We start from the raw sequence: 71,104 nt of genomic DNA on the forward strand, positions 1-71,104 counted from the left end.
ACATCAATATGACTAAATTAAAAATCTGAAATCAAACATTAAATTTTAACTCACCCAAAAGCCCAACTAAATGGCCCAACTTTTTAGAATTGGGTTTGAGGAAAGAAAAATCAAGATTTCACTTTGAAATCTGATTTTTGGGTTCCTGAGAATGGAAACACGAAGCAGGGGGGGCGAAACAGAGAAGGGCACGGGGAGGAAGGAGAGGAGGGAGCAGGGCGGCCAAGGGCTCGGCGTCGCCGGATTGCGCCGTCTAAGGCGACGGTGGTGGTGGTTTGCGGCGGAAGAGCACGAGGGGAGGAGGGAAAGACACGAACGGGGGAGAAAACAGGGGAGGGGGTGCGAACCGAGGAGGAGACCGGGGAGGGGATCTTGAGGGAGGAAGTGAGTGGTTCTGGGCAGCGGCTCGTCGGGGTTTGGGGCGGATATTGATGAAGGTGGTTGGAGTGTGGTGGTGTGGCGTCGGTGGTGGTGTGCAGCGGGGCAAGAAAGATGGGGGCAGGGGATGTGCGTGGTGGTGGTGGGTTGTTTGCGACGGCCGGGAAATAAGAAGGTGGTGGTGCGGTGGTTACAGGCGACAAAAGGGGTGGTTTGCAGGCGGCATTATGCCGGAAAAAGGGGCGAAGAGGGTGGCTCCATGGCTGAGATTTGCAATTTATTCAAAGAGAAAATAAAATGGTAATAAACTCTATTGTTTTGATCTTGAAATTCAATGGTGAATAAGATGTTGGTGGCTGATTGCTTGAATCAGAGAAGAGAGAAAAGGGAAGTGATATTGGTCTCTTGTGTTGAAATTGTTTTCTGAAATTGTTGAATTTGTAAAGGATAAAGTGGAAGGAACGAACTTGGTTTTTGCTTTGAATTTTGACTGAAATGAGGGAAGAAGGAAGGGTTTGAAATTTCCTCCTTCTTACTTTGTACGTGGGGAGCAAGGAAGAGAAAGATGCCAATTTGTTCCTTAGGGGCATTTTGGTCATTTCACTTAGTTAGGCAAGATTTCTGAAAATTGGTTTCTATTTTTAGGAAATGAATTTGAATAGAAATATTTAATTAAAATTAAGTTTTAAAATAATCCTTTATAAAAATATCATTAACGAAAAATAAATTTAGTTTTCGAATAAAATAAGAACGTTCCGAAATTATTAAAAATCCGAAAATAATTAACATTTAAAAAAAAGGTCGTTAAGCTCATAAATATGAAATTAAATTATGAATTGAAAAACAAATCGTGTAGCAATATTAAAAATTCAAGCGAAATAAAACTTCGTTAATTAAAATAAAGTTCGAATTTAAGATTTAAAACGTTTTTAAATTGAATAATAATAATTAAGCCTAACTAACCGAGTTTTAAAAATTCGGGTTATCACATTCTTACCCCCTTAGAAAAAGTTTCGTCCTCGAAACTTGAAAATTAGATTTATAAAATGTTTGTTGAAAATTGAAAACGCTCGAATAAAAGTATAATGTTTTATTTTAAAACCAAGATCTCACATTTTGAATTCTGACAATGTCTAGCCTTCATTCCGCCATCATCTTTCCGAACTCCGCTTCAACTCGAGACCTAGAATCGAAGAGCTAGTAAAGAATACAAAAGGGGCAAAATTATATATTAATCCTTAATCGTCATTAAGGTCAATTACATTCCGCCATCGTCTTTCGTATCTCTACTTTACTTCATAGAATAGGATCGAGGAGCAAAGAACTTAAAAGGGGCAAACTTGTTAGCATAGACTAGGCTCCCATTTTACTTTGTGATATCTTGTTTGAAAATATTTTCTACCGAACAGTAATTTTTATGCAAAATTATAATGCTGAAAATATATGTATTGTAATGAAAATAAATATTTGTCTACCAATTGCAATACTCAATAATTTGTAAAAGTCATTTATTATATCAATTTCGTACTCTGAGCTCAGGAGAACTTCCATTGGAGACGGCATCCATGAATAACAATTAGACAACCAGTACAATCATGTCATGTCAGCATAAACATAATCCATATCATAGAGACATAATTCATGTGAACATTTCAAATTCAACATAAGCATAACATCTAACACACGAGCATGGTTGACCATAACATAATCATTCATAGAAAACATAGTAATTCATACATCATATCGTTCGTGGGCGAATAATTTAGAAATATTTCGCTTTCATTTTCCATTGGGCTTCTTTGTTGCAGGAAACTTATCGTTGACTTTCGTTATTTGATTCGTTTCGATTTAGATTTCCGATCTTTTCTTCTACGTCACACAACTTTGTTGACTACGTTCGTTGCAGGGATTCGAGTCCATTCACGTGACGGGAAATACATCGTAGACGTACGACATTCGCTACTAACTTAAGTCGACAAACCTCGGATTTTGGCGGATAATGCTAAACTATCAAGCGTGCCTTTATAAGAAGGAATCTAGCTCCCAAAAACTTAGTTCAGACTACCTAGTTTTGCAGACAGGTCATTTTGTCGATTTTCTATTCTCAACTCCATTGCATTCCTCAATCATTCATAAATTATTATTACTTTCGAATTTCATAACATTCATTGATATCATCAACCTCATAGAAAGACTAATTCTTGATAACTTACATTGGTAAGATCCCCAAAACTTTATGCAAACTTAGTCTCATCTTTCGATCACCATAAATCATGTTTTCCACCTAACATTTTGCAAAACCTTAATTCTCTCGCTCAACTTTCTTTATGGAGATAATCAAGCATTCTTTCAAAGACAATCCCTATAAATGATGCGGAAAGGTATACTAAAAACACCATCAATGTTATTGACAGACTAATTCCTGATAACTTCCTTTGGTATAATCCTCATAACTCTATGTGTGACCTAAATTTCATATTTTCACCATCAATCATGTTTGGTCTCGATCACATAATATTTTTGCATAACTTTTTTTTAAGATTTCTAGCTTAGCTCCCTTAACATATCTGGAAATACACTTAGGTGCTTATAACCACAAAACAATCATTATGAAAGGTGCGGGGAAAATAACCCATAAAATCAACCTTAACCATAACTTAAACGCTTTGAACCCTGAATAACCTTGATTTAAGTGATGATTCACCTTTTACAAACTCACACTCTTCTTGTACTCTATCATTCATCCTTAAATACAAACTCATGCTCTTTCGGTACTCTAAAAAAAATCAACCTTAAATAATTCATAAACATAAAAGTTCCTTAAAACAATTCATATCCACAAAATCATGCTTTTATTAATTCTTTCATAAACTTCCTTGAGGACATTAATGATCCTTAAACATTTCATAACATGTCCTTGACAAAAGATCTATAACATGATTCAAATCTAAAACAGGAAACTTAGGTTCAAACGTACATAAGAACTAAATTGAAATAGTATCAGCGTTGGCGTCATCTTCTTCTTCCTCGTCAGCTCCCATCATGTAAGCCTTTCCAGATATTGGTGGTCGTGGTGGATCATGATTAACCCTAGCATTGTTGTTGTTTCGTTCATGATTGGTTGAGGTTGCTCTTCCAGTATCTGTGGGAGGTGGTTTAGGGCAGTCTCTGACAAAATGATCTTTTCCTCCACATCGATAACACGTCTTCGTTCCTGCACGACATTCACTTTCGGTATGGTTTCTCTTTCCACACTTAGCACACCATACCTTACGAGATGCTCTATCATTGTAACCTTGGTCTCTACTATCGTTCCTTCTATGATTATGGTTTCCTTGGTTTGGCCTTTTAGCTCCTCCATGGTTTTGATTATCATTCTTCCTTTTATCACCAACATTTTGTGCTTCTCGAAGTAATACAACTCGTTCAACATTAACTGCAATATCAACCATATCTTGATAGGAAGTAAACCTTTGAGTTGCCAACCTATCTTGGTATTTCAAATGAAGACCTCGCTCAAAACGGTTCATCCTGGATTGCTCTGTCGATACCAGCTCCGGTGCAAATCTTGACAATTCCATGAACTTGTTTGCATATTCCATAACACTCATTGTTCCTTGTTGCAAGTGCAAAAACTCGTCTTCCTTTTGTTTCCTCAGGGATGGTGGATAAAACTTGTCTCTTAATAACTTTTGCAGTTCGGTCCAACTAAATCTAGGCTCATTCTTCCTTTCCTTATTAACTTTCCACCATAAACTTGCTTGACCCGTTAAGTAAAACACGGCGAAATCGACTCTCCATTCCTTAGGACATTGCAAGGTTTCAAACAACTGATGTATGCGGTTAATCCAATCCTCGAATTCTACAGGGTCGGGCTTGCCATCATAAGATGGTGGGTTCAGGGATGAAAACTTCTTGAACATTGACGCATTTTCGTTCGCATTCGTCGTTTTCTTTTTCTGAGAATCTTTGATTAATTCAACTAACATCGTGCTAACGGTTTCTAATCGTTCCATCCTTTCTTTGTGATCTTCGATAGGTTGATCGTCATAGGGATCATCATGGGCAACATCCTCGTAGATAGTGTCATCGTTAACATGGACGTTGTGCTCGTTGTGAGCTCCATCGTTAATATCGTTAGTCACCTCGATAGTCGACATTCTGCATAACGTGCTCAATCAGGAAAACATACATAATAGGAAAATAATCCCTTTTCAGCCCGTTCCTACACTCACACTCATTTCATTTTAACTTAACATGATTTTAACATATTCTTTTATTCTTTAAAACTCTTTGCTTAAAGCCTATTGAATTCTACTATGCGCAAAACCCGTAAGGTTTAGCACTTATGGTCCAGAACCTTGGCTCTGAATACCAAACTGTAACACCCCGACCTTTAAATCACTTATTAGAGCATACTTAGCAGCGGAATTAACCTAATTCGGTCGGGACATTACCCGCCGTAACTCCCTCTTGGGAATTACAAGGCAACTATCAATCATAAGCTATTAAACTCCAAAATTAACATAATCATCCTTCTCAATTCCTTAATAAAAGTACGAAACTTAATCAAGAATCTTTACTTAAACTTATTACAACTTAACATTAACTTAGGTGAACTTGGTAATAGTGAAATCTTCGCCACTACTCGTTTCCGTGGTCCCCAGCAGTACCTAAAACGGAAAACAAAACGGTGAGCCGAAGACTCAGTAACAAGTTACCCTAGCATCGTAACATCATTTCAATTCATTTTATTTAATAAACAGGGAGAATAGAATATAGTAAAACATTTAATAAATCAATATTTCAGAAGCATCATTTCAAAAACATCATTTCAGGAAAACATGGTCGTCATGACTTTACAGGAAAACATGGTAGGACGTCTCCTACGAACAGGGGAAGCCAGTGCTTCATAACAGGGGGAGTCAATGCTCCATATAACAGGGGAAGCCAGTGCTTCGTTTCAGGGGGAACCTTGGTTCCATGTCAGGGGAAGTCAGTGCTTCTTATCAGGGGGAACCTTGGTTCCATATCAGGGGAAGCCAGTGCTTCTTATCAGGGGGAGCCTGGGCTCCATAACAGGGGAACTTGACCAGTTCTTACACTTTCATTTATCATGTTTACATTTCTTTTAGTTGAACATTAATCAGGAAAATCTCAACCATTCAGGGTGGTTCAATAAACCAATAAATCTCGTTATTTCATAAAATCATTTCTTTCAGGAATAATAATTCATTAAATCAATACTTTGCATAAAGCTGCATTATCGTAAAACAATTCAATCAAATCATACTTGTAATCCCGCAAATCATAAAACATCATTATAAAACATCAATCATTCATAACATCATTCATAAATACATTTCGAAGGGATTGCGGGTACTAGCAATAACCGTTACCTCAATTCCACGATTTGCTAAGCCTTTTCGTTGGTTCGTCCTTCCTGAGCTCCGAGTCCGAATTCTTTCAAAATATTAGGTTATTGAATTTAGTATTAAATCGATATATAATTCTAAAATCAATATTTTATAAATCATAATTTTTATAAGTAACAAATTTATAAATAACGAATTTTAATAAAATATAATTCCGAAATTTAACGAAAATATTTTCATTAATCGGACTTTCAATCAAAACATACTTATTTATTCATAAATCGTTTTTCATGAATATTATTTAAATTTCCATTTTTGTAAACTAAAGCTAGTAATTTACTTTAGTAAAATCGATAATCAAACCTGAAAAGTAATAATGATTTATTAGTGAATAATCATATCATAAAAAGAAAATATTAAAACATCAATATGACTAAATTAAAAATCTGAAATCAACCATTAAATTTTAAGTCACCCAAAAGCCCAACTAAATGGCCCAACTTTTTAGAATTGGGTTTGAGGAAAGAAAAATCAAGATTTCACTTTGAAATCTGATTTTTGGTTTCCTGAGAATGGAAACACGAAGCAGGGGGGGCGAAACAGAGAAGGGCACGGGGAGGAAGGAGAGGAGGGAGCAGGGCGGCCAAGGGCTCGGCGTCGCCGGATTGCGCCGTCGAAGGCGACGGTGGTGGTGGTTTGCGGCGGAAGAGCACGAGGGGAGGAGGGAAAGACACGAACGGGGGAGAAAACAGGGGAGGGGGTGCGAACCGAGGAGGAGACCGGGGAGGGGATCTTGAGGGAGGAAGTGAGTGGTTCTGGGCAGCGGCTCGCCGGGGTTTGGGGCGAATAATGATGAAGGTGGTTGGAGTGTGGTGGTGTGGCGTCGGTGGTGGTGTGCAGCGGGGCAAGAAAGATGGGGGCAGGGGATGTGCGTGGTGGTGGTGGGTTGTTTGCGACGGCCGGGAAATAAGGAGGTGGTGGTGCGGTGGTTACAGGCGACAAAATGGGTGGTTTGCAGGCGGCATTATGCCGGAAAAAGGGGCGAAGGGGGTGGCTCCATGGCTGAGATTTGCAATTTATTCAAAGAGAAAATAAAATGGTAATAAACTCTATTGTTTTGATCTTGAAATTCAATGGTGAATAAGATGTTGGTGGCTGATTGCTTGAATCAGAGAAGAGAGAAAAGGGAAGTGATATTGGTCTCTTGTGTTGAAATTGTTTTCTGAAATTGTTGAATTTGTAAAGGATAAAGTGGAAGGAACGAACTTGGTTTTTGCTTTGAATTTTGACTGAAATGAGGGAAGAAGGAAGGGTTTGAAATTTCCTCCTTCTTACTTTGTACGTGGGGAGCAAGGAAGAGAAAGATGCCAATTTGTTCCTTAGGGGCATTTTGGTCATTTCACTTAGTTAGGCAAGATTTCTGAAAATTGGTTTCTATTTTTAGGAAATTAATTTGAATAGAAATATTTAATTAAAATTAAGTTTTAAAATAATCCTTTATAAAAATATCATTAACGAAAAATAAATTTAGTTTTCGAATAAAATAAGAACGTTCCGAAATTATTAAAAATCCGAAAATAATTAACATTTAAAAAAAAGGTCGTTAAGCTCGTAAATATGAAATTAAATTATGAATTGAAAAACAAATCGTGTAGCAATATTAAAAATTCAAGCGAAATAAAACTTCGTTAATTAAAATAAAGTTCGAATTTAAGATTTAAAACGTTTTTAAATTGAATAATAATAATTAAGCCTAATTAACCGAGTTTTAAAAATTCGGGGTATTACAGTTGTAATGTCCTTGTTATATACATATATCTATAATACGTATTTCTTTTCGTGTAATATACATTACAACAATATAACAGTGAAGCCTTCTGTTTGATTCTTGTGCATCAGGAGTATGGAATAGATCAGTTGAAAACTGTTTGTTTTTTGCTGGTGAAGCTGCAAGGAGCATCCAGATACAATAGGTGGTGCAATGTTGAGTGGGCTGCGAGAGGCAGTTCGTATAATTAACATATCCACTGGTAATGATTACGCAGCAGAAGCAAAATCTGTTGAAGCTGCACAGAGACAATCAAACAGATAGAGGAATGAAGTAAAGGACATTACAAGAAGGCTTGATGCAATTACCATTATCCGCTATAATAGTTCATTTCATAGATCCCAGTTTTTTGCTACAGAAAGTTTACTACAGGATATGTTGTTTAGTGTCAAAATGTCAGCTAGAAGATTGCGTCTGGCTAAAGAGATATTAAGCCTTCCTTTTGAATCTCTAAAGTCTGTTGCTGGGACTAAAGAAGGGATTAGTATACTCAACTCGTGGATATTGGTGAGTTTGTACTAGCAATTCTGTCCTTTGAACAGAAGAGTGACACAACAATTGTTATTGTTGTATTTTTGCTTTGAAGTACCTAGTACAGAAAATTAGAGATGTTTGGATCTATTTCTGGGATTTAAGGTTTCTCTTACATATTGCAGGATTCCATGGGAAAGAATGGAACTCAACTCATGCGTCTTTGTGTCCATATACTTGTTCTGGTCTCAGCTGTCCGGCTGTCAGGTATACACAAGTCCCCCCCCCCCCCCCCCCCCCCCTACTAGCTAGGTGTTCTTTGATCCGTGTTATTCAGGTGAGCAAGGATTAGTTGACGAAGCACAGAAAGCATTAGAGGAAACTTTTGTTTATTTCTACGACTGTAGTGTAAATTAGAAAAAATATAATCAATATTATTGTTAGATTATACTAAATATGTGTATTGTTGTATTATATAATAATCTAATATTTACATATATAAAGGAGGCATATTTGCTGAAAGATTAGAGCGCCACCTAGGATTACTAATGGTTTCGGCCAATGAAAAATAAGATTTCTAATTTCTTTTTGAATTAAAAAAATCAAGTGCCACGTACATAATTAATTAGGTGCCACGTAGATATTTTAATTAATTAATTATTAATATATACAACTCCATCGAAAATCAAACACTCTAATAATTAAAAATAATTGATTGCCACGTAGATATTTTAATTAATTACTAATATATACAACTCCATCTAAAATCAAACAATAATCTAAAATAAAATAAATAAAATTCAATTTAAAATGAAACATTAATCCAATATTAGAGCGCCGCGTAGAAAAATCTAATGGTTTCGGTCAATGAAAAATAAGATTTTAAATTTACTTTTGAATTAAAAAAGTCGAGTGCCACGTAAAGAAATGATTAAGTGTCACGTAGATATTTTTTATTAATTAATTATTAATATTACGCATATACAATTTCATCCAAAAACAAAAACTCTCATAATAAATAAATAAATCTAAAATAAAATTCAATGCAAAATCAAAAACTAATCTAATCTAATATATAAAAGTGGTATATACATAGAATTTTTATTTAAACATAACAATTTAATAGAATCCGTGCATCGCACGGGCTAAAATCTAGTATACAAAATGTAATTTATTGTATAATATAAATGGTAGACCATACTATATATGTTTTGTACGGTCCACATGATTCTATGTAACTGGAGTAAAATTAAAGGAATACAATGTGTGAATTGATGCTCATTGTTAAATAACAATATAACCTTCCCCTAACTTGATCATTGTTATCTATGATGTCGAACAGTGCAGAGAATCCTTCTTTTATTATTGGTAAGGTTTGTTTGAATACTTTGTATTTTTTCGATTATGATAAAATTATCTTTTTCTGATTGCGTCATATTGTTTGGAACAGGCTTGATATTGGTGAAGCGAAAGAGATTAATATAAAGAGATGCTCAAGGATGAAACTTCAGAGCAGCAATGCATCAAATATCTTGGCCTAGGCCCAAGAGAACGTTTTGTGATAATATATATTACGGATAATATAAAATCGAATACAATTGTTAGATTGTAGTGTATATATTTGCGGTTGTATTGTAAAATAGAAAATATACGAAATCGAATATAATTGTTAGACTGGAATGTATATGTCTACTATTGCATTGTAAAATTTAAAATATATAAAATTAAATATAAATGTTAGACTGTATTGTATATATATGCGACTTAATATTTTATAAGTTTGAAATTTAAATTAGATAAAATAAAAACTTGGAAATGATATATATTTGCTAGAATATAACGCATGTATTGTAAAATAGAATTTATATAAATTTGAATATTATATATGTATGTGAGCCGATACGTTCGCGAACAACTGTAGAATAGGGTTGTACATGAGCCGATAATTAAATAAGTTAACAACATCACGTTCAGCTCGTTAATGTTCAGGAGCACTATTTAATTACTTCTTTATAAGCTTGTTTATAACTCGTTCAAGATAGAAAAAATAATTTATGTACGATGTAATTTAATGAACAAAAAAGAAGGCCAAACTAATACTTCGTATAAATTACAAGCGAAAAACACTTAGAATCATAATTAATGTTTGTCTTATTTTCTAGGTAACACCAACAAAGCATCAGCATTAGAAACAAACAAACCAACAAAGTTGACAATTTACACCCAAATTACACCTGCACACACAAATCCTTCTCTAATCCCCTTTTTCTGTCTACCCAAATTACTACTCGACACACTAAACACCACCAATGGTTGATCACGAACAACGTCTTGGTTACAAAGTCCTAAAAAACCAGGAGGTTAAATGCTACAAGTCTGATTTTTGCTACTTGTTATGCTGAAACCCCTTCACCCCCAATTTGTAGCTTCACCTTTGGAGGCCTACCTCTTGGCCTTCCAGTTTTTGTGTCTGCTCCCATATCAAATTTGCCATCAAAAGTATTGGATGGAGACACTTTCTGCTTCTTTGGGGTTACAGTTGCAGTTGCAGTTGCAGTTGTAGCAGCAGGGTCAAGAATATCAGCACCAAACTCATCCTTCTTGGGTCGGCCTCTGGGTCGAGCTGAACCACCAGATTCTGGCATGTCGGGCTCCTTGGGCTTCAGAGGCCTTCCCCGTCCACGACGGATGAAGTTGGGATCAGGCTTCATGTAGTTGTTTTTCCAGAAAATAAGGTCTCCGGTGTCTTTCATCCTGTTCAAGTGGTGTCTTAGCAGTGTTGAGTGCCCAACAGGCAAGTTCTGGTACTTTGATTCAATGAATTTCGAGATTGAAGTCTTGTTTGAACCCAGTTTCTCATTTAATGCATCTATTGCAGCAATAATCATCTGCCCAAAGGAACTGAAATCAATTAAAACTTCTACCATTGTTAAGCTCCTAAATAAAGTCCAATGTGGTCTTGGTCAAATAGTAACCATCTGCAGTATTTCAATCAAGCATCTAACAAAACCTCCCCCATTTTCTCTACTATGCAGGCAGAAGGTTAAAAACATCATAACAATTAAAACACTAGAGCTAAGTTATGCCCAGAAAAAGAACCTAGTTTAAGGGTACGGGATGCATACTTAAGTGTAAACATTAAACACCTTTGTATTTTCAACAATCATCCAAACCCTAACAACCCCATTCATACTCATTATTCAAAGGGGGCCAATGCAATAACAGAAACAACATAGCAATAAAAACATTCAAGAAATGCAACAACAAAAGGATGTTAGACCTGTTACACCTAGAGAGCTCCTTAACAATCAACATGCACACCTGCAAGCTAGTATAAATCCGAAACAAGAAAACTATTGTAAATATACCATTGACCTTAATTTAAATTATCTAGAAGGATAAGCAAGTCCAAGATCTACAGTGGGAAGATCAATCAAACCGGATAATAACAGTTTTTACCCCATTTTTCTCTTTCTTCTGTTTATGAGTGGGACTTCCAAATTCAGGCAGACAAGTGAAATCCTAAAATATAGATAAATTGAAAAGGGACGTAATTTTGTTGTCTCTATTCCATGCCAGCCAACAAAATTTGAAGGAAATAATGTCCTTGGTCCAAGTATGCATTTAATGTTAAAGCTAATAAATGCAGTTCAGTATTAATTAACAAGTTAATAATTCAGTGAGATCAAGTGAGCTGAATGCCTAGCTAGAGGCCGCTTCAGTTCAAGTGGAATTAATGATATTAATCCACAACTTACTCTTGACTGAACCCGTAGGGTCACACAAATAGTACGTAAACGGATCAAGTATTTAATGGAATTAAATACTCCATCTATGATATTCGGAATCGACGGATCTTGGTTTCAGTGGGAGCTGAGATCGTCAAAGGCAAGAAATGAATACTCCGGAAACGATGATATTGCCGGAAACGGAAATATGGATCGTATCGGAAATATAAATATTATCCAAGTCGTAGATGTTGACGGAAACGGAAACATGGTACGTATCGGAAAATATTATCGGAAATGGACATATTGCCGGAATCGGAAATATTACCGGAAACGGAAATATTGTCAGAATCGAAAATATTATCGGAATCGGAAAATAATTCCGGAAACGGAAATATTAAATATTTATTCGAAACGGAAATTAATTCCGGAATCGAAAATATTAAATATTGTTCGTATCGGAAATGAATTCCGGAATCGGGAATTTAATCGGAAGCGCGTCGTAGGAATTAGCATCGGACGAGACTTGCTAGACGAAGGCCCAGCACGAAGCCAGGCCTACGCCCAGCAAGCCAAGCGCCCAAACACACGCTGGCAAGCCACGCCAGGCCCAGCGCAAGGCCAGGCCAGCAATGGCCTTGGCGCGCACGGAGCTGCGACATGGGATGCGACGAGTGGGCTGGCGTTGTGCGTGGGCCGTAAGGCCTGCGTGCGGTGCTAGCGTATCACTCGAAGTGTGTTACTCGAATCCTAAGGCTACCGGGATTCGTCATATGATTAAATCTAATCCTAAAAGATTTAGTTTATTTAATTAGAGTCCTAGTAGGATTATAATTAAATAAATTAGTATCCTAATAGGATTCCAAGTCCTTTTCCATAACTCTATAAATAGGTGCCTAGGGTCACAATTTAAGAGACACAATTTCAAGTATTCAAACAATAAAAAGCTAAGATTTTTAAGTAGAAAAATCAGCCATATTCTTGCCCTATTAGCCGAAAATATATAGTACCTTAAGGGCGATTCTAGTTGGTCAATCTTAAGGCGGATCCGGACGTGCTGTGGACTATCTACGGAGGGACGACACTTGGAGTCCTAAAGACTTGTTCTTGTTCGGTTCGGGCGCAGCTAGGGAGGGCACGCTACAAAGTGTATGCATCTGAATTATGCTAAATGATTATGTGTAAATAATATGTTTCATGCCCTTATGGTTTTTCCGCATGATTTATGTTTATTCATATGTATCATAACCTAACAAAATTAGTATTACAAGGAACAGTTTAACAACTAACAAAGATTTGACTGTTTGAGGTAGCACATAAACACATCCTAAACTCTGGTTGTATTTCGTTAGTCGTTACGTATGGGCCATATGGCTAATGGTTAGGGACTCAAATCGTAACTACAAATTTCCATCCAAGAAACATGACGAAAAATAAAAACAAGCTGACACTAAGCAAAGTAAGAATTCAGAAAAGACAAAAAGTGGTTCCATGAATGGTGTAAACTCAAGAGCTGAAAATGCAAGAAATCATCATGATTGAATATGAAGTAAAAACAAATATATTTCACATGATATGTAAAGAGGTGCCATCATTAGGTAATTAAAAGGTTCAGAATTTCGGATGGCTCTTTCAGTCTTCATAAAAGCACCATAAACACAAGTGTCGAAACAATGTAACAAACACGAGCATACTCATATCACCCACTCGGCCACTCATACGGTCCCTTTACTGACCTCGTGTGCTTTCTTCCTCTTTACTACAAGACCGGCCTTCAGGTGGCTCTCTCTTTTCCATCTCCCAGATCCTCTCTCTTCTCGAGATGAAACAACACAACTCAAAGAAGAATTTCAGTCATCTATGTTACTCAGTCTCTTCATGTGGTATGACCATATGAGCAGGGGACATGTTTTCAAGTAACCAATTTCAATCTCTTGTTTGAGACACTAAGACAATCTATTTTATGCCAAAATCATGGAATTTTTTACACTGAGTTGGACATGAGTCTGAGTATGTCATACTATTTTGTTGCTTGAGTCGAATGTCACACAATTAACACCCTCTTATTGCCATGGACAACAATATGCATAATGATATAAAAGGTCTTCAAAACAGTCATGGCCTAAATTCTTCACATGCCACTACGGCCTATGTACATCAGTCCATCACATTCTTCTAAATCCGTCGTCTAATCTTTTATCCTACATAGCTTAATGTAAAATCTAAGTTATTGACAATAAAGGTCAGAAATAGTTGTGTCGAACTTTGCACAGATATAAATCATATATGAGAATTGAAAGTTAAACCATATGCTAGAAAATATAAAAAGCTCAAATCCAATTCTAATATAGCAGAGCCAATCTCCAAAAATTACACCCACTAATCCCACAAACATGATTTACCTTTTGTCAACAAAATCCAATCATCCATGTTTGCATCAAGCTTTTCCCAAGTCTCTATATGCCCTTTTTCTACAGCCTACTGAAACCTTTCTACTACAACACAAGAATCCTCAAAAAATAAGGCCAAACAACTCAGACTTATAAGTTTTGCAACTCAAATTTTATTCATCTCCTTGACAGAAACAATCAAATAATTTTACTATATCCCTTTTAAAATCATCCTAGTTTGTGCCACGCGATCAGGTGCTTCCCATCCCCAATTCCTAACTCTGCCTAAAATACAATCAACTCTCATTTAAAACAAAGTCCACACTACTTGCAAATTTGCAATTAAGATAAGTCATTTTCTTCAATGAAAAGTGGGGGTAACTAAAAGCTTCATCATTTTCCCATGACAACAAATGTTGGTGACCTGGTGGGCATTCAACTTACATGATCTAGAGTAAAAACTTGCGTAATTCATATACCTTGCACATTCAAATTAGCAGCTTAACCAATGATAATTCAGATTAACCCGATTGTTGTACCGAAATCCGGGTCCAACGACCACCCAGTCTATGATCAACTCTACTTCAACCAAATCTTTAATCACAATATTCACAACAACACAAAAACTAATAATTATGATTAGCCAAAAAAGTATACAACCAACAAATTTTGAAAACGCAGGTAAACTTGCTGGAAAGGACAATGCAAACTCAAAGACAGTCATAAAAAAATTAACCAAAAACATGAAAGTTGAGCCCTTTTTTGGTAACATACAGCTGTCAACCACACAATAAAGATAATAAAAACTAACACTTCACATTAAAAAAACTAGAAGTGGCAATACTCACTAGTCACTACGTAAAAAAAACAAAATTAAAGCTTTTAAACAAAAAAGCAAATTTGTCAATCTATTCCATAAATAATAAAAACAAAATTGCCATTTCAACAATTGCATTCACCAATTTAGCGTCTCCAAATTCCCAGAATAAATCACAAGAGTAAAATTAACAAACAAAAAAAATAGTTTAGTTGATAAAGTCCAGTGGTAATACAGGATACCCAATACTCGACATCAAATCTCGTCTTCTACCTCATTTCCCTTTACCACTTTCTATTCAACGACAAAAAAAAGAGATGGGAATAGGAAGAGAGGAGAGAGAAAATGAATACCTCGGGATAGGGAGGAAGAGAGTGAGGTTTATTGAAATCATGAGGAGATGCCATGGAAATGTGTTGTTTGTTTGAGGGAGGGACAAAGAGAGGGACTACTCACTGTTGTTATAACCAAAGTTGATTCATGGAAATTGAGACTAGTGTGATTTAAAGAGAGATAATATTAGGAATCAAATGGGGTAAATAAAATAAAAGGCATTTTTGCTTTTATTACTTTATTTGTTTCTTTTTTCTTTAATTAATTTGAGAAGTGAAATCAACGGTTTGTAGTGGTTTGAAGGATGTAATCGAAGGGTTGGTGTTTATCTTAAGGATGTGTTGTTTTTTTATAAGTGACATGGCAGTGTGAGTTTGGACTGACTTAGGTTGTTCGAGAACAAATAATTAAAGCAAATGGTATTAGAAAATTGTAGAGTTCATCTAACTTTCTTGTTGTCATCACAAGGGTATGACTTAATAGTTAAAGATATTAATTAAAAGTTCCTATCAAAAAAATATGTTAATTAAAAGTTTAAACATGTATTTACCATCATTCTAAAAGAGACAAATGATATTTTGACTTGATAGATCGAAAGTGCATTTAATATGAAAAGGATAAAAGGGAAATATAAGAATAGAGAATTAGTGAGTAAGATAAGCTTTAATAAGAATTTTCCCCATTTTTATTTTGATAATTAGCATTTTCCCCATATTTGACATGAGTTGGAAGATTGGGATAAGTGGAAAAAAAATATTAAATTATCTTTACTAACTTTCTCAGTCACCCCTTATTATATGTGGAAAATGAAAAATTAAAAATGCAGTAAATACTCAAAATCATTTTAAAAAATATTAACAAAATTAAATTTTCTTGCAATCACTATGTGGTTAAAATTAGCAAATTAATTAATAACGTAAAACATGTGAAAGATAGTATAAAAATACACATTAATCCCATCCCACTTAAATGTATTTAAATAGAGTTAAATACATATATAATAGTATAGCTATGATGGTAAACTTTCTACTATATTTCTTGTTGGTTTCATGTTCGAACTCCAACAAAATCATTTTGTGTATCAATATTAAAAGCTAATGCACATCCTCCATGTCATTGTTGATGTGGCGCCTTGTCATATTTAGTAGATGTGACACATGGTGGCGTGACATGATTTGCCTTGGAGATTTAATAATAGCATAGATAGATAGATGTTCTTTATATTTAGGACATTAATTAAAAAAAGTTACGTTATTAATACACTTTAAATTAGTAAATGCATGTATTATACATTTGTATATATATAATATTATTCACATTGTCCTAATAAAATGTTGGACATTTTTTAAACTATTAATACGTGTGTTTGATATATTACAATAAGAATTATTTGATTTCTTATTTAGAAAACATCTAGCATTAGTAAGACTATGTAGTAGGTTTAGTATCATGAGTAGTGTGAGATGTGTAGAATTTGATTAATTAGTAACATGTTTTTTGTGGAGGGTGTAGAATTTGGTATCCTGAAAAGGAGGGAGCGTAAATCACTAGTAGAAAAACGCTTATTTGCATCCCCGCTTTTGCCACGCCATTCTGAACATGTGATGCAAATGATAAATTTTAGCATAAAATTTAGTCATTTGCGTCGCAACTTTGTTAAACTGCGAGGCAAATGACTCTAGGATGCCCCCAGAGTCATTTGCGTCGCAGATTAACAAAGCTGCGAGGCAAATGACTCAATCAAGTGCGTCGCACATTTGTTAATCTGCGAGGCAAATGACTCTGGAGCATCCTAGAGTCATTTGCCTCGCAGATTAACAAATGTGCGACGCAGATGTATGGGCTGGGCCTGCCATATTCCTCCAACATTATTTCAGATATGATAGAAGTACTGTAGACTACCCTACATTAATTCGCCGCTCAGCTCCTCACTTTCTCTCTCATCCTCTTCTTAGAAACTCCATTTTCGACGGCGACTTCATCTGAAATCTCCTCTAACCAACCTATCTTAATTTGTCCATTTTAGTGAATAAGCAAAACCCTATGATCCTCGGCGAAGAAGGAGACATCGATCTCGAAGCAGTACATCTCGATTTATGAAGGTTCACCCATTTTTGAAGGTTGGGATCTCCGATTCACCTTGTCGTCGTCCTTGAGTAAGTTGTTGCCGAAGCATTTGCTATCTCCTGCTGTAATTTCGAAGTCCATTAGAGTTTTCCCTTTCCTATGTTAATTTTGCGAATCTAGGGTTTTGGTTATTTGTTATGCATTTGTTCAATCGTCGATAGTTCTGGTCGATTTAGAAGTGTTTGAATTTGAAATTTTGATTATGATGCTGATTTTAGTGTTTAATTATAGATCTAGTGCAAATTTATTTAATTAGGGTTTTTAATTGCATTTTAAAATGTAAATCAAATAAAGCCGAGGTCTTTGATTCTAGTTGTTTTTCCGCAATTGGATTTGGTATTTTTTAATCTTGCATTCGCAAACTTTTTCAATTTAAAAGTTTTCAATTTTGATTTTTTATTGGGACTGTGAAGAATTTGAGGTCGTATTTGGATGCAAGGCTAGATGGAGCGAAATCATGGGCAATTGGGTGAACATTTGTGATATTTGGATTAAGAAGTTGTTGAAATGTCCTCTGCAAATATAGGATATGTAGGACCAGGTAGTTCAATGGCTTACAGTGATCAGAATGGTTCATCTAGTTCTTTGGATTGGTTAGGGAAAGAGATGCTTGAATTAAGACTCGGAGACCGAGCGGACCGCGCTGATGATAGGGTAAGCTTTAGTTTTCTTTTTCTCTACATGTTCTTACAAGTAATTTTTTCATCTTTGTTTTTGGAGTACAAATAGAAATACTAAATAGATCTGGATTTTTAGTATTGTGAAGTATAATGCTTAAGTTTAGTCACTGAGCGTGTTATGTTGCGTGATCTGACTGCTTTGATCAATTCAGCTCTTAATAATACAAACAGATTGTTCCTTTGGATCTTTTGAAGAGGAATCAGTATCTAATTAGGAATTTAGGATTTATATTCTTGTTTAATGCTTAGCAACCTTTTTCTAAGTAGTTTGAGGTGAAGAAAGGAGTTTCGTGGCTGACTTTAGATCAGCACTTTTGAGTTCAACAGGTTGGGAGACTTTCCCTTTGGATGTTTTTGAAGAGGAATCAGATTCCGTCGTCCAATTAAGATTTAGATTCTTATTTGTGGTTATTGTCCTCTTACAACTTGACTATTAGCTTTTTCCTAACAAATATTCTGTAAATTCTCTTTGTTCCAAGTATATATACATGCCTTTTTAATTGAAAGCTTTGGATAGTGATAGGTAGATGGGAGAGCTTCTGGTGCTGGATTTGTTTTCGTTTTTGGGGGGTATGTTTGACAATGATAAGTGCATACAAATTCTTTGTGTCTTTTTCTGTATTTTCGAGAGTAAGGCTCCGTTTGGTTTGACGGAAAACACAATTCCAAACTACTTTTCCTTCGTTTGTTTCATTACAAGAAAAGTTATAGAGAAAAGGAAAATGGAAATAGAATGGGGTTGATGGGAGGAGGAGGAGATGTAAGGAGGAGGGAGGAAAATGTGTTTCCCCTCCCTTTCAAAAGGAAAATGTTTTCCACCTTGATAGAGTTGTATTCCTCCATTTGGAAACAACTTTCCATCCCTTACAAACCAAACAAAGGAAAGTGGGAATCAAACACTCTCTAAATGTGTTCACATCAATTTTAGGGTATAAGACAGTTAATCAAAGAAGTATTTGTTTTATTTCTTTTGCTAATTCAAAGCACATTTTTTTTAATGTTTGTGTGAGTGTGGGACTGTAGTTTATTTTATTTTTTAATAGGAATGAGCCAAGATTTAAAAGCGTTGTTTTTTTTAAATATATTTATCGTACTTCAAGCTTTAACAACTATTTTCATATGTCATTTGTTTTCTTGGTGGATTTAATCCTTCTATCTCTATAATATACCAAGATGTAAGTTGTAAACAGCCTACTTGATTTCCACCTCCCTCTTTTTGTTTGCTTATGTGATATCATTTGTTAAATAGAGCTCACGTATTGTTTGCTAATAGCAATAACATGATGATGCTAAGTTGTGATATCTCATGTGTTTCAGATGCGAGCTGATAAATTGAAGACACAAATCGAGCTTACATTCAAACAGATGAACACTGGTGGGACAGAGGCAGAAAGAGGTAGAGAAAACATTGCCGAACTGGAAAGGGTCCAGCAAATCATGGATCAGTACAAACTGCAAGCTCAACAACTGGAAGAATTAGAAGTAAAGAAACGCACAGAAGAGTTGGCTGCGTTTGTAGCTAAAGAGCCTTCTCATCACTTGCTACGACTTGGCCATGATTGTTGGGACGTTGCTCGATACTACACTAGAAGCAAGAGAAACACTAGAAGATTCTGGGCAACAACTAATTTTTTTTTTTTTGTTGGGTGTCAAGAGAAACCGTTAGATGGAATACATTGTTGTAGATATTTCAAGCTTTTGTATTGTAAAATTTATGAAGGTACTGCCTTTACTTATTTAGTCTTATTGATTTGATGTGGTTCTATTTAATAATATGAGTTGTCTATTTTACTATATATATATATATATAGTAAAATGGAACCTATTTTTTTTACAAAATTCAAAGTCATTTGCGTCGCACATTAAGCTATTGTGCGTGGCAAATGACTTTTTTTTTTGGCGCCTGAAAGTCATTTGCCACGCACTTTAAGCTAATGTGCGTGGCAAATGACCTTTGAACATGGTGCCTGAAAAGTCATTTGCCACGCACATTTGCTTAATGTGCGACGCAAATAAGGGTCATTTGCATCGAGATCTTTTGCCACGCACAATGTGCGACGCAAATGTGCTTAAAAGTGCGATGCAAATGACCCTTTTTCCACTAGTGAATGGATGTATGATAAACTTGATGGGCGCAATATTAAACCCAAGTTTCTCAACGGGGTTACAGAGTGCATTGAGTTTTGCAAAGAGCATCCAAGTTGTGGTGACGGTGACAAAATAAGATGCCCATGTTCCATGTGTGATAACAGACGTTTCAATGATGTTGAAACAATTAGAGTACATATGTACAAGAAGGGGTTTGTTCGTAATTACTATGAATAAGTATGTCAAGGGGAAAGTTTCGGAATTTCTGCCTCGCGTGTTCAAACAAATCATACCGTGATATTGTTATTGATGCTCTTGAAAATAATCAAGAACATATGTTGAATGAAGAGGCTGGTGTAGTTAAAGAAGAGCCAAATGAAGAAGCCAAGAAGTTTATCGACCTTCTAAAGGCAGCTGAAGATCCATTATATGAAGGGGGCAACCTATCTGTGTTGGAGATGGCATCAAGAATTACAAGTTTGAAATGTGAATTCAACTTACAATTATTTTCCGACCATGCTTTACCGACTACTTTTAGTTGGAAAATATTTTACCGACTATTTTGCCGACTACTTTTAATGGTCGCAAAATCTCTGTTTTCTTGTAGTGTCTTGGAAAAACTCACATACAACAGGTAATATACTACTAGTTCTCTTGACTAAATTTAGCAACAATAATACTTATTGGGCCCTTGCTAGCAACATCTTTTGTTGTGGTGATCTCCCATGACGCCATGATTAGTTATATGATTATGGCCCATCAAGTTATGAACTAGTGAATTTAGACAATTAGGCTATAAGTATAACAGTTGAATTACTAAATTTTGCTAAAACTTTACGAGGTCCTCGTAAGTGTTTAGCAATATCTTTACTAGTATAACAGGTTTTATAATATGTTTAATTCAAATAGCTAAACATATTTCGAGTGAATTCACATAGACACGTAAGTACCTTTCGAGCAATCATAACTTTACTCGACTCGTGAATATGTCCAGCCGATTTCAAGAACCCGTGAGCCAACTAGACTCACGTATCAACCTAAGAATTACCGAGTACAAAGATTACAAGCGTTGTATCATTGTATGAATGTTAGGAACTCAATACTTCTTCTAATATAATCATGCATAATAACACGTACAGTTGTATCCATGAATAACTCAGTGCTGTTTCTTATATATTTGATTTTTAAATGGTGTCGTCGCTGTGTTAGAATTTCATTAATGTGTACGAATTGAATGTCAAAATGAATCTGAACATGATCGAGCGTTTAGTGGCTTTAGTTATATTTTCGTTTGATCATTTCCAACATTCAAACAAGATGCACCTATAGTCTTTGTTATTTCTTAGATGACAAAATATTCATTAAAACGAATCTAATAAAATCCCCACACGACTATGTTTTTTTCTTAAATATATATAAATCACAAAAGAAAGTGAAAGAAATTTGTGTGAATAGTGGCAAAAATCACATTGTGATATTTAATGAGAAACAGATAACATATTTTGCAAACAAATAAAAATAGCACAAAACCAAACAAAAACGCGAACGCCCGTGTTTCCCCCGGCCCGCCAATTTCCATGGCAGCAGTCAGTAACCAGTGCAGATTACTAAAGTACGTGGACCCAAAAGTAAGACTTAAGAGTGTTACATATAGCAGAGTAAGGGAATAAAATTTGTACATTGATGTTGTGACAATTCTGTTATGTTCGTGATGGGTCATCTTCATAGTTCATAATTCATATACATCGATCTCTACATACCATATTATTTATGATGTGACATCCCAATAATACTTATTTAGTGACGAAACTTCGTTTGACCACGATATTTTGGCGTAGTTATAGTAGAATCCAAGCTAAGTAGTGGGAACAATGGATTAGTGACAACGATTGCATGTTGGATACTAAAAACACCGAATAACGGCTCTTTTACTAGACACTCCTCATGTTTAATTCTGAAAAGAGTACTCGAAATGAATTTGATAAATCACAAACCTAAGAATGACAAAACAAAATTACGCGCTGTGCGGTAGATGTTGTAAACAACCCGTATCTCGTGCAAGGACAATGCCTTACGTACGATAGGCCAAAATATGCCATGGCTTTCCATCTTCCCCTGTAATTCAAAATCTTGTAACTACGGAGTCTTTTTAAAGAAAGTCCTATAAAATTGTGTAGATATCAATTGACTGTTGGTTCAGTGGTGATTGAGGCTGAACTTGGTAGGGAGGACCTGTGTTCGATCCCCCGCAACAACAATTGGGAGGGGAATGGAACCTATCCACTCAGAACTCGCCCCGAATCCGGATTAGCCATAAGGGTGAACCGGATGGTACACCAAAAAAAAAAAAAAAATTGTGTAGATTATTGTATTTACACTTCAACTCAATCCCATTTCCTGGAAGTTCTATACTTCGACCTCCCATTTCATCAACCAAATAATTCACTAATCTTGCACTTTTTAAAAAGGTCTCACTTTCCATATTTTCTTATGTTAACCCAATCGCCTAAAGTAATACGGAGTACTTCATACCAAGTAAAAAAATTACGATGAAACCAAAGTAATGAGCCATTAATTATTAAGCCCCGATCCTTCAAAAACAAAAACAAAAGCAAAAACAAAAAAGTAGTACTAAGCCCTAAAATCGATCACGAAGTATTATAAAGGGAAATGATTTCTGTAATGCATAGCTAGCTGAAGCTATTGAGATTTGAATTTGTAGTGAAAATATATATTAAGGTTTTGTTTGTTCGATTTTATATTTACTTATTTAAGAAAAAATAAGTTTTAAGTTCAAATAGTCTAGTTAATTTCAGATAAGTTTACTTAAGATACTTAGAAAAAATAAGTTTTTTCATACATTTCACCACTAAAAGAAACTGTATCATTAACGACCGGAAATTCCGTCGCTAAAGGCCAATAATCATTGATTAATGACGGGATTCCTGTGGAGAACCCATCATAAAAGTGCGCCGTCGTTAATGGAAAATCTCGTCGTTAACCCGTCGTAAAAGACATTTGCACTACAAGAATTTGTATCTTTAACGACAACCTAATTACGACGGGTCAAAAATCCCGTCGCAAGGGGCTAACAGCCAAACAAAGACGGGAACAACCGTCGCAAATGTCTTTTACGACGGGATTTTCCATTAACAACGGCCCCCTTTTATGACGGGTTCGCGACAGGAAATCCCGTCATTAATCAACGATTGTTGGCCTTTAACGACGGGATTTCCCGTCGTTAATGGTACATTTTTTTGTAGTGTTGCGACGGTTGTTCCCGTATTTATTTGGTTGTTAGTCCAATCGCATAAGGCTTTTGCGTTGAGATTTTTGACTCGTCGTAATTAGGTTGTCATTAAAAATACAAATTATTATAGTGCACACACTAATAAATTTATTTCAGACATAATTAGTTTATTTCAGAAAAAATTAATTCAGAAAAGTCCAAACAAAATAAATTGAGTAGAGCGGAGCATAATTTCTACCTACAACACATTCCATGATCATATCCTACCCACGGATCCACCACTTCTATCCATATGTTCAACATTTTCGATTATTAGGAAACGGTAATCATGAATGAATCATCTAATGATTTCATATTTTCATGATTTCTTTAATTGGGAAACCCTCAGCCCCCACACCGCCCAACCACTCAAGAATCGTGGAGAAGGTAAGTCGCAACATATACCGTAATTGATAATTTTACAAGGAGTTACGTTGCGTTTTTCAGAGGATTTTATTTGAACCCAAGACTCTGAAAACTCCATACAATGATGATTTAATTTTTCTTTGTACATAAATTTCTTTTATTAAAATGATTTCTTTGGATGACATTTTTGTTTTTCTTTGAATAACGTTTTTGTTTCCTCCTTCGTTATGAACGGGAAGACATAATAAGCTAGATATATAATGCCACAATTGCAGTTTCCTCAATTGTCTTATGTTACAACATTTTGCAAAAGTTGAGAGACTATGCATGATATCATGGAATTTGTAGAATGCAACATTATGGGTCCGTCCATTCTGCACAGCCAGCGTTGGAGAACATACGTACATGTGTTCTTTACGCCATCTTTCGTCTTATTATTATCCTACTACATCCTTTTATAAAAAAGTTTACAGTTACTATTTGCACAAGGATTAAGACAAAAGTAGAAAAGTTGGTTAAATACTTCGTATAATAGAATAAGGTGAGAAAAATGTTTAAAAAGGTGGGTGGATGTAAGAAAAAAGAATGAATAAAGTAAGAGAAAGCATTACAAGAAATTGTATTATTAACGACGGGAAATCCCGTCGCGAAGGCCAATAATTGTTGATTAACGACGGGATTTCCTGTCGCGAACCCATCATAAAAGGAGGCCGCCGTTAATAGAAAATCCCGTCGTAAACCCGTTGTAAACCCGTCATAAAAGACATTTGCGACGGTTATTCCCGTCATTGTTTGGTTGTTAGCCCCGTCGCAAAAGGCTTTTGCGACGGGATTTTTGACCCGTCGTAATTAGGTTGTCGTAAAAGATACAAATTCTTGTAGTGAAGTGAGTAGAAAATTGTAAATATTATGGAGTAAAAAGGGTAAAGTAGTAATTTTCATGTCTAAAAAGAATAAAGCAAAGTGTAAAGAATATTATGAAACGGACTAAAACGGAAAGTGTAAAGATTATTTTGGAACCGAGGTAGTCCAGTACATGCATGGAACCGTACTTCTGTTGGTAAGTTAATTGGTATATATGTAACTGTAATAACAGATGTGAGAAAGATTATAAATAACGTAAATAAAGATAATCTATACGGGTATCCGGTAACAAATTGATTTATCAACCCTCTAATAAATTAGGCAAATGGTATGTTGCAACAAATTATATTTGTCAAAGGGCCAACTCAACCAAAAGATTAAGCTAATGGTTGAAGCCTCAACATTAGTTTTATACTCTATCAATATTAGCATGGAAAAAAAATAGTTTCTTCTCATAAAAAACGTTGGCCGGAGTATTACTACAGTCCCTCGTTCCTAAATAAGTGTTATATTTCTATTTATAGCATTTCCTAATAAGTGTCAACTTTTCATTTTTGGATATACCATTTTTTTATTTTTCCATAAATCGTGATTATTTTCTTACACATTCTACATTTTTCTCACTTTTCCATCCCCACATTCACTTTTATTTGTACTTTATCAACAAATAATTATCTACTTTATTATTTCCTCAAAAAACACTCTCAACATTATTTTTCCTACACACTTCTCATTTTTCTTAATCTCCGTGCATTCTTCCAAATAAGACACTTGTTTAGAAACGAAAGGAGTATTAGTTTGTTGCAATATGTAGACATCTGATTACACATGCACATAGAATCTGAGATGATCTAGGCTTATTTATCCTTAAAAGGAAACAAATCAATCAACATTTCTTTAAATCAACGTAGTATTAATTTAAAATCTGAAAAATAACAAAAACGAGGTCATCTTACTAGAATGACCGAAAATATATAAATATCTCACCATTTTGTGAATAAAATGCACCCTAAAATTATAAGTTTATTAGTTCCTTAAATATCACACCATTTTGTACTTTACACTACTCACACAATATGATTGGTCATCTTTTGTGATTCATAAGTAAGAAAAGTTATAGTCATGTGAGCCTGTGAGGTCTAGTTCGTATCGGTATATTTTCTAAATATTAACGTACGTTTTATAATTTTTACTTATATAGTATATACATAATCCGAGGTAATAAGAGGGAAAGTCCTATATTGTATAACGTAAATGGTGCGGTATTTGCCTAAATTGTATTTTGTACCACATATTAAAATGAGAGGTTGTCTACATCGCTGGTAACCAGCGAAATAAGGACTCCATACCCACTTTAAAAAATAAAAAAAATTGAAAACATGGCCCACCTTTAAATAAATGTGTAAAAGTGTTGTTAACTTGTTATATACTATCATTTCTAATATAAGTATTGTTATTCTTGTATATATACTGTCATTGTTGTATTAAAATACTGTCACAATCATCCAAAAAAAAAGGAAATTATGTATGCAACTGTAATGAAATATAAAAAGTAAAGAGACCACTTAAATAAATGGATAAAAGTACGTGTTGTATATTAAATGAATGGGTAAAAGTATGTATACAAGTGTTATATAAGTATTGTCATCGTTTGCATAAATACTGTCATTGTTGTATTAAATTAAATATTGTCATTGTTGCCCATATATAGTACTTTGTTTGACTTTTCAACTCATGAGATGAAATTACCATTTTACCCCGGGTATAGGGTAATTGTGTCGCTGATTACCAGCGATGTAGCCTCCCTCCTAAAATGAGATAAAGTTGATAACATTTGACTTGAATGAAGTAACTGAAAAAAGAATAGAGAGATAAATTAAAGGGAGCAAGAGATAAAAGAAACGGGTTCAATCTAATTGTACGTTTGAAGATGAGACCTTCTTTAGCTCTGGCTAATTTTGTCCTGTCGTTAAGTAAAAGTTAAATTCAGTTTAGGTGATTTAGTTTTCCTACCCACCTTAATAATTACTGCTGTATCATGTATGCACATGTTTTGGAGTAACAGGCTTGTGACACATCTAAGAAATGACAGGCAAGTAAGTGGATCACATTCACAATAACCGTGTAGGCAAAAAGGTAATTTCCGTGAATTTCCTTACCTTTTGTCATAATAAAAATCCAAATCTCTCTAAAGTCTTAAGGGGTGTGGCTCTTACAATTAATCATTTCTGATGAGGCTAGCTAGTTCCTTTCAATCTAAAAAAAATCAGTCCTACTTCCTACTTCTCTTGATATATATATCCCTTCAAAACCAACCGAAACCCTAATCGAAAAATTAGAATGACAAGTCGTCAAGAAATCCTCTTAGTCTCGCGTTTGCATGATGAGGCTAGAGGCGATGATGATGATGATGATGATGATGATGATGATGATAATACTTGGGAAGAAGATGAATTTGAAGAAGAAGAAGAAGAAGACGATGATATATTATTCGGAGAAACAAATTATTTTGTTGAAGGTGGAAAAGAGGAATCAACAATAAGTTGGAGCAATTTTAGGGGAATCCTTCAGAATCTATGTGGTGGGAAAGGGGAAGGACGAGGACAAAGACAAAGACAAGGACGTGGAATATTGTTTGGGATTGGGGGTGTTCTGGACCCAAGGGCAACATGGGTGCAAGAGTGGAACAAAATATTCCTTCTTGTCTGTGTTACTGGTCTTTTTGTAGACCCTCTATTCGTCTATGCACTCTCGATTACTGAGGCATATCTTTGTGTCTTTGTTGATGGGTGGTTTGCGATCATGGTTACTGTGTTGAGGTGCATGACCGATGTGTTGCACGTATGGAATATGTGGCTTCAGTTCAAGATGGCCAAGCACCCGCCTTATAAGGATGACAATGGAGGTGCTAGTAGGGTTCTTGGTCATAAGACTTTTGCTACTAAAGTGGCTTTCGGATATTTTAAGGCTAGAAATGGCTTCTTCTTTGATCTCTACGTCATCCTTCCTTTACCCCAGGTAACCCATTAAATCTGCCTTTATCTTCTTAATTCATTACTACGGATTATCCTATAAAACTAAGACAAAATCCATCAGTTTTTTTTTTAAAAAAATTAATAATAATAATAATAATAATAATTGATTCCCCTTCTTTGTTTTAGAGAGGGGAATCAATTAGATATATATTCCAACTATGTGGGTGTTTAATTTGCCGAGGGTACATTATATTTCTCAACTAAGAATTTCAGAAGTCTAGATTTTTTTTTTAAATGCTTGAATTTAGGTTGGAAGTTTCCTTTTCTGAGTCTCACTTATCTAGTCTAGAAAGAATAAACACGACAAACTACTTTTTCATTTTGCCGGAATATAAGAGAATTTTCAAGAAAAAGATGGAATGTACGTTCACTTCGTGAATTGGATTATTGGTGTGACAATTTGGGGAAAAAAAATTAACAATTTGAAAAAAGAATTTGGAATTTGGTTTCCAAATTCAGACAAAAAAAAAATGCTCAAATTGTATAGCAAAAATAAAATAAGAAACGGGATGAGTTTGAAATTAAGTAAAGGTGAAGCTTTTTGGGGGGAAAACGCTATTATCTTTGGGTCTTATGGGGGAGCAAACGCTATTGTTTTTGGGGCTTTTCGGGTATAAGTAATTTGTATGTTTGCAACTTTTTGCATAGTAAGATACGACACCTTGCATGTCGTTGGAGTTGTTTGCATGCAGATTATAGGACATTACTGAATTGTAGCAAACACGTGAGTTTCTCATGTCTTTTACCTTATTCTAGATAAATACTCCCTAGCTAGAAATTTTGAAGTTGGATTACAAAAATTGTAAGGATAGTGTATACAAATGTCTAATTTTAAAATGATTTCAATGTTTTCTTTTTACGAATGATAAAATGCGCTTCATATGCATTTTCGATTTCAAATTAAGTGTACACAAAGGGAGTAAGGCGTGTAACTATATACTCAGAAACATTATAAGAAAAACAAACAATACCCTGTTAATTAGTGATTCCACATATTAGTGTAATAAGTGAAGTATGTGAAAGAAAAAGTAGTGTATCAAGTGAAAATAAGAAGCCGATAAAAGCGTATTATAACTGTAACTGATGGAGAGATTAAGATTATTTACTTTAACTGAACAACACTTTAAGATCTAGACTTCACATGCATTATACTATACTTGTTCATATGCATTTTGGATTAAGACTATGTAAGCATTTTCCCGTAGGCCAAATGGAAGTCAAATAAAAGAACACAAAGAGCTATGTACACCCCTTTCAGAACACAAAGAGCTATATATGTACACCCCTTTCAGAACACAAAGAGCTATGTACACCCGAATACATATTAGATGTTCTCTAATACTTGGTATTATGTATGAAAATAATCGAAGATTTTGAATAGAACAGTCCAAAATAAGTCTAGGTTGTATCCAATTATAAGTCTAACGGTGGCGCCTCAAATTTTTGGTTCTCGTATATAAACTACTCCGTATATCAAGTTAGGTATGCCTAACTCTACTTAGCTCCAGCACACATTAGGAAACATAACTTAATACAAAACTCTAACTCTAGGATTTAACATGCGATGGAATTCGTACTCCAAATTCTAGGGTTTATATTATTAGCAACGAAAATCGATCTCATTTAATTTCCTAATTAATGTTTAAAGACTGGTGATTTAATTGCAGATAGTATTGTGGGTGGTAATCCCATTTATGCTAAGAAGAGGATCAACAAATGGAGTAATTACAGTGTTGTTAATAATGTTTGTGTTCCAGTACCTTCCAAAGATCTATCACTCAGTTTGCCTCCTCCGTCGAATGCAAAAGTACTCAGGCTATGTTTTCGGTACTGTCTGGTGGGGTTTTGCCCTCAACATTATTGTCTATTTTGTCGCGTCTCATGTAAGTTAATATTCCCACCATTCTAAGGAGTAATTATTATTACGGCATAATTAATTAAAATGATTTTACCATTTGTATATAATTCAATTCGATCAGGCAGCAGGAGCATGTTGGTACTTGCTAGGGATACAAAGGGTAACCGAGTGTTTAAAAAAGCAATGCAGTCAAATGCAGGGTTGCAGTTCCAGATTGTTATCCTCACAACAACCTATCTATTACGGTGGTAACTTTTTCATCAAAGGTCACGACCGCCATTTTTGGGCTTCCAATACACCAGCAAGGACTAATTGCTTGAAGACTTACGATAACTATGAATATGGAGCTTACAAATGGGTCATTTATCTTGTTAGCAATAACAATCGCTTCGAAAAGATACTTATGCCCATTTTTTGGGGGCTTATGACTATGAGGTACTCGTAACTCTTACTCCCTTTCGCTATTTTACATTTTTGACCTTTTAATTCATCACACAATTACCAAGGCCTCAGTTCCCAGTTTTTAGTTTTCTAGTTTTTTAAACAATTAAAATGTGTTAAGATTATTGTCCTTTTGTTGTTGGTTTTTGATGCAGTACATTTGGGAACTTAGAAAGCACAGCAGAGTGGCTTGAATCTCTCTTTGTTATCATTGTCTTAACTACTGGATTGCTTCTTGTCACTATGTTAATTGGTAACATCAAGGTATACACAACTTAGTCTTTTTGATAAGTGAAGAAATAAAAGGAAATGTGTAGTCGCTTAAGCAAAGCTTTTGGATTCAGTTGGAGGTTTGACAAAAATTAAGAATCATATGAGCTAATTAATTAGCTCTTGCAAAAATTAAGAAGCAAGTATGTTAACAATTAGCAAGGATGATATGATATGATATGATATGATATGATATGATGTAGGTGTTCTTGCATGCAACAACATCAAAGAAGCAAGCAATGCAGCTTAGAATGAGAAATATAGAATGGTGGATGAAAAGGAGGAAATTGCCTTATAAGTTGAAGCAAAGGGTTCGTATCTACGAATGGCAACGCTGGGCTGCCACGCGAGGGGTTGATGAATGTGAGATGATACGAAATCTTCCTGAAGGCCTTAGGAGGGATATCAAGTACCATCTTTGCCTAGATTTAGTTAAACAGGTAACTCTTTTTACAAAAGTTTTTACTACTTCACCTTAATTACAAATGATTTTTAAATGAATTTATTTCTTCGCTATAGGTGCCGTTATTCCAGCATATGGACGATCTAGTTTTAGAGAACATATGTGACCGCGTCAAGTCCCTTGTATTCACCAAGGGAGAGACGGTAACTACATCTATCCATATATTTTAATTTGCTTTTACATGCATCTAGGTGTTTAACTTATTGTTTAAGCTTATTCTGGCAACCACCAAATTACTCGATCTTTGCTGGAGTACGTAATTAGCTTTTAATTGTTAGCTAATTTCACTAGTTGCTAATTAGCTGGGTTCAATTAACTATTTATGTAAGTGTTTGGTAAATTAATTCTGGTTTAGGGCAATCTTTTAGGGACAGAGAGAGTAGTTAGTTGTTTAATGTGTAAAACAACCATTAAGGACATTGACATAGAGTGACGTAGCTAGGTTGGTAAAAGATGTGATTTTACACAATACCTTCAAGCCTCTAATGCAAAAAGCTCTTTTTCCATCCAAAAACTCTCTTCCAAACCTCTCCTAACCAAACACGTACTCATGTTAGCTTGTAGAAATGAAAATCCTTTTTTTTTTTTTTTTAAGAGTTTTAATTAATCTTAAATTTAAATTTTGTCCTTTAGATAACCAAAGAAGGTGATCCAGTTCAGAGAATGCTATTTATAGTCCGAGGCCATCTACAAAGCAGCCAATTCCTGAGAGACGGAGTAAAAAGTTGTTGTATGTTAGGTCCTGGTAACTTCAGTGGAGACGAGTTATTATCATGGTGCCTAAGAAGACCATTTATTGAACGATTACCGCCTTCATCATCCACTTTAGTGACCCTTGAAACAACAGAAGCCTTTGGTTTAGAAGCACAAGATGTTAAGTACGTAACTCAACATTTTCGGTACACATTTGTAAACGAAAAGGTTAAAAGGAGCGCGAGGTATTACTCCCCCGGTTGGAGGACTTGGGCTGCTGTCGCCATTCAGTTGGCTTGGCGAAGGTATAAACATCGTTTGACACTTACTTCACTGTCTTTTATTAGGCCTAGAAGGCCATTGTCCCGGAGTTCTTCACTCGGGGAAGACAGATTGAGGCTTTATACCGCGCTTTTGACATCTCCTAAACCAAATCAGGATGATTTCGAGTTCTAATTTGGGAATTCGGAAGATAATGTTCCGTACAAAAGAACAATAATCTTTGTCTAGGGTAATTTTATTGTAACCATATATGTATATATAAATATATATAATGACATCCATGTTTTTGTTCGTATATATATATATATATATATATATCTCTTGTTTAGCTTGCTGAATAAACTTCAGTGACAAGCTAGAAGATCTTTATTTTGTTCAATATTCTTGATTTTAATGCCGTAAGATCGATCTAATTAATTAGTCATATTATTTTCGATCATTTCTCTGGCCTACTATTTACAAGAATATATGAACCCTTAAGGCTCAAGCACCTACGTGGTGCTAATTGCAGCGGATGCAAGACAGACATGCCCCTGCGTACGTGTGTAAGTCGATCACACCAATGCTTCTACGCGATCGAGTTGAAAATGAAGTAAAGCTATCGAAATCAAACAAACAAAGAGTAAATTAGAGAACTTTAATGGACTGTAACTCAGAATTACAATAATTGTGTGTTTATAAGCGAATTTTTCCACTACCAGCATAGGCTCTCAATTAACAATCCTTCTCTAAATCCATGCACACCAACTCTGAGTATATATTAGTGTTTAGGGCTATTTTATTTTTTTTGTTTTGGCCGGTACTTATCCCGAATTATATTGACGAGCAATAGGGCCGTGGTTATTTATGAAAGAGATTGAATCCGTGTCTTTCTCATTGAATAAGTTAGCTTAATATACATCAGTTACAATCGTCAATTAAGGCTAAAATCTAGGGATCCTTATTGACCAAATATTGCTAACGTAAACTAGAATATCTACAAAATATATTATTGACATAATTATTTTTGACTAAATAATTACATATTCTATCACACCCCCTCGGTCGAAGCGGGAGGATTTCGAACGCTTAGACTGTCCCGAAAATCTTCAAACAGAACTTGTGGAACTCCTTTAGTGAAAATGTCAGCAATCTGATACCGGGACGGAACATGGAGGACCCGAACATGTCCGCGCGCTACCTTTTCACGTACAAAATAAATATCCATTTCAATATGTTTGGTACGTTGATGTTGAACCGGATTACCGGAAAGATAAATCGCACTTACATTATCACAATACCCAAGGTAGCTTTGTGGACAAGACATTGGAGTTCCAAGAGTAGGTTGCGAATCCAACATGATTCAGATACAACATTAGCAAAACCCCTCTATACTCGGCTTCCGCACTTGAGCGGGACAAAGTAGGTTGGCGTTTAGACGACCATGAAATTAAATTATCGCCCAAAAAGACGCAATAACCGGATGTTGATCGGCGTGTGTCAGGACATCCCCCAATCTGCATCAGTATATGAGACCAAATCATGAAAGGAAGATGGATAGAGATGCAAACCATGATCCAGAGTACCCTGAATATACCGAATAATCCTTTTGAGAGCAAGCATATGCGTGACTCGCGGTGCATGCATATGAAGATAAATCTGTTGTACGACATAAGAAATATCTGCTCTGGTAAAAGTTAGGTACTGAAGAGCACCTGCAGGACTCCGGAAGTGAGTTGGATCCTCAGACGGATCACCTGCGGAAGCACTGACCTTCGGGTTTGTGTCAACCGGAGTTGTGGATGACTTGCAAGATGACATACCGGCACGTTCAATAATCTCCTTGGCATATTTGCGTTGTGAAAAAAACATCCCACCCTTGTGACGTGTCACGACAATGCCTAGAAAATAATTTAAAGGACCTAAGTCCTTCATAGAAAATTCCGAGCCAAGAAGTGCCATAATAGAACGCCGGAGAACATAAGCAGTCAGAATAATATCATCCACATACAATAAGATATAAGCCATGTCGTGGCCCTTGCGATAGATAAATAAGGAATGATCAGACCTGCTATTATCATCTCCCTACTTTTGTGAGTCTTGCTTCTTACCTTGTTCTTTCTTCCAACAGTAGCAAACCTTTTTTATATGACCAGACTTGTTGCAGTAATGACATGTCCTAGTCTCTTTGTCTCTAGACTTGGACCACCCCTTTGAGTTATCACGGCCTTTGGGACCCTTACTCTTGCTTCTTTCACGATTCTCAACAACAAGAGCATGTGAATTATCAACTCTCATATCCTTTCTTCTAATCTCAAGATAGAACACCTTCTGGAGCAGAGTTACTAATAGTCACAACCAAGGCAAAGAACTCAACAAGAACAAAGCCTGCAATTCATCACAAGAACAATCTTCATAGTAGTTAGCTTGCTAATAATATCCTGAAAGTCACTCAAATGCTCGATCAGAAACAGACTTTCCACCTTTCAATTTCAAATTAACAAATCTCTTGATTAATGAAGCTTTATTTTGTGCGATCTTCCTTTCATAAAGACCTTCCAATTTCTTCCACAAATCATATGGGTCGGACTCCTAAGACACATGGTTGAAAATGCTAATATCAACCCACTACCTAATAGTCCGCAAAGTTCTCCTCTTTAACTTTCCCCAATCTTTCTCTTCTATTTTCTCTAGTTTTTCAGGTTTAGAAATGGTGTCATCGGCTTTTGTGGTTGTTTCAATTGGATCATACAAATCTTTGCAATATAGCAAATCCTCCATCATCTGTCTTCAGATGGAATAATTGGTTGATGTCAATTTAACCATTGAACTACCTCCACTACAACTAGTAGACTCCAGAACAATGATCAAATTAACACCCCGCTCTGATACCAACTGAAAAGACCATAGTAATATATCAATTACCCACAAGGATCACCTCCAAGACAATCAAACAAACAATACAACTCCAATACACCATAAATAATCCACCAAACAAATAACCTAGCAATCAACCAATAATGGACAACAACAATAATCAAATGCGGAAGAACAAAATGCAATCAACGCACACGAATTAAACGTGGAAATCCCCTTCGACGTAAAGAGTAAAACCACGGGACTTGTGAGGAGTACACCCTTATCACCTTCTCTTATTACGATAAAATTGAGGGAAAAGAACCCAAATCAGACATACAAAGGTTCACAACCCACCAACACTTCCATACATAAGAGATGAACAATTAAGAGACAAGAGAAGAAGAATAAACCAGATCTCAAAACGTGGGTTATGTTCAGCAGTGACCACAGATAAACCAGAGCTCAAAATGACGATCCAACCGTTCAAAATGAGACCCTATTTATCCTAAACAATCTGACTAAAAATCAGCACGATCTGACCGTTGATTCTCCGGCAAACGACAATTTTCTGATGACTGCCTTGAAAGCTACGATCCCCTCTCTTCTCTTTGCTTCTAATGTCAGAAGTGGGATTTGAACCCACGCCCTCTCTTACGAAGACCAGAACTTGAGTCTGGCGCCTTAGACCACTCGACCATCCTGACTACATTGAACTGTTTCAATTAAGAATGTATACTTATAAATAAATATTTAACTTAAACATTCCATTCTCCAAAATATTTAATTTAAATTGGAAAAACAAACGAAAGAACGCAACTACGATGGTGCAGCGCGCTGCACCTTCCACTGGTGGAACGTGTCACCGACAGTCATGTTGCCAACAAATCCCTCACCCAACTTGAACTAATTATAGAATATACTTTTCATAACATTTGATGTATATATATAAAAATAAAACACAAAATCATGAATTCATAGTATCTAAATTTAACAATTGGACCTCCACTTCTTCAAAAATAAATTAAAAGCCTCCCCTAAGTAATATCGAACGCATTAACTATCGTATGTATAGGCGATTGTGATTCAATTTTATCTGCATCTTAACTATTGTATTTGTAGGTGATTGTGATTTAACCTCGCTTATATCACCAACTACTGTATTTGTAGGTGATTATGATTCAATTTCGTTTACATTATTAATTATTGGAGTCCGGATCCTCTAGAGTTTTAATAAAACTCTATAAGGTGGGGTTTTATCTAAACCATACATTTAAAAATCAATGACTCATATTGATCAGAAAAAATAGGGAAACTTTTGGAAAGATAATATTTGAACCATTAATTTTTCATTCAATGGTTGATATGCTCAACTCTATTTTGTAGAGTTATTTTAGAACTCTAGAAGATCCAAAACCTAATTATTGTATTTGTAGGTGAATGTGATCGGAATTGTGATTGGATATCGTCTACATCATTGACCCAATGTAGGTATTTTAGACAAAAATATTCTTCCCTTGTAAAAACTCAACACAAAATATTTGAAGATCTTTATTCTTATATTCCATCTTTTTTTTCCCTCCTTTCTCTCTTCTCCTCACAATCCTTCCTCCATCCACAAATCCAAGAATCCAAAACCCACAATCTAAGAAAACCCAAGATTTTCTTTTTCATTTCCTTGCATTCACGTATTTCTTTAATATTTTCTAGACCAAAAAGAAAAACCATTGATTCTAATCATCTTTATTACAATATTTCTCTCCTATCTCCTACAGGCCATAACGACGTGGTTTTGAATCGTAATGGCTACCCGACTCATATCCTGCTTCGGAAAATCCGGACGGTCGTCGAAAAGCAATAAAAACGACGCGGCAGCAACGGCGGACGAGGCGGTGGAGGAGCAAAGGAGAGGAGGAGACGGCCCCGTGTTGGTGGAGCTATTCTCATCTCAAGGATGTAAGACATCCCCGGAAGCAGAGCTTCTTATATCTAGATTGGGCCGAGGTGATTTTAATTTGGATCGACCCGTTATTGTATTGGGCTTCCATGTGGATTATTGGGATTATATGGGTTGGAAGGATCCATACGGGTCAAGTCAATGGACTGTTCGACAAAAGGCGTATGTTGAGTCTTTACAACTTGATACCATGTTTACCCCTCAAATTGTGGTACAAGGTGGGGCCCATTGTGTTGGTAATGAAGAGAGTAATCTTCTCTCTAATATTGCTGCTGCTCCTAGATTTCCTTCACCTAATTTTCAGGTTAGTTCTAATTTTGATTTCATGTCATTATTTCTTGCCCTAAATAACAAAAAAAGTCACCCCTTTGCGCAATCAAATTTACATAAGTTTGTTGTATACAAGAATCGAAGATTACAAGTGTTCCATACGAGTTTTTTTCTTTTGGACACATGAATAAGTATATGCATGCATTTTATTGTTTTGTTGGATTTTTTTATCATCGCAAACGAGCCACAATGTCCACAAGAGTAATATAAAATAACCATTAGGAGGGGGATTTGAATTTGTAACGTATAATACCTACCTAAGCCCTCAGTCCTAAGTGTATTAACGGTTAATCATTAAGTCAGAACATCATTAGTAGAGATTGTTGGTTATAAACCTAAATCATTATTTACAGATGGGAAATGTGGGCTAGGCTAATAGCTCAAATAATAAGCTTCGTACTGTATTAGTACTGGGGTAGTTTTGGTTTGTTGTGTTAAATTGTTTTAGCACTTAGAAAAGAACAAAATAAGAATATTTAGGCTTAATTTCTTTTTGTTGGAAACTATTTCGGTTTATGGCTTTATGCTATGTATGTTGTCATGTTGATATGCTATGTAAAGGAAATGTCAACTTCATGCAATAAACAATGTTTTTATAAAAATAATGTTGGCAGGCTACTTAACTTTATGTTGTATGCACGAATATCAGTTGATTTAAAAGCTACTCTGTAATATACTAATAAAGTTTAAATATTAAATATTTCATGATGGAGTAATACTTAAAAGCCTATACTTTTTCTTTTCTTTTTTTGATGTAGAGGGATTGATTAGCTAACTAAAAGACAAATGATGTAGAGATTTGATATCAGGTTATGGATATCACCCCTCACGACTTTAACCAACTAAATTAGTTGACATTCATATTTAGAAATATATGTGCACACGCGCATGATATGTTTGTATGTTTCTTGACCACCGTCTTTAAAGAGAAAGCAAGAGAAAGATAGCATGTAGGGAGATGGATTAATTGTTTGTTGGTACTTGTATGTCGATCACTAGCTAATCCCATTTTAAATAGGGGTAGCTAACCTAAAAGGTCAATGGGTTATGGGTCAATGCATACTTGTCATTTAAACGGGAAAAGTCATAGTCTAACCAATGGGTAAGTAACCCGACCCATCTTCAGTAGCCTACATATCTTGACAGTTGACAGTTGACAGTTGACAGTTGACAGTTGACAGTTGACAGTTGACAGTTACTAGCTCTTGCATGCATTTAGAAACATAGTTAGTGTACCTAATTCTCCAATCACTCAGTCTCATATGTAGTACTAGCGAGTGACGATCAGGTAAAAACGAATGTAGTGAGCATTATATATGCAGAGAGATGAGATTTAGTTGAGAACTAGGTAACTTTGTAACCAAATTTTAGTTGAGAAGTAACAAAGTAGTAATTAGTTCCTCTACCTTTCTGAAAGTGATGTGATACTAAAATCTGAAAACAACTTATGAAACTAATATTCATATTCGATCTGTATAAGTAACAAGTTAAATGAGAAATGAGAAGTTATGAACTAGTTTATCTAATAGATGAGATACATAGATAGCTGAAGTATTAAGTAAGTAAAATTTATGTGTGGAGCAGGCAGACATGAAAAGACCAACAACAGAAACCTTGGAAGTTTCGCTATCAGGACAAGTTCGGATGAAGATAGACCATCAGGGAGCAGACATTATGGTGGCATTGTACGAGAATGGTCTAGTCTCAGATTGCCCAAAGGGTGAAAACAAAGGCCGAGTCCTATCTAATGACTTTGTCGTTAGGAGACTCGAAAAGCTATGCTCCATCAAAGACACTTCCTCCAAGAAGAACATCTCTGGGACTATCAACTTCACGCTATGGGACAATTTCAACAGCCACAAGTGTTGTATGGCTCTGTTTGTACAACAGAACTCCTCCCATCATATCTTTGGTTCTCAGAAATTCGACCTTCCTAATGATCTCTGATTTTCTAAGACCAACTTCCATGCCCATTTTGTTCTTTAATTTGCTCATATTGTGACTAGGAGATGTGTTGTTTTAAGGATATATTCGAAACATGATGATGATCCTAATTCCTAAGCCATACCAACAGCTGGTTTTGTACAGAGTTTCTATCATTTGGGTTTAGACTATGTTTTAATATACCCTTTCCGCCTTTCGGTTGGTTTTGTACCTTTGATAGTCTGCTGCATTATGCTATGTGCATATGTTAAGTACGAATACATGATTTGCGTATTCATGTTTATTTTTCTCCCCAGCTTCTAATAATTAGCACTTGTTGTTTTGTTCATTTGATGTTCCTGGTGTACAAATTCAAATTCTTCATGTTATGTTTTAAGGATCCGAAAAAATGCATATTGTATTAGGAATTTAGAATACCCTTCGCACAAGGGAAACATATAAAACATACTCCATGGGTATATAACTAATATAAGAATTAAACCAAGAGCAGAACCAAATAGATAGCATTCAGAATGATATTTTACCTTCTAAAAAGTATGTATAGAAAATATCAACTCTTGAAAAGAATTGGATATGTTTACTTGTCAAATAAGGTCTTCTCATACGCTTAGGTTCTGTTTAGTTCATCTTTATTTAAAATATTTTAGATCAAATTTCCTGATTAGTTTGAAATGATTGATATTGGGTGACACAATCTAATTTGCAATTAAGTTTAACGAGCAATAGCAATTTCACCTTTCCATCAGAAAGAAAATTGAAACAATAATGAATTTCAAGATCCTATCAGTTTCTGTTGATAATATTCCCTATAATGTGCATCTCTTTAACATGTTTCCATTAGGGGAGTACTATACGCAGCCTGATTTTACTTGGCGCAATCCTTTTTACTTTCATTTTTTTCATTCTAAAAAAAACTCTACCCTCACTTTTATTATTTTCTCTCAACCTTTTTGATATTATTTTAGTTCAAATAAATTTGATTTTTTTTAGTTTCAAGTATATCTAATCAAATTAGAATAAATATTTAGATTGCAATGGACGATATTTTTGACTTGGAATTGAAGTAATTTTCGTTCTTTTTCGTTCTTTTTAGTGTTTTCATACAACTTGTATGAAATTAAAACTTCTATTTCGTATAGATTGAACAAAATGTAGTTAACTATTTCGTACAGGTTGAACAAAATATAATTAATCATTTCGTACAGATTGAACATAACAGAACTAAGTGTTTTGTATAAATTGAACAAAATATAATTCCGTTCAAAATTGAACATAACATAAATGAGTTCTATCATCACTACTAATGTATAACAAACAAACACTACATGACCAGTCGACAACTCTTTCATTATAGACAATAGAAAGAACTAGTATCATCAATTTGTTCAATTTGTACGAAACACTTAGTTCTATTATGTTCAATCTGTATGAAATAGTTAATTATATTTTGTTCAATCTGTAAGAAATAGTCAATTATATTCTGTTCACTCTGTACAAAATAGACGTATTTATTTCATACCAATTGCATGAAATGCTAAAAAAACAGGAAAAAAACAAAAATTACCTCAACTCCAAGGTCTTCCAAGTCAAAAACATCGTCCATTGCAATCAAAATATGTATTCTAATTTGATTAGATACACGTGACACTAATAAAAAATTAAATGTATTTGAACCAAAATAATATTAAAAAAAATTGAGAGAAAATAGCAAAAATGAGGGTTATGATTTATTTAGAAAGAAAAAAATGAAAGTAAAAAGGATTGCGTCAAGTAAAACCAGGCTGCGTTTAGCAACCGTGTTCCATTATCTGTTATCTTAGAGAGACACAGGAGTACTAAGTTTTGAAGACGAGGCGTTCTGCATCATCAACAATCAATAAACATAATTGAGATTGCCACAAACATATTACAATTAAATCAGTAAATAAGAAGGTTGGCCACAGTTTACAGGAAGTTAGAGGATTCCCCATTACCACTGCAAATCACATTCAAGGTTGCGCTATACTAATGCGAAAAGGAACCTCAACTGTAATAGAAACTGAGATTCACATAACGATAGAACCTTAATCATAAAAGTATGATTATCCCAATCCGAAGTTTCCACAAATAAGAATAGTTTCATTGAAGCCCCACCATAATATAGCAATCATTTTTCATAAAGCAAAATTCAATATCTACAATGAGAATTGAGAAGAATAGGTACCCTGATTTCCATCGCAAGTGATGCTTTCAACAACAAATTAAAAAAAAAGGAAACAAAGCAGCCAAATTATTATTGACTGTACACAATGATGCTTTGCACGACGATCCAAGTATAGGATTGCAAAACATTATCTAACCAAAGATTACACTTTACCCACAAAACTACACACTTCAAACGGATAGATCCACTGCTTCGCCCTGCTGCTGTGCCAGATATTTTTCTCTGCGCTCTTTCTGAAGCTCAAAATAATAAAACAACATCATTTGTAAGAAAACAAATAAACAAATTATCAAATAATATATCTGCTGGATGTTTCTTCCGAGTTTGTGTGGGGGGTGTTCGTGTTCATGTGCGTGCAACTAGTGTGTGTAGTGGGAGGGGGTCAAACTAATTTAAGAAGACCTATGTACGCACCCATTCATCTATGACGAGACCTTCACCAACCACCTTTGGACCATTATCTGCTGGAGGTTTCTTCCGAGTTTCAACAGCAGCATCAGCTTCAGCCAATTGGCGTTTCAGCTTTTCCAATGCCTAAAATGAGCATGAGATTCATTCCAAATAAGTGTGACAAATTTTGCAAGGATCATAAACACTTGAGGAAAATGAACAAGGAAGCTCACCGAACTAGGACGGTCAGGATCCAAGAATATGGCGAGTAATACACGTTCTATGGTGGCCTGGTCCCTTTGCTCATCAAACTGCAGGAACAATGTGATGAGGAATTACAGAGGTAATTCTGAAGCTTTGTTTTTCACAATTATCTAAATACTAAAGAATACTTCAGTATACTTTATTCTAAAGATCAAATTGCCCATAGGCCAAGAAACAACAGTATACTTCATACGAAGTATATTACAATAACATTCTTATTTCTAAGTTTCCCCTTAACTAATTTTACATCTTCCTATGTAAACCATGGTATGCATAAGAAGATGTATTTCCTCTGCAAGTATGCTACGTGGACTCTGCTACAAGTATATATATCAAGTGTACAAGGCTTGATGTATATGTTTTATAGACTAATTTTCCAAAAATCTGCACAAATTTTGGCCATATTGTAATGAACAAGGATCCATACAAAATTGAAGAGTTAAATTAAGAATACTATGTAACACAGCTAGCAGTTATAAAACAAAACAATCTCAAACTCCAACCCATTACGAGATGTCTGCGCGCTTTCTGGAAGGTTACATATGACAAAACTACCCCCTCCAGAATCATTATTCAAAATTCTAAATGGCTGGCAGCTGGAAGCAATATTCTGCTTCACAGATACATGAGCATGGGCTACAGAACGAATACCTGAAAGCAAACAACAGTTTCCGCGATAAAAACATTTCATCACGCATTATGATAGATTTGATGATAATCATAAACCACTTCCTATCACTCATCGCAGTCAAGCATAATCAAACAGCTTACAAGCAGAAAAGACTTTTTTCCTACATTATCGTATTCAAGATAAGGAAATAACTTCAAACTGCAACTTGTTAAAGGTCTCCACAAGATATGATTGACTGGGTTATCAAATGAGGGGACATCTGCAGCAGGATAATCTTGTCCAAACTAAGTTTTGGCCACGCCAACATTTTGAAGGGCGGGAGCATTTCCAATAACTCATGGACTAAGGTATCCTATGATGAAGAACAAATGATTCCAAGCACCCCACAAAAACTTCGCATCAAAAGGCTGTAGTAAATTAGTAACCGAGCAGTCATATCGACGAAAAAAATTACATAACATACAACACATGGCACATGATGATCCTAACCATTGCTTACTTTTTAATGAATTCATATATCAACTCCTGAAGGCAACTACTTACAACAATACATGAAAACAGTCCAAAATATGAGTTTCTGAACCCAGTAAGCAACACTGTAACAAACAATTCAGTTCCCCCACCAACATAAGGTTAACATATCTACGTCAAAAGCCTATAACGCTCGTATCTTATAGATAGCATTCTAACTCAATTTGGTCAAATATCTACTTTCAACTGGATGAGTCAAATGGAATTAAACTTCTAAAATCCCAAATTTGTAACTTTTGGGACCGTTGTGTCTCATTTGCTGACAAAATCAAAGAAAATAGCAAACTTTCATGATTTTCTACTCCATGGAGATTTTAGAATGTTTTCACTTTTCAACAAGTCATAACTTACAAGTTATAACCAATTCTAATAATCAATTACTCAAGTAACTCAGAGAGTATAACTCCAGCAATAATACAAGCAAAATTTAAAGGCCAGATAAAATTCAACCACTGAGGAAATGTATGAGCTATCCTCACCAGCTCAGGTGCATATTCTGTTTCTTCTTTCACCTTTAGACTCATAATCTTAAATTTGACTTTCCTCTTGAGGTCTTGCATTTTTTCGTTGTTCTCAGGCTGCTCCATGAACTTAAAGACTGCCAATCTCAAAACAAAAAAGAGGGCTTTTCTCCACGTAATGTCCTTGTGTTGTTTAAAATTCAATTTCGTACCCTCGCTGTTAGACAATTCCATACTATACCCTTATGGTTTTAAAACTATATAAGCTTATCCTTGCTGTCAACTTTGTATTAAACAATCTATTAGTGAAAGATTAAAAGTGACATACATTGTAATGCTTTAATTTGACTATTATAAGCTGGTGGAAATGTCCTTCCAAAAAAGGGCTGCAAGGCAGCAAAGGGATAATCAAAATATGGTATGAAAATTCCCACCAACCCATAACAATCTTGTTAAATTGAGTAAACACGCTTAGTTTTGTTTAAAACGCTTCTAGTCTTTCACTAACGATTTAATGAACTTGTCAATTGAAAATTGAACGCAAGGATAACGCTTATACAAATCTAAAACCATACTGATACTGTATATAGATTTTTCTAGAAGCGAGAGCAAAACGATGAATTTAATAAAAACACAAGAACATTATGTAGACAAACCCCCCAAAATGAAGTACAACAAAGTAAGTAAATGAAACCCGAGTGCCAAAAAACCTTATTGTCAATGAGAATAAGGAAATGATTATGGCATATTACCAGTTGCTACAATACTTTCTCCAGGAGCAAGGATGCCACCAGGTGGGCGCATGTAGCAGCTTTTTGGTGCAGTTGTTTGAAACTGAAACAATGATGGTGCAAAATAGACATTTCAATTGTATCGAAAATTTGGAAAGCCTAGTCAGAGATTAGAATTACTAATTGAAAAGTCTTCCTTCAACTTATTACTTGATTAAAAAGACACTTGACAATTGCAAATGCAGAAAATTCTGTCTGCCACAGAAACAGAAAATAAAGGGAGTACCTTGAAAGCTACATGGGATTTGCTGGTGTTCTTAATCTTCACTGCACTCTTAACTTGTTTACCCGGTTCATCTTAATATCCACAATACAAGCAACACGTTAGACAACAACGAGCAAAAGAGGGAGACCGAATCATGTTCTAAATTTACATAAACATTTATTTATCTTGCAAATTCTAACCTTCCCATTTTAAAGAGTTTACCCCCTCCCACAATCTCCTCCCCACCCCGGCTCCCCCCAACTAAAGCACAAGTTAACTTGTAGAAACGGCTTTTGGACCCTATACCTATAAAGTACTACCTCCGTTTCACAATACTTGCATCATTTCTTTTTTCACGTATCCAATACGCTTCTTTGAACATTAATATCTCAAATTGCGTATAAGTGAAAATTATAAAAACTTGAAATTTGGAAACTTGAAATTTGGAATTCTCGAATTGATACGAATGTAACAAGATCTCACTTGACTATGTTTATTCTTACATAATAGTGAAATAATGATTGTCAAGGTTGGTTGATGACTAGTGGACAAATGAGAAACGATGCTTGTATTGCGGAACGGAGGTAGTATAAACTGGATTTTGTTTCTCCATTTCAATGTTCCATCCCCGATATTAATCATACTGATACAGTGCAACAAAATTACTAAGGCATGATATGATAACCAACTTCTCTTTTTAAGAATGGTTATCGTGGCTATAGATGTAAATTATGTTATAGAAAATTAGAAACACAATTAAGATGGGCAACTCATTCACTTAACAGAGAAACCAATATTGCAAGCTTTGTCGCTGGTCTCAAAACAAAATCACCAACCTAATACAGTACACCAAAACTAAAGCGAAATCGTATAGGCGAAACTCCAGCAGGAAATTCATCTAGAACACATGGAGGTTGACTCTCCTGTCCCAACCTCAATAGTCAACACATCTTAAGCCATTAACTTAAGCAACCATGAAATCAAAACCTCGAATTGTATCCGGATATTTCCTAAACACCCATTCAAGCTAATGCATCATTCAAACAGAACAAAATGTCCTTTCAAGTTCAATTATTCCTTTACTCAACTACTTTTACACACAACACCAAAATTAACAACATTCATCCTTATATATGCCAAACAGAATTTGAAAATATCAACTTAATTCAACATTTCATAAGCTAACTTATATCTTACACAAATTAAAATTCCAAATCAACCAAAAAAATTCAAATAAAACTTGAAATCAGAGGAAGGAGAACTAAACTTACAAGGAAAGTACAAATTGTTCGCAGGATCAAGCCGAAGACGTCGTTTCGCCGGAAGTAAAGAACGCGCCACAGAAGACACCGTCGGTTTCGGCTTCAAAACACCATTAATTCCACCGCCACCACCACCGATCCCCATGTGATTAGCATCATAATTAGAGCGGTAATTTTGGCTACTATGATGAAGTTGTTGAGTAGAAGAAGACGAAGAAGAAGTATGATTATTATTATTGGTAGTATTTGACTGCCAGAATTTACAAAGCTTCCATAGCTTCACTTCTGAAGTATTGTTACCTCCGCCGGAAGACGCCATGGACATTTCGCCGTCGATTACAATAATTTAGGGTTCCGTTGATTGAAGTATTGGAATCTCCGGTTAAAATGAGTGGAATTTTCTCTCTCCTCTGAGTAATAATTTCGCCGTGTGGAAGAGATTGGCAAGTTGAAGAGAGAGAAAAATGGGACAGTTCAGACTTCAGAGTTGGTTACTCTCTTCTTTTTTTTCTTTTTTTTTTTGGCCCTTTAATTTTTTTTTGTTTCTTTTAATTAGTGGTTTGCTTTTCCGCGTTGGAAAATACGGAGTAGACGATGGGGTTGAAGTTAAATTGACTTTTCGACCTCTTCATCCCGTTAAAAAAAATGTTTATCCATTGCCTTATCCGGATATAGACCTTGTTCGGCAACACTAGCGGTAGCGGGTAGCGATTGAGTAACGAGTAGGTGTTAGATTAGCGGGCAGCGATCAAGAGTAGCGGGTAGCGGGTAGTTGTCAGAATAGCGGTTTATAGAATTTTCATAACAATAATGAAATAATCTATACTAATATATTAAAAGGCGTTTAGGAAAACGTATACCTCCTCCTTATACGCCACGTCACCGCATGTAGCAAGGATCGAACATCAAACCTCATGAATTAAAGTTTCGTTTCCTACCATCTCAACTAGCTACAATATTTGTTATATTTTCCAATATAAATGTAAAATACAGTCTTTTAACAATGGGCACATGTTTACAAAAAGTAAATCCCGGAGCAAAGCCCGGGCCACACACTAGTTATAACATATTAAAAAGGTGTAGAAAAAATTATACTTATACTGTTATACACATATTTTTTGGGGGACGTATTCAAATTGTGACTTTATGATACTTATCTTCGTATATGTTACTAAATAACCTTTCGTTTCGGATACCCTTTGTCAACAAATATAAGACGGAGTAATTTCTATTATATGAGTTTTAGTAAAAAAATAGCGGTTGAAATTATAATAGAAATATGATAGAATTTTTAATGATAATAGAGAGTACGGAGTAGTATAAATGAATAATATTTAACTAGTGAAATGTTTAAGTTACAATTTTACAAAGTACACAAAAACACAAATGTGGCCAAACCTTTTTTTATAAAAAAAAATGCTATAAGTAAAAGTCAAATATTAGTATAATACAGCAAAAAAAAAAAAAATTTGAATGGAAAATTACAACCAAAACAACACACACTCAACCGCTACTTCATTCCTAGACCGCTAAAAAAATTTAGCGTTCCACGTAATTTAACCAACCACTACTTCCTTCGCTACCCGTTATATAGACCGCTAACTTGCCAAACACCCTTATTTTTATCTAGTAGCGTTTTGACTTGGTCAAAACGCTACCCGCTACCTCAATCGCTACCGCCGAATACGCCCGTAGCGGCTACCTTTAGTGGTTGATTAGCGGGTAGCGGTTGGCGTAGTGGGTAGCGGCCAAGGGCGTGTTCGGCGGTAGCGTTTGAGGTAGCGGGTAGCGTTTTGACCTGGTCAAGACGCTACTTGTAAAATTTGGAAGTGTTTGGTAAAGTAGCGATTTAGGTAGCGGTTAACGGTTGAGGTAGCGGTTGGGTAGCTTTTGTCAAACGTTAAAATTAGTAGCGTTTAAGGTAGCGGGTAGCGTTTGACAAATTTATAATAAAGTTTTAAATAATATTCTTGTTTTTATTTTTATTTTTATAATATCAACCGCTACTTTTACCGAACACTCACATTAGTTACCGCTACTTTGACAGCTAACCGTTACCCGCTACTATTCACCGCTACTTGCTACTTTAATCGCTACCCGCTACTCAACCGCTAACCGCTATCCGCTACCGCTAATTTTGCCGAACAGGGCCCAAGAGTTGCGGGTAGCGGGTAGCTGTCAAAGTAGCGGTTCATAGTATGAGTATTTGGGAAAACTAGCGCTTGAAATTGTAAAATATAATTAAGATTATTAATTTAAATTAAATAATAATCATTTGACTAAAAAATGATCATATTTAATACGACATTAATAATAAAAAATAACTACAGAATATTAAAACGGTATGAAAAAAATTATACTTATACACATAAAATAATACATTGCTCCTTGGGGAAAAAAAAAAAAAAAGACTACATTATATTGTTATTCTTATCATAAATAATGTTAAATTAAAGTATCTTATTACAATGACTAAATGCGTCGTCTTTCATTCCTCAATTTCCATAAAGCATCAGCTATACGGTCATGAATAACCTTCAATTCAGTCCAACTCTCCTCTCCATTTCCACCATGTGAAGTAACACGAACATCAGGTAGCTCAAATGAAGGTATGAAATTAGGATACTCTTTTAACACTAGAAAAAAAGGATCATCTGGAGAATTTATTCTAATATAGTTATGGAGTGCAAATGTAGCAACTATAATAAGTATTTGTTTCTCGATGCTATATTGTGGCATTTTGGTTAATATCTTCCACCTTTGCTTCGAAACTCCAAAACATCTCTCTACGCAACTTCGAAGAGACGAGTGCCAACGGTTAAAAGTTTCACAATCGTTTTTTGGAGGAACGTATTCAAAATTAGAGTTATGATACCGTGTCTTCGGATACGGTACGAGATAACCTTTTCGATCTGGATACCCTTTATCAGCCAAATAATACTTACCTAATATATAAAATATAAAATCAAACAATAATGTCAAATATATTATCATAGAACACATATATAAATGTCTAAACTACTATTTTCATATACTTCTCTACAAAATAAAAGTAATATACACGTACCTTATGGTGCTTTAGGAAACTTAAATGCTGGAGATTGAATAGCATTAAGAAACACACGAGTATCATGCACAGGACCTTCTCAACCCGCTGACACAAACGTGAAACGCATATCGAAGTCACATACAGCTAAAACATTAAATGTAGGAATTCCTTTTCGTCCCCCTATAAGGCATTTGTAGGGCTTCTGATATGCATGCTTCCATACGTGTACCATCAATACATCCAATTGAATCCTGGAATATATATCGTTTTTAAGTACAAATAATTTACATAACAACAACATTAATTAATTATGATTACATACCTTAAAATAAGGCATATATCTTGTATCTGTAGCTATCTTAGCTAGCACGCGTGTGAAATTTTGATCATACGGTCTTATAATATTATGTGCAAGACCCTTGATTGCTCGACAAGAAATGGAATCGAGGACATCATGAATTTCCCTACTAATAGTATCACCAGAACATTGAAAACGCTCACCAAGAAGTCTATTTGTGTAACACCCCGACAATTCCCATTTTCTAAAATAACCCTTTTTAAATATAACTGTAGGGAATTATCAAAGTATTATCGCCCGTGTGAAAACGTTACGGCTTATTCAGAATTTTGCAGCGGAAAACATAAAACTAACTTTTAGGTTCATAAATAATCTTATTACATATTAGGTCCAAAACCAATTAACTGAAATAAGGAAATACGAATAGTGTTGTGGGCAAAATTACCATGCCTTCGTGCACCAATGAAGATGTGACACCTGGCACGTATTGCGCCCCCTAAGCAGAAATCATGCAAAGTCTACTCCGGGGCATGAGTATTAATCTAGGTATCTACAATGTATGTATTTAAGTATGTATAAATGTACGTATAAAACCTATACCTGGAAAAGGGCTTAATTAGTATGTATCCCAAGTGAATTACTAAGCACAATAGGCCCAAATAGCCCACTATTGCTACAGGGGATCAGAGAATTGTAAGGAGAAAGGACACGTGTCCTTCCCCCATTCCCCAGCCAATCATGTAAGGGGAATATTAGGTCATTCCCACAAAAACCTAGTACTATAAATATTCCCACTTCCCTAGAAAAAGGGGTCACAATCAATACATTCTAGAGCAATTGCTGCTCTGCCTTCTCTCTACTTTCTCTCTCTATAAAAATACAATCTTGTTTAATCTTTAAAAGTTACCAAGAAACCTCCAAGGTATCTCACCGGAAAAACCCCACAACATTTGGCGCCGTCTGTGGGGAGGTACGGTAACATGGAAGATCAACGACAGGACAACGATGCTGGGCGGCCTACGCGCGTAGAGCGGCCACCCCTCGAAAGAGAAATGCCGACTGAACATCATACGCCGGCCACAAGAATCACTGAAGATGCCGCACGTACATTTGCGGCCGGGCACACCCCTCGTCACACTGCCGAGGTAGAGGTGCTCAGCGAGGAGGACGACCAGGCCAATCGCACCCCTCCTGGAGGACACCTGGATCCTCGGGTGGATACGGTAATAGAGGAGAACCCTGATATGCCTGTCTCTGTGGGTGCTCTTCGGGCTATTTTGGCTGAGTTCCAAGCTGATGTGGGGAAGACAGTTAATGCTGAGGTACAGAAGAGTATGCTGATTTACACCACTGCTGTGGCTGCAAATCATGAGAGGCCGGCAAGCAATAGGCCAACACTTTCTTTGCGCCCCCCAAATGTCTGGACCAGGCTGACAGGCGAGGACCTAAGGAGACAGCCGCCAACAAGTCAGCCCAATCAGGCAATGTCTTACCTACCACGCCGAATGCCACGGCGGCTGATCGGAGAAACGTCCCGAGGACGTGAGCAGCCACGCGCAGAGCAGTTGCCCGACTCTGAGTCTGAACTTTCTGACACTGGGTCAACCCCCGTCATGCCGGATAGACCTCTCCCTCATCCAACTTATACGCATCTGAGCCAGGCACGTCCAGGGGCCACCCGTCCAACCCGTCAAACTCGCGGACGCGAGTCCTCCCTGCGGCTACCCTACTCCAGGCGTCAAGACCCTGTATATCACATTCAGGAGGGGGTGTCCAACATGGCCCTAGGGCACACCACCCCTTTTGCAGACTCCATCATGAGAGCCCCGAGGGAACCCAAAGTCAAGCCGCCCAACATTGATGCTTACGATGGTACCACAGATCCGGACATGCACCTCTTGGTTTACCGGCATCACATGTATGTCCAAGGAACAACTGACTCAACCTGGTGTAAGTATTTTCCGGACACACTCAAAGGAGTAGCCTCTAAGTGGTTCGAGAGACTTCCAGCCGGAACTATTCGCTCTTTTTCGGAGCTCGAGCTATTGTTCTCTACTCGGTTCATGGCTCACAAGGAAGAGAAGAAGACGAGCATGCATCTGAGTAGGATTCAGCAAGGGAAGGACGAGTCCCTGAGGAGTTATGTGAAGAGATTCAATCTAGAGGCAGGGCAAATTCCGGATTTGCCAGATGGTGTTGCATTCGATAACTTCATTCGAGGGCTTAAAAAGGGCTCTTTCAAGTTTGATCGGGTAAAGAAAAGCGTCCGAACAATGGCAGAAGTGCTGGATGAGGCGGAGGCCTTCATTCATGCAACAGAGATTTGCAGCGTCCCGAAAGACCCCAGAGGAAGTGATACCGCCGAGCTAGCGGCAAAAAAGGAGAAATTTGAAAAGAACCACCGGCCTAACGGGACGTGGGCTATTGCAAAAGAATCAGACAGGGCCCCCGGAGCGGCAGGTCAGAAACGGCCCAGAACTTATGATCGGGAGCGATTCGAGTATAACACAGACATGTACACAATCCTGATGGACGTCGGGTCCAAATATGACATTGATCGTCCATTTCCCATGAAGTCACCACCAGAAAGTAGGGACCCCAAACTGTACTGTCACTTTCACAGTGACATTGGGCATGACACCAATGAATGTAAGAGCTTGAAAAGGGCATTGGACGGCCTAGCCACCAAGGGGTTCTTAAAAAGTTATATCAGCAGGAACACGGGAGGTTCTGGCAAACCCTTCTACAAGAAAAACAAATCCCCTCCCTCGGAGGAAGATGGGAATCGTACCGACCCAGAGTGCGTGGCAGTCATCTCAGGAGGATTGGCCGCCGGCGGGCCGACCATGAGGGGCCAGAAGGATTATGCCAAGCGATTGGGGCAAGTGATGCTGTCCGGCAAGGCCACAGTTGACCCGTTTCCAAAAGTTGAAATCGGCGAGGCCGACCGTGGGAAAATCTCCACCCCGCATGACGATCCTTTGGTAATTGAGTTAAAAGTTGCTAACCTAAGGGTTAGGCGTATTTTGGTTGATACAGGAAGTTCGTCGGACATAATTAGTCTAGAGTGCTTGAATCGGCTGCAACATGATCCCTCAAAAATTGAGAAAATTCACTATCCCATTATAGGCTTCGGAGGTAGTGTCATCCACCCAGTCGGCATAATTACCCTTCCTCTGAGGATGGGAAATAAAAAGGAATCTCGGCAAATGGATGTCCGTTTTCTCATAGTGAAAGATCTGACGGCATATAACATCATCTTGGGGCGTCCCACGTTGAACAGGGCAAAGGCTGTCATTGTGACTCATCTGATGCTTCTTAAGTTCATTTGTGACGATGGGAGCGTCAGCACTATACATGGTGACCAGCAACAAGCTAGAGATTGCTACCTAACCACCTTGAGTCCAGAAGCATGGGGGACGGGTGAAGAGAAAGGGACGTCGAGCAACAAACGAAAATGTGGCGACACGCAACCCAAGGTCGTCAAAGAAACATTAACTATCTCAGCAGGGCACATGGAAGAGAGACGCCCAGAGCCTGTTGGGGCCCATTTCAATGTGGTTTTAAACACAGACAAACCTGACAGAGTAGTGCCCATCGGGATTTCTCCTGACGACCCGCTGGCGGCAGAGTTGGTCCACCTTTTGAGAGAATTTGAAGATATCTTTGCTTTCACGGTGGACGAAATGCCGGGTATTGACCCTGCTGTGGCCGTCCATAAGCTGAATGTGGACCCAAACTTTAAACCGGTTCGTCAGAAGAAAAGGAACCATGGGGAAGATAGAAATCAGGCGGCAGCCGCGGAAATACAGAAGTTGATGGAGGCTGGGTTCGTCAGGCCTAGTCAGTACCCCGACTGGGTTGCTAACGTGGTCCTCGTCAAAAAACCTAATGGTACCTGGAGAATGTGTGTTGATTACACCAACCTCAATAAGGCATGTCCAAAGGACAGTTTCCCATTGCCCAAGATTGACCGGCTCGTCGACTCTAATGCGGGGCATGCCATGATGAGCTTTATGGATGCCTACTCAGGGTTTCACCAGATTCCGTTGTGGCCTGAAGACCAGGAAAAAACGTCATTTGTTACTGAACAAGGCCTTTACTGCTACAAGGTGATGCCGTTTGGGTTAAAAAATGCACCGGCCACCTTTCAGCGTCTTATTAACACTGTGTTCATTAAGCAGCTCGGCAGGAATGTTGAAGCTTACATTGACGACATGATCGTAAAAAGTAAGCTGAGGGCGGCGCACATAACTGATCTCAGGGAGACATTTGAGACTATTCGAGCTTACAACATGAGGTTGAATCCTAAGAAGTGTGTGTTCGGGGTGACGGCAGGCAAATTCTTAGGTTTCTTGATTGATGAAAGAGGAATTGAAGCCAACCCAGACAAAATCCAGGCAGTAATTGATATGAGCTCACCAAAGACAGTGAAGGAGGTCCAGCGGCTCACAGGTTGCTTGGCCGCCCTGGGCAGATTCCTTTCCAGGGCTGGAGACAAGTGCCACTACTTTTTTAGGTCTGTCAGAAAGAAGGCCAAGTTTGAATGGTCGGACGAGGCCGAGGCGGCATTGGTCAGATTAAAGGAGCACTTACACACCTTGCCTCGTCTTGTTAGTCCCTTGCTAGGAGAGACTTTGTACATGTATCTCGCCGTGTCCGAGCACTCGTTGAGTGCCGTTCTACTGACAGAGAGGGAGGGAATACAGATGCCGGTATACTTTGTCAGTCATGTTCTTCAAAATGCTGAAGTTAGATATCCTACAGTGGAAAAGTTTGGCTTAGCTCTGTTCATGGCCAGCAAAAAGCTCCGTCCTTATTTCTTAGCTCACAAAATAGTGATCTACACCGATCAGCCGCTCAAACTGCCCTTCACAAAGCTGGAGGCGTCAGGACGAATGCTGAATTGGGCAATAGAGCTGAACGCCTTTGATATCACCTATGAGCCGAGGAAAGCTGTCAAGGGGCAGGCATGTGCCGACTTCATTGTTGAAATGACGAGGCCAGACTTTGCCAAGAATACAAGCACAGTGTGGACAGTGTATGTAGACGGCTCATCCACACAGAATGGATGTGGAGCAGGGATAATCTGTCACTCCCCAGAAGGAGATACTTTTGAATATGCTATGCGATTTAACTTCCAGGCGTCAAATAATGAAGCCGAATATGAAGCCCTGCTTTGTGGCATTAAAATGTGTAAGGCGGCAGGCGCCGAGGAGATTGTAGCACTATCTGACTCCCAACTGATTGTGAGCCAAGTTAATGGGACCTACGAAGCTAGGGATCCGACTATGGTCAAATACATGCAGGCCGTCCATCAGGAAGTAGAGCCACTGAAAAGTTTTGAAGTAAGGCAAGTCCCTCGCTCGGAAAATAACCAAGCTGATGCCCTGTCAAAGTTGGCAAGTTCCGCGTCTTGTGATACCCCTCGGCACGTGTTTTGGGAGGTAAAAGAGCACAAAAGTGTTGAGCAAATGGAGGTGGAAACTCTTGACAGAACGTCCACATGGATGGATGACATAGTAAACTTCAAAATGAATGGAGTCTTGCCCGAAGACTCAAGGGAAGCGGCAAAACTTCAAAAGAAATGTTCTTGGTTTGAAATGTGGAACGGCACCCTCTACAAAAAGGCCTACTCCCGTCCTTTGTTAAGATGTGTAACACCTGAGAAGGGGCAGGAAATTCTAGAAGACCTTCATCAGGGGTTGTGCAGCTCGCATATTGGTGGAAGGGCTTTGGCTGAAAAGGCACTTCGAACCGGCTATTACTGGCCGACCCTTAAGGAGGACGCAATCTCACTGGTCAAGAAGTGTGACAAATGTCACCGCTTTTCTCACCTAATACATCAACCGGCACGAGTTCTGACGCCCATTACAAGCCCAATTCCATTTGCTAAATGGGGGATGGATCTCCTAGGCCCATTCACGACCGCACCAGGAGGAAGGCGTTATGTCATCGTTGCTGTAGATTACTTCACCAAATGGGTGGAGGCAGAAGCGCTCAAAAACATAAAAACTGCTGATGTGAGAGCATTCATTTGGAAGAACATCGTGACTCGCTTTGGGATTCCACAGGCTATCGTCTTCGATAATGGGCCCCAGTTTGAGACGCCTAAGCTGAAAGAGTGGCTGGCAGATCACGGTATACACACCTGTTTTGCATCAGTCGGACGACCCCAAGCCAATGGTCAGGTTGAGGCGTTCAACAAAATTATCTCTGAAGGAATGAAAAAGAAGCTTGACGAAGCCAAAGGTCTATGGGCTGATGAGCTGCCAAATGTCTTATGGTCCATCCGCACCACGGCTAAGAATTCAACCGGTGAAACACCCTTCTTGCTAGCCTATGGCGCCGAGGCTGTCCTACCCATAGAAATGTGTGAGCCAACGTTGAGAGTCATGCTGTATGACGAAAATGCTAACTGGGAGACAATGAAAGCAGCCTTGGACTTTCTGCCCGAGGTTAGAGGAAATGCAGCGCTCAGACAACAGCTGTACAAGATAAGGATGGCAAGAGAATACAACAAGAGAGTCTCTAATAGAGTGCTCAAAGTGGGAGATTTTGTCCTCAGAAAAATGGAGTCCACAGGACGAGCAAATGAACAAGGTAAGCTGACGCCCACTTGGGAGGGACCTTACGAGATCTATGATGAAGTTAGAGATGGAACCTACCGCATTCAAGACATGCAAGGCCGCCCTATTTCGCGCACTTGGAATGCCGACAATCTCAAGAAATATTTCTTCTAGATATGTGCTAAGCCTTGTCTTACTTACCACGATCCATTGCCCAAGGGGCGGCCTCTAATGGTCATAGTAGGGTAGTAATTACTTTTGTAACTGGCTAAATTCGCCTTGCAAAGTTATAAATAATACTACTCTATTTGTCTCGTAATATTTATTGCTCGCACAATGAATATAAAAATATACACTCCAATGCATAACCAAAGCCTAATTGTATGACGGCCTGAGAAGTGGCCCAGATTAGCAAAAACTCAGCAAGACTAATTGTTTGAAGCCTAAGAAGTGGCCCAGATTAGCACCAAGTTGTAGGCTGATCACCTATCCAACTCCCCTCCCAATATAAGCAAGACGCTGGCCGACCAGTACAGCATAATAAGTGCCAGCGGCACGAATAAACTTAAATCGTAAGTTATTTGTTCAAAAGCCCAGCGGCATGAACAACTTTGAAACATAGGTTGTTCGCTCAAAAGCCCAGCGGCATGAACAACTTTGAAACATAGGTTGTTTGCTCAAAAGTGCGGCGGCACGAAAATATGGCCGTCCAGCCCATTTGACGAGCATGTCTAGCGGCAATCATACCTATTGATTGACTTACGTCAATCAATATCGTTATAGACACGCTCGCCAAAGAAAGCGACTATCACAGTAGTGCCTAGCGGATGCTCAGTTGCCTGCGGCACCAATATCAAAGAGACTAAGGTTGTTTGCTCAAAGTTAGGCGGCACGAACGTTTGGCCGTACAGTCCATTTGACGAGCATGTCTAGCGGCAATCATACCTATTGATTGACTTGCGTCAATCAATATCGTTATAGACACGCTCGCCAAAGAAAGTGACGACCAAAGTAGGGCCTAGCGCATACTCAGTTGCCTGCGGCATCAACGTGCTTAGTGTACACTCGGTTGCACCTTGGCAATCATACCTATTGATTAAGCCTATTGATTAAGGAATAATCAAATTATGAAGAGCAAGTAAATGCGAGATAAGAGAAGCATCAAAAAACCTATTTACTTATAAAACAACGCCCGTAGAAAGGCGTGTAAAAGTAGCTCAGAATTCTTGACCAGAAAAAAGAAAGAAAATTGTTGTGTGCTCAGCAGGCACAATGATACAGACGCCATCAGCGCCAAAACTTTACAACATAATTGTTTTTGCCCTTAGGCACGGGAACGCTTGAATAAAATTTTAAAAAAGCAGGAAAGGAAGCAAATCAGGGAGCGGCCGCATCGTCCTCGTCATCAGATGATACAAACTCAGGGGGCGGCTGACCAAGACGTTCAGCAGCCAACACAGCGGCACTGTGCTCCATTCGCCGCTGGAACCACCCAAGATCATACTCTGACATGTGGCTCTCCCAGGCGTGCTTAACAGCGTCCTTGGTCGCTTGTTCCCCCTGATCATAGGATTCCAGAAGACGCTCACGCAAGGTGCGAACTTGCGATCTGGCCGTCTCCAGCTCCCCACGAAGATGCTCGGCTTCCTCAGCCGCCTCTTTGACCTGAGGGTACTCCCGCAACTGGTCCTGAAGCGCCCGTATTTCCGCCGCCGCTGTCTTGGCCTCCTCGACCATTGCCACCATGTCCTTGTCCTGCGCCAAGATCTTCTTAAGCAGCTCGGCCTTGTCAGATCTCAACGCAGCCACCTCCTTTGCTTGAAGGTCTATGGTCGTCTGCATCTGCAGGCGGACCTCTTCAATGGACTTGAACGCATAGTCGCCATGGTGGGTGGACTCAGCCACCTGAGCTTTGAGCCCCTCAGCAGTGCGGGTCTTCCAACTCTTGCAGAATTCCATGCGGCAGAACAACTGCAAAAGAAGCTACATATTAGTAAATGACTCTAAAAGAGAAGACAAGTACAAGCAAGTTGGAAATAGACTTACGTCGAGAAGAGTGGCCTGGATCGCACCAAACTGGGCGTCAGTCTTGCGGCCAGGAAGAGAAGCAACATACTCTGCGGGGACGGCCTTAAAAACCTTGCGGCATATAGCCACCCTATCCTTTGACGAATAGTGGGGAGTAGCAGGTACGTTCTCGTCCTCGGCAGCAGCTGCATCCTTCCCTTTGTCTTTGGCTATAGGAAAAACAACGGCCTTAGGATGACGCGGAGAGTAAGAAGAACTGCCAGAGGAGGCTCGATACGTCTGAACGACGTTCGAATAATACTTACCGCCCGAAGACCTAGCTCGGCGGGCCACCTCCGCCGGTATCTGAGAGCGGACGTCGGCCGGGATTCCCGAAAGAGGGTCCTCCAGCTCGTCCGGATGCTCACCGGACCTCGATTTGGACACCAAGTCCACCACCAGAGACGGCTTGTCCACGCCCATCTCTTCGTCATCAGGGCATCCCCCCTCAGCAACCTTCGACTCGTCTTTCTTCACGAGACGGCGAGGTAGGGGTTTTGGCTTCTTGAAGGTACTCGGAGTCTCCGAGCCAGCCGGCACAGCTCTCTTCTTCAGCTGGGACAGAGTCGTCCCCTTCTTCTTCCCTGACGCCCTAGCCGCGTCCTTAGCTTGCTAAAAAAGAAAGGACAGTCAAATATTAGGCCTCGTCATCTATCGCAAGTCACTCACCATATAGTGGCTCGTCATTAAAAAGGACGCCCATCTTAAAAATGACGGCGTACCTGATCAATCACAAGTCACTCACCATGTAGTGGCTCGTCATTAAAAAGGACGCCCATCTTAAAAATGACGGCGTACCTGATCAATCACAAGTCACTCACAGAACAGTGGCTCGTCATTAAAAAGGACGCCCATCTCAAAAATGACGAGGCGTACCTCATCAATCACAAGTCACTCACAGAACAGTGGCTCGTCATTAAAAAGGACGCCCGTCTCAAAAATGACGAGGCGTACCTCATCAATCACAAGTCACTCACCATGTAGTGGCTCGTCATTAAAAAGGACGCCCATCTCAAAAATGACGAGGCGTACCTCATCAATCACCAGTCACTCACAGAACAGTGGCTCGTCATTAAAAAGGACGCCCGTCTCAAAAATGACGAGGCGTACCTCATCAATCACAAGTCACTCACAGAACAGTGGCTCGTCATTAAAAAGGACGCCCGTCTCAAAAATGACGAGGCGTACCTTTTCAATCACAAGTCACTCACAGAACAGTGGCTCGTCATTGAAAAAGGACGCCCGTATTAAAAATGACGGGGCGTACCTTATCAATCACAAGTCATTAAATAGTGGCTCGTCATTAAAAAAGGACGCCCGTCTTAAAAATGACGAGGCGTACCTTATCAAGTGCAACACTCATATAAAAATGGCTCGTCATAAAAAAGGACGCCCGTCTCGAAAATGACGAGGCGTACCCTATCAACCACGAGTCACTTGTAAAAAAGGGGTGGGGGTGGCCCGTCTTAAAAGGTGACGAGGCGCACCTTGGCAACCACAGGAAAAACACTCACAAAGGGGCCCGTCATTAAAAAGTGACGAGGCCAACATTAGCAAACATGGGTCACATGTCAGGATATCGGCTCGTCACTAAATAGACGTCCACTATAGACAATGGACGGAGGAAGCTTAACTTGCAAAAAATAACCTAAGAGAATACTCACCTTCTCCTCCAACTCGGCCTTGGCTTTCTGCATCTTGGCCTCATAGATGTCCGCCATCCAATCGGTCATATCGCCTTTCCCGGTATCCGCCGCCGACAACTTGCTCATTCCTTCCTCTGAGAACAAAAGAAATCCAAAGTTAGAAAAATGAATAAGACCAAGGCAGAGCGGCACATAAATTGGCATACAACCTCGAGTCATGGAATATCCTAAGCCTACGGCCGCTAGAAAAGCCTCGTTCCGAAACTGGCTAATGTGCGGCAACCACTCGGCCGGCACATGGAAACTCTTATCCACTGTTAAGTGGTAAGTGTTGGCCCTGAACAGGACCATTATCTGATCCCACTCTTCGGCAGTAAGGGGTGGAAGGGGCTCGTCACGATCCATGAAGTTGGCGTTGCAGTTCCAACGGCTCATTCGCTCATACATCTCCTGGTCGTCCGTGTAAAACACGACCCACCTCTTCCTCCACATATGCCACTTGCTGAGCTTGCCGACCACTGTCTGGTAGGTACCACGGCTGCTCAGATTAAACCACCCTTTGGCGGCACTGGGGGAACGAGAGAGGGAGACCAGATGCAGAAAGGCGTTGAAGGACGGCTCCACGTCGTTCAGCGCACATTTGGCAATGTAGCCAAAGATATCCGCCCATGAGTTGGGGGTCAGCTGGGCCACCCCAATATTAAAACCATCTAACACCTCCACAACGAAGGGGTGTGGAGGGAATCTCATGCCGAGTTTGATTGACGCGGCATACACAGGGAATTCTCCCTCGGCAAGCAGGCTGACGGTCGAGTCCAGACCGGCCGGCACGCGCATTTGGTACCCTTCCCCCACGCAGAGGTCATCCCTCATCTTGGCTCCGTGCCTGTCTAGCCACCGCATCCAGCCCACGTCTGGGTGAATTTCTGACGGAAGCAATTGGGCCTCCTCCCGTCCTCTGGGCCTAATAAGCTGGGGAGCAGCTTCTTGCTCCTCGGCGGCCGATGACAATGGAGCGACGCTTGGCTCCCCCACTGCCTGGCTCGCTGTACCCTCCGACGAGCTTGCCGCCTGCTCCCCCGCCTCGACGTACTCGTCGATCTCTTGAAAGAGTTCGGCAAATTCTTCGTCGACTGCCGAGGCGGTGGAAGAATATCTCTCCCTAGGAGGTGTCGATGCTCCTTCCCGCAAGCGCAGGCGCGTAGGATCTGCCGTTTGCTTGGTTCTAGCCATGCCTTCTGCATAGTGAACGAAGCACGGCTTAGGGGTGACCAACAATGAAGAAAAAGACGCGATTGGACGTCCGCCCCGACAAAAGATGAACGGCGGAAAAATCTTAAATAAAACCTTTAAACCCTTACCTAGTACTAAGAGGTCGGCCGCTAACAAAGAGAAAAATGACGAGAGGATAACAAAAACAAGAAAGGCGAAAACTAACCTTGAAAGATCTGCGAAGTACTTGGTGAAGAACAGGATGAGTATCGCGAAGAACGGGATGAATTTCGCGAAGAACAGGATGAGTTTGACGAGGAAAAGGATGAGTCTCGTGGTGGCCGGAAATCGCCTGATGGTGGTAGGAACACGCCGGAAATCGCCTATGAGAGCTCTGTGAAAACGAAATGTAAAAAAATGAAATTTACCCCCCCCCCCCTCTATATATAGGGAGGGGCAAAATAGAGAAAGGTGACACGTGTCACCCCCTCAACACCTGACCCAAAGATGAAGATGCAAATCAAAGATCAAGAAGCGATACCCGGAAAGTGTTTCCAGAAATGCCCTTCTTGAGGGGCAAATGTTGTGGGCAAAATTACCATGCCTTCGTGCACCAATGAAGATGTGACACCTGGCACGTATTGCGCCCCCTAAGCAGAAATCATGCAAAGTCTACTCCGGGGCATGAGTATTAATCTAGGTATCTACAATGTATGTATTTAAGTATGTATAAATGTACGTATAAAACCTATACCTGGAAAAGGGCTTAATTAGTATGTATCCCAAGTGAATTACTAAGCACAATAGGCCCAAATAGCCCACTATTGCTACAGGGGATCAGAGAATTGTAAGGAGAAAGGACACGTGTCCTTCCCCCATTCCCCAGCCAATCATGTAAGGGGAATATTAGGTCATTCCCACAAAAACCTAGTACTATAAATATTCCCACTTCCCTAGAAAAAGGGGTCACAATCAATACATTCTAGAGCAATTGCTGCTCTGCCTTCTCTCTACTTTCTCTCTCTATAAAAATACAATCTTGTTTAATCTTTAAAAGTTACCAAGAAACCTCCAAGGTATCTCACCGGAAAAACCCCACAACAAATAGTACGACAAATTTCAAATTTAAGTTAACAAACCAAATCACTTAATAAAGAAAATATAACTACAAGCTCTCTAATCCCGATCCCAATGATGCATCATCTTCAAACCTGTAGATGGGCAACGCTTATTGATCCTTAGAGACTGCTCACCAAAGATGGGTCATCACAGGATCAATAAGGCATAGCCATGATCAACACACACAAACAAACCACGTAATCAGCAAAGCTGAGTACTACATACTAAAACAATAATAATCCTAACATGATACTATTAAACAACCAATCCTAACATGATACTAATGAACATAAGTAAGGGCAGACAAAGCATGATAATCTGACGACCATACTTAACTAGACTAGGCTAGACTGGACTAGACTTTTATAGCAATAATATTATTTTAATTGAAATAGGCAATGGACCGAGTTTTCTAGCTAGAAGTCTTCACTAAGGAAGACGAGGTACGGGCGCGACTCCGTAACCTCGGTGACCTGCGATATCGAGGAACGTTTGACTAAAAATAGGACGCGGTGATCAATCCGGTCCGAATGAAAGGCCATGGGCTACCACCATGAACCCCAACTCCTGTTTGTCCGTCACTTTAGACGTGCACAGTCTAAAGCTATTGCTACTCAGTTTCACTTTACATGATTTACAAATTGACACCCTGTTATGACTCAACAATCACATAAGGCATACAACTCACAAAGGCACCAAACAAGACTCATTCCAATTAACTCCAATCTTTCTTTTAATACTGATCAACCCCTGTATATGGGTATAAGGTTTCAACTTACTAAACAAGATCCTCCGCCCTCATAAAGTAGTGAAAAGCTAAAAGGGAAAAACAATCAACTGATCTGAATCATATACTAAGTAATCTAGTGTTCCCAATCAAACATGTTTGCATCAATCATCCATACTAACATGTTATAATCCTCAAAATGCAATATAAGTTCAATATGTTCATCCTACAGTATTAAACATGCAATTTCAACCTGACTAAGTTCATCAACAACATCAACATAACCAAGTTTATCAACAATTCAACATGGTTTCAACAATTAACACACATTCCAAGCACACAGGTATGTACGTACCTTGTGTAAACAAACTGATAGGCCACTTTAACACTTTCAAAAGTCGCCTAAAGATAATTCTCCGCCTAAAACAACCAACAAATATTCCCAATCAATTCCTAATCATTGATAACCATAAGAGAGCATTCTAAATGCATCCTAAACATATTTAGAACTTTCCCCAATATCAAAACTTAAACATTTGATTTCCTAGAATCAAAATTATTGAATTAGTGATTGAAATTCGTTGAAAACTTTTGCAAACATCGTACTTTAAATTTTCAGCAATATAAATTCATTTAAAAGCTTCACCATGGTCAATCTACGTTCCTAGTATCTCAAAACAACCGATTCAATAATCCACACTCAACTCATCATGATTAATAATCATAAAAACCTTGAATTTCATACTTTAAACAATCAAAACCAATATTTCAATGTAATTACATAATCTGAAAATTAATAACTTTATTATAAAATTCATATAATCTTAAATTCATAATTTAAATCACAAAACCCATAGCTTTAATTCAAGGAAACATAATTCAAATTAATAAATCATAATAAGCCCTAACTTATAATTCAATCAACCAAAACTTGAAATTAATTCGTTTATAAACTCAACCAACATCTGAAAATCATGTTCAAACCATAAAAATTATGAATTTAATATCAAGAACATAATTTAAATCAACAATTATAATTAATTTAAAATAATTAGTTACTTAGGGTTTAAGAAATAACCAAGAACCAAAGAGGAGAGAGGTTCGGCCGGCTGGTAGGTGGTGGCTCACGACGAGGGGCTGGGCACGGCGGCGGCGTGCGGTGGCTGCTGCGCGAGCGGGGCTGAGAACACGCAAGCATTAAGGGAAGCACGAAAAAAACGAGGGGGGAGGGAAGACCAAAAACAAAGGAAGAAAGAAAGAGGATTGCAAGAGGAGAGAGAGGGCTGAGATTACCGTGCGTGGTGGTCGGCGGCTGGGACGACGGCGTGGAGGGCACACGGCTGAGAGAGGGAGAGGGACGGCTGGGAGTACGTGAGGTTGAAGGAAGGGAGTCTGATCTCTTTTTTTTTTCTTTTTTTACGTGAATTAGGAAAAGGGAAGGGAGTAAGGTTTTGGGGTTTTATTGGTTTGGGCTTTGCCCAATTGGGCCAGGAGTAGAATTTAGGTTGCTGAATCCGAAATGGTTAGGACTTGTTTTCTAATTTCAATAGAACGTGGTTTCGAATTCGAGTTCGTTTTAAAGTAAAACTCGAAAATACATTTTGATTTCATAATCATTAAAAGTATTCGAAATGAAATAAAATAATTATATTTCAATTAAATATTCGTTTCTAAAATCCGTAAATTATGTTTAAATATATATTAAATATGTTAAATATTCGTTGAAATATATAAATAAAATTACGGGGGATTACAATTTGAGACACCTTGTGCAAGTGCATATAAAAATATGCCAACTTTCTCGCGAATAGACATGTTACAACTAGCTTTCAATCCATACTTCGTTGATAGATCATTGCATAATCTTAAAAATAATTGTGGCTCCATTCTAAATGCATTAACACATCGAATAGGATTACCAGTCAACACTTCTTTCACCTACATTTCTCCTGCTAGAATTGAAGTCATGCATGGTTCCTTGTAATACTTGTAAAAATATGCAGATTTCAAATACATTGTATATGCAATTGCAATCCAAATTTTGCGCTTTCTTTCCTAATCAATATCCATAGTTATAACCAAACCTGTCAGTTATAAAATATATAAGCTTATACATAAATAAAGATATCATAAATTAAGTACTAATGAAAAGCATCTCTAGCTAGAAAAAATAAATAAATAACAGAAATAATCCCATAATTTCAAAACCACAAAACAAAAACAATTACCACTACAACAAACAAAACATAAATATCTAAACTAGTTGACCCATTTTACTTATGTTCCTTATTATATAGGTATTCTAAACATTTAGCTCTACTAACATCGTCCTCCATGCTAAAAAGAACCTCCCTCTTAGTTGAATCTTCGATGACAGTAGTAGCATAGAATCACAACTCACTATGTTTCTCCAAACACTCTTTATCCACCATACGACTTATAATTTGCATTGCCTTAGAAACTGTGGATATGGATGAAGACATACCATCATTAGATGTACTATTTTGACTCATAATCTTAACACACTATGTCAGTTCGACGATTCCCTTAGATAACATTGCAGATCCTCCTGATTGTCTTCTTATACGTTTTACTTGGCCACTATTAGACTTTGTTGGAGGTTTCTTTTGGATCTTATTGGAAGCTTCATGAGTCACTTGTGACCTACTTGTCGAACTTCCTATATTTGCATCATTACGCGCCTGTTCCATAAAATAAAAAAGTTTTCAACATCAAGTAATTCATCATTAAGTTGGTTACTTGGGAAATAGGCATCTCCTCCATAGTTTTCTGTATTCCCGTCCTCCATACTTTCATTTTGTATAGTAAGGTCTTCAAATGGAATCCATTGAGGGCACATAGACATTTTCCCCTATTGCATAAGAATCTCCAAACAACTTTTCCCAACTTTTTTCTAGCTCCAAGCTTACACCCCCCTCAAACTTTTGGTATTCTGGATTCTCCTACAATATTCAAAAATTTAAGTTATTGTTTAAAATAATATCATCTTATAATTGTTTATTTAAGACTAAAAAACTACGACTTTATAAAAAAAATATACACACCTTGATTTTTCTTAGGGATGGCAATTGGGCGGTGCGGGGACGGGGACCCCCTCCCCCGCACCCGCACCCGCCAAAAAAATTTACACCCATCACCTACCCGCCACCTGCAGCGGGTATAATTTTTTCGTCCACACCCGCCTAGGCGGGTATATTTCTATAATCGTACCCGCTCCACCACCCACGTGGATATCCACCAACCGCTTTTACCCGCCTGCTTAATAATGTAATAAAAAAAATAAAAAATCTTGTTTCTATTGTTCTTTGCCTCTTTGGCAGCCTTAACAAGCTGTAAGGGCTTACAATGTATAACAAATTTCATCCCATCCAAGGATCTCAATAATCTGGGTGTCAAAACAGTACTCAAATAAGATGATACACTCATACACATATACAATTACACGGAAATATCCTGAATTTCATACATAATTAAATAATTAAATTTCATACATAATTTCAGATTTTTGAATTATTCAATACAAATAACAACTCCCAACAATTAGATTACTATTCTAAATCACCAAAAAACGAAACTTGAATTCAAAATTTCCGAAAAAGATGTAAATAGAAGTTAATAGAAAAAATGAAATTATAAACTGGCCTGGTATGGCTCGTCGGAGGTACGGACTACAGAGGTACTGCTTCTCGGAGGTTCGACGGAGGCTAGAGGGCAGTGCAGGAGGCGTGACTCGGGGGAGACGACTAGGGTTGGCTGTGACCCGTGAGGTAGTGAGGGAGATTGCAGATTGGGAGACAGTGAGACACAACGGCTGTATGACTGTTAGGGATGACACTAAGGTTTCAAACTTTCCAGAACTGATAAAAATAAATGGGCCTAGACGCCTAGTATAAAATCTGGGCAGCTGGGCTATAGTATAATAATAAAAATTAAAAAATAAAATTAAAAGAATGCGGGTAGGAGGCGGGCGGGCGGGTAGGAGGCGGGCGGGCGGGTAGTACGCGGGGCGGGGCAGGCGGGTATGGAGCGGGTATGACCTGAAATCCACTACCTACCCGCTACCCATGGCGGGTATGGATTTCATACCCACCACCCGCCTACTACCTGCCAAAGTTGTACCCATCCCCGTCCCAACTGGGGCGGGTGCGGTGCGGTATCCGCAAATTTTTACCCACCTGCCATCCCTAATTTTTCTTTGCCACCATTCATTTGGAGCCTCAATTTTCCCCGAGTATGGATCCCACCTTAAACCCGTTTCTGGTAGCTTTAAAGATATCCAAGTACGCCAATCTTTTCTCATTGTATCATATTTGTTCTTGCAAGTATTCGGATTACTAAGTTCACGTCCAACTTTTTTTTTCGACATTTGCTTGAATTTTCTTTCCACCTAAAAAATTATGCTTTCCCATTGTCCTTAATAAATGCAAGACAAATTTCACATAAGGCGACTGAATCTTCGTCACTCCACTTAAAGGTGGTTTCCTTTTTGTTATTCGATGCAGCCATCTAACACAACTACCGAGCACAATAATTGTGGTTAGGTTGGTACTACTTTAACCAATAATATTGCACATACTATTTTTTTAAATAGAAAAAAATTAATGTTACTGTAACAACTAGGGTAACAAAAGCAAAAATGACACTCCGGTAGAATCTACTTATAAATTAACACAAGTATTAAAATCAACACAATATTTTAATTAGGAATAACATGCTTTACTTTGATATCATGTTTTATGAGATGAAAGGAGATGCAATAGTAGAGGCGTAGAGCTAGACGTCACTAATGCAACAAATATCTAAATTCATATATGGAAAAAAGAAAAGATCAGGCTCTTGCTTCCTATAAAATTATCAACACAGAACATGCAGGTGGACAAGTAGAGCAAACCAACCACACGAGATAAACATAATTAAGAGTACCTTTGAGTAACTCAAGCTGTGATGCAACTCCAGCTTCCTGTAAAGCAAAAAAGATATTGTTTGTTAGTCTTCTGACAAACATCACGATTGTATAATATTTCTTTAAGATTGTTGCCGGAAACCGGCAATTGAGTTATTGCTTGCGGAGTATTCCGTCGTCTACACACAATTTCAATTTCCCCCTCTTTACCAAAGCCGTCAAAATCAAAGTAACGTACCCCATAAAACATGTTTTGAGTATAATTTCCAAAAATAGTACTTTTGTCTTTTAAATTTTTCTCGAAGCATAACTCAAAATGTAAGGTGTATCTTAAACATTAGAAAGTAAACTACTATTACATGTCTTGAAATATTGAGGGAATTCCTCTTATTTGGTGCATGACTTAATATGCTCGTGTCTCCTCTTTACATGGTTGTTTCTTCGTTTAACAATGCTCGATTTAGTTTTGAGGGGTGGTAATTGTAGTTGTTTCTTTGTCTTTCTTCCTGCAATAAAAATATTAATCATAAATTCAACTGTTTAATTTTGTTTTTTTTTGTTTTGTATAATTTGTTTGTTTTGATTGTTGAACATTGGACTTGCATTTCATTTATGTTTCTCTTCCTTGCAATTCTTTCCACTCCAGTATCGTTTTCTGAGGCGTTATCCAGCAGATGCATGTCCACTTCAGTATTGACTCCCGTGGGTTTAACCGAGAGATGTGTTTATGATTTAGTAGTTGTTCCTGAGGCTTTATCCATGAGTACCCTTTTGCTTCATTTTGTTCCTGCAGTTAGAACTTTTATTTATTTCAGTTTTTTTTATTATATAATTAGTTAATAATGAAAGTGTAAGTTGTATTGTTTTTTATGTATACCCACCACTTCTGCACCTTGTTGTTGCTTGTAAGACTTTTCTAATTAGTAGTCTATCAGGAATTTTTTTTTTTTGGGAAACTAGCTCTGTTGTTTCACTTCTCGTACTCAGCTTCACCTTAAATTCAAATTTTTTCCCAACACAATGTTATAGTCGATCTAACACATTATCTTTGCCATTGTCCTACAATGTATACAATTGTTTGTGTTTGTTAGTCCGTGAAATTTTTGTAAAAGGTTAATTATACTTATGTTTTTGCAAGTGTCATGCCTTTTTCTGTAGTTCAAGTAGTTTGTGTATCGGACTTCCAATTACTATTTCAGCCTCCTTATCGAACAATGCCTTTGCGATACATGCGGTTTCGTCGTCTATATCAACCGTTAAAAGATACCTGCAAATTACCGGGTTATAAATCAAGTAGTTTACATTGTCCGGTGCTTTAGTGTAAGAATGTTATTTACCTTGTTTTTTGGTATTTGACCACAACCTCGCAATTGGTACAGTAGAATGTTTCATTTATCTTTTTCTTACATGTGTCACAGGAGTTGTAATGCCACTTTTTGTCAAGGTGAATGCTTATGATTGTGGCCCTGTAGGTGAACATCTCATGTAGAGTATTCATAGATGTTAGTATGTTAAGTTGTTTTTGTGTTAGATGCATGGGTAAAGTTAGGATCTTACATTTGTTTGTGGATCGATTTGCAGAATATCTTGAATATTTTTTCTGTTGGCTTGTTCTAGTGTCTCGTGTGGTTTATCCTTCAGTTGTTTAATAGGTGTTCTTGGTTCAGGGCTGTTGGTAAAAAAAAATTAGTTTGTGATTATGTTTCAGTAATAAAGTTGGGTTATGAATATGGCTTGATATGAATTTGTTACCCTTGTTTGAAACCTTCTATTTCTGGAATCGGCAAATTGATGTGTATCTGTGTAGCATTTTTAGAGTTCAACTGATAGTTTCCCTGCAAGTTGCAATGTTTGGAATAATGTTATCACCTCATAGAGGAAAGTGACACACCAACATCGTATATATAGGGCATAATGATTTGGCCCAACATTTGTTCATTTTGTTTGGTTTGTTTATTTTCATGAAGTTATGTGTTCGGTGTTGGTCTTACCTTGATACATATAACTGACTTTTGTTGAGGTGATGAGGAGTAATTTGAAGTTATCTTCATCCTGTGTTATGTGAGCGTCTATCAAGTCAGCTTTTTGTAAGGTTATCAACAATATATTCATGCAGAAAAACCATAAAGCCTGGAATCCAAATTAATTGCCACGTAGTCAATTAGCATAATTTAGTATACATACTATGTGATGCGTGCCTTCCCTAGTTACTCCCGAACCGAACAAGAATAAGTATAGGACTTCAAATATCGCCCCTCCGTAGAAAGTCCACAACACGTCCGGATCCGCCTTAGATTCAACCAACTAGAATATTCTCTAAGGTTTTATGCACTCGGAAAACTCACAAAAGTGATAGGAAAATATTAAACTCTCCCTTGAATTTGATTTATCGCGTGTTGTATAAATTGTGTTCACAAACCACATATTTTTAGGGTGGAAATAGGGAAGTATTGAAGGAAATAGTGCCCTTGGTCCAAGTTTGCACTTAATGCATTTAATTGTAATACCTCGTATTTTTCTAAATTTATAAATATATTTTATTATATTTATAAAGTATTTTTGGGATTTTCATAAATTAAATTGCATTTAATTCTAATTTGAATGTATTTTTATTTAAATAAAATAATTAATATTTTTATAAAACTCGAAATTTTTAAATAAATTCATTACTTATTACCGGGAATTTATTGGGCCATTTTCAGAAAGTTTGAATTGATTACAACCTAATTCCACAACCCGGCCCGAAATAGAAAGAAGGAATAGAACTCCACATCCCCTTCCACTCCATATTATTTTTCGGGAGCTAGAGGAAATGTGTCTCAGGGGGCAAACCCAACTTAAATTAAAGCATTAAATTATAAGCTAGCCCAAACTCCAAGCCCAATTAAGTTCCTAAAACATAAGCCCACTAGGGACTATGTAACTATAAATACAAACCCTTGCATTGGAAATCCCTCACATAATTTCATTAACTTTCTCTCTCCTCTCTTTTGTTCTCCCTCTCGTCCGGCTCTTCGTGCCCAGCTCCCCGCACCCGCGCACCAGCCGAGCATTGATGCTCGCTGTGCCTCGTGCCTCGCCCATCGCCCCTGCGTGATGTTCGTGCCTCTTGCTCATAGCACCGCTCACCCGCCCTGCTCTCTCTTGCTCTCGCTCTCGCCCTCGCTCGTGCACAGCCATGCCCAACGTGCTGCTACGTGGTGCTATTGTTGTTGCGACGAGCAACGAGCCCAGCCAGCCTAGACGAGGCCTCGCTTCGCTGCCCCTCTCGCACACTCGTCGCTGCTCTCATGCGCGCTGACCCGTGCTCGTGCGTGTGTGTGCTCGCTGCTGATGTACCGCACACGGCACACCCCTTGTGTGTTCGTGTTTAGTTTGTGTTCCGTATACTCCGTATATTTTTATCCCTTTTTCAATTTCATATCCAAATTATTAAATTATTATTATTGATTTTTAATTATTATAGTATGGTTATGGATTTTTATTTATTATATTGATGGGAACGGTTGTGAACACCGTATTGTGATGATTTTCATATTTAATTTCATAAGGATGATTTTAATTAAATGGACTATTATTTTCATATTTAATAATTATTTAAAGTGTCGATTTTTATGACTCAAACATGATTTTTATGCTTAATTTGTTAGGGGTATTAATCCCAACCTATTGGGCAATCAATTTACATAATTTAATGTCAAATTAAATTATGGAATTCAACTTAAATTTTTAGATTTGTCAAAAGGATATAAAGTGTTGATTTTTAATGATTTTAAGGTAAAAAAGTCAATGTTTTGCTCTAGGGCTTGAGTTGACTATTTGGGACTATTAATTTAATAAATAACGATTATTTTCTAACTAAAACAAGTGTTTTAGAATCTATAAAAGCTGCTGGAAATTTAGTAAACACGGA

At 37.7% G+C, this 71,104-nt stretch overlaps 6 protein-coding genes, 3 long non-coding RNA genes and 1 other non-coding gene across 12 annotated transcripts in view; 4 read left to right on the top strand and 6 right to left on the bottom strand.

Annotated features, from left to right (window-relative positions):
* Positions 1 to 6,771: 6,771 nt before the first annotated feature.
* On the top strand, positions 6,772 to 8,660 carry LOC130459266 (uncharacterized). The gene is made up of 3 exons (XR_008918537.1): positions 6,772 to 6,852; positions 7,653 to 8,088; positions 8,238 to 8,660. It is a non-coding gene; the product is annotated as an uncharacterized lncRNA (long non-coding RNA).
* A 1,459-nt stretch (positions 8,661 to 10,119) lies between these two features.
* Positions 10,120 to 15,521, bottom strand: LOC110777928 (HMG-Y-related protein A-like). Its single transcript, XM_021982506.2, has 2 exons — positions 15,341 to 15,521; positions 10,120 to 10,940 (listed from the first exon to the last, which is right to left on the bottom strand). Exons 1-2 carry the CDS (start codon positions 15,392 to 15,394, stop codon positions 10,446 to 10,448), a joined length of 549 nt encoding a protein of 182 aa, XP_021838198.2. The 5' UTR covers positions 15,395 to 15,521; the 3' UTR covers positions 10,120 to 10,445.
* On the bottom strand, positions 13,295 to 15,333 carry LOC130459199 (uncharacterized). Its single transcript, XR_008918422.1, has 2 exons — positions 14,183 to 15,333; positions 13,295 to 13,593 (listed from the first exon to the last, which is right to left on the bottom strand). It is a non-coding gene; the product is annotated as an uncharacterized lncRNA (long non-coding RNA).
* Positions 15,522 to 17,144: 1,623 nt separating the features above from the next.
* Positions 17,145 to 19,882, top strand: LOC130471933 (uncharacterized). Its single transcript, XM_056842291.1, has 3 exons — positions 17,145 to 17,476; positions 17,861 to 18,101; positions 19,445 to 19,882. Exons 2-3 carry the CDS (start codon positions 17,955 to 17,957, stop codon positions 19,880 to 19,882), a joined length of 585 nt encoding a protein of 194 aa, XP_056698269.1. The 5' UTR covers positions 17,145 to 17,476; positions 17,861 to 17,954.
* Positions 19,883 to 26,912: 7,030 nt separating this feature from the next.
* Positions 26,913 to 32,075, top strand: LOC110777927 (cyclic nucleotide-gated ion channel 4). 2 transcript variants are annotated; one of them, XM_021982505.2, is made up of 7 exons: positions 26,913 to 27,752; positions 29,527 to 29,652; positions 29,749 to 30,062; positions 30,224 to 30,332; positions 30,542 to 30,778; positions 30,858 to 30,944; positions 31,435 to 32,075. In XM_021982505.2, the coding sequence occupies exons 1-7, from the start codon at positions 27,075 to 27,077 to the stop codon at positions 31,948 to 31,950; spliced, it is 2,067 nt and encodes a 688-aa protein (XP_021838197.2). In that variant the 5' UTR covers positions 26,913 to 27,074; the 3' UTR covers positions 31,951 to 32,075. The 2 variants fall into 2 exon arrangements, with proteins under 2 accessions (XP_021838197.2, XP_021838196.2); XM_021982504.2 differs by having other exon boundaries at positions 26,914 to 27,752; positions 29,437 to 29,652.
* Positions 32,076 to 35,232: 3,157 nt separating this feature from the next.
* Positions 35,233 to 35,318, bottom strand: TRNAL-CAA (transfer RNA leucine (anticodon CAA)). Its single transcript has one exon. It is a non-coding gene; the product is annotated as a tRNA-Leu (tRNA).
* Positions 35,319 to 36,141: 823 nt separating this feature from the next.
* LOC110777926 (uncharacterized) lies at positions 36,142 to 39,170 on the top strand. Its single transcript, XM_021982503.2, has 2 exons — positions 36,142 to 36,872; positions 38,483 to 39,170. Exons 1-2 carry the CDS (start codon positions 36,414 to 36,416, stop codon positions 38,843 to 38,845), a joined length of 822 nt encoding a protein of 273 aa, XP_021838195.1. The 5' UTR covers positions 36,142 to 36,413; the 3' UTR covers positions 38,846 to 39,170.
* A 1,769-nt stretch (positions 39,171 to 40,939) lies between these two features.
* On the bottom strand, positions 40,940 to 46,097 carry LOC110777925 (vesicle-associated protein 4-1). Its single transcript, XM_021982502.2, has 7 exons — positions 45,590 to 46,097; positions 44,340 to 44,410; positions 44,075 to 44,156; positions 43,341 to 43,459; positions 41,669 to 41,746; positions 41,460 to 41,579; positions 40,940 to 41,278 (listed from the first exon to the last, which is right to left on the bottom strand). Exons 1-7 carry the CDS (start codon positions 45,903 to 45,905, stop codon positions 41,216 to 41,218), a joined length of 849 nt encoding a protein of 282 aa, XP_021838194.1. The 5' UTR covers positions 45,906 to 46,097; the 3' UTR covers positions 40,940 to 41,215.
* A 1,955-nt stretch (positions 46,098 to 48,052) lies between these two features.
* Positions 48,053 to 58,318, bottom strand: LOC130471934 (uncharacterized). The gene is made up of 5 exons (XM_056842292.1): positions 57,543 to 58,318; positions 57,423 to 57,467; positions 48,648 to 48,734; positions 48,456 to 48,525; positions 48,053 to 48,216 (listed from the first exon to the last, which is right to left on the bottom strand). Exons 1-5 carry the CDS (start codon positions 57,984 to 57,986, stop codon positions 48,053 to 48,055), a joined length of 810 nt encoding a protein of 269 aa, XP_056698270.1. The 5' UTR covers positions 57,987 to 58,318.
* A 5,248-nt stretch (positions 58,319 to 63,566) lies between these two features.
* LOC130459634 (uncharacterized) overlaps positions 63,567 to 71,104 on the bottom strand; it is a 14,184-nt gene continuing 6,646 nt past the window's right edge. Inside the window, exons 3-4 of one of the 2 annotated variants that reach the window (XR_008919162.1) lie at positions 67,212 to 67,248; positions 63,567 to 64,351 (exon numbers count right to left, since the gene is read on the bottom strand). This is a non-coding gene — a long non-coding RNA (uncharacterized lncRNA). Of the gene's footprint in view, positions 64,352 to 64,444; positions 65,231 to 67,211; positions 67,249 to 71,104 lie in introns of those variants that run through there. The other variant, XR_008919163.1, reaches the window with a different exon arrangement.

The sequence above is a fragment of the Spinacia oleracea genome, chromosome 4 (genome assembly GCF_020520425.1).
Source record: "Spinacia oleracea cultivar Varoflay chromosome 4, BTI_SOV_V1, whole genome shotgun sequence".
NCBI lineage: Eukaryota > Viridiplantae > Streptophyta > Magnoliopsida > Caryophyllales > Amaranthaceae > Spinacia > Spinacia oleracea.

Bases quoted from the DNA above. Each gene is read 5' to 3' on its own strand.
- LOC110777928 (XM_021982506.2), bottom strand. From the start codon at position 15,394: ATGGCATCTCCTCATGATTTCAATAAACCTCACTCTCTTCCTCCCTAT. The intron at 10,941-15,340 runs GTATTCATTTTC...TCCTTTGGGCAG, and splicing joins CTCTTCCTCCCTATCCCGAG to ATGATTATTGCTGCAATAGA.
- LOC130471933 (XM_056842291.1), top strand. From the start codon at position 17,955: ATGTCCTCTGCAAATATAGGATATGTAGGACCAGGTAGTTCAATGGCT. The intron at 18,102-19,444 runs GTAAGCTTTAGT...CATGTGTTTCAG, and splicing joins CGGACCGCGCTGATGATAGG to ATGCGAGCTGATAAATTGAA.
- LOC110777927 (XM_021982504.2), top strand. From the start codon at position 27,075: ATGACAAGTCGTCAAGAAATCCTCTTAGTCTCGCGTTTGCATGATGAG. The intron at 30,063-30,223 runs GTACTCGTAACT...TTTTTGATGCAG, and splicing joins TGGGGGCTTATGACTATGAG to TACATTTGGGAACTTAGAAA. The intron at 30,333-30,541 runs GTATACACAACT...GATATGATGTAG, and splicing joins TGTTAATTGGTAACATCAAG to GTGTTCTTGCATGCAACAAC.
- LOC110777926 (XM_021982503.2), top strand. From the start codon at position 36,414: ATGGCTACCCGACTCATATCCTGCTTCGGAAAATCCGGACGGTCGTCG. The intron at 36,873-38,482 runs GTTAGTTCTAAT...TGTGTGGAGCAG, and splicing joins TTCCTTCACCTAATTTTCAG to GCAGACATGAAAAGACCAAC.
- LOC110777925 (XM_021982502.2), bottom strand. From the start codon at position 45,905: ATGTCCATGGCGTCTTCCGGCGGAGGTAACAATACTTCAGAAGTGAAG. The intron at 41,747-43,340 runs GTGAGGATAGCT...TTGTTCCTGCAG, and splicing joins CAGAATATGCACCTGAGCTG to TTTGATGAGCAAAGGGACCA. The intron at 41,580-41,668 runs GTGAGCTTCCTT...TGCTCATTTTAG, and splicing joins ATCCTGACCGTCCTAGTTCG to GCATTGGAAAAGCTGAAACG.
- LOC130471934 (XM_056842292.1), bottom strand. From the start codon at position 57,986: ATGGGCGTGGACAAGCCGTCTCTGGTGGTGGACTTGGTGTCCAAATCG. The intron at 57,468-57,542 runs GTAAGTCTATTT...CTTCTTTTGCAG, and splicing joins TCCAGGCCACTCTTCTCGAC to TTGTTCTGCCGCATGGAATT. The intron at 48,735-57,422 runs GCTGAGGGGCTC...CGTTTGTGTCAG, and splicing joins AGAGTTGGAAGACCCGCACT to CGGGTTGAGAAGGTCCTGTG.